Source organism: Oryctolagus cuniculus, chromosome 16 (assembly GCF_051225735.1).
Source record: "Oryctolagus cuniculus isolate XC-2025 breed Fujian yellow rabbit chromosome 16, ASM5122573v1, whole genome shotgun sequence".
In the NCBI taxonomy this organism is placed as follows: domain Eukaryota; kingdom Metazoa; phylum Chordata; class Mammalia; order Lagomorpha; family Leporidae; genus Oryctolagus; species Oryctolagus cuniculus.
Genome location: NC_142882.1, coordinates 13,282,950 through 13,355,038, shown reverse-complemented (window position 1 = coordinate 13,355,038; position 72,089 = coordinate 13,282,950). Strand labels below are relative to the sequence as shown.

The window sequence follows — 72,089 nt, the reverse complement described above, 5'->3', positions numbered from 1 at the left end:
CAGAGATGGTAGATGATTTATTTAGGTTATGCTCTGAAAACAAATGAAATTCAAAGTATTAAGAGATCAACACATGAAACAGTTGCTTGTCCCTGAGGTAACATCTAATACCCGTTGCAGTGGGAGCTGTTCTCCACATGTGATATGGGGTGAGAGGTGGGAAGACCAATGCCCTGGTGATGCTGCATCCAAAATCCATGCCGCCTTCTCCCCACAACTGGAAATGAAGATACTTGGATATCTTACAACTTTCATTCTATGAATAAAGATTTACATTTCTCCTCCTAAAGCAATAGGCACTGAAGCCTGGTCTTCTCTGAACCTAGATGATAGAACATGGTCATGTCCACTCTGGAAATCACTTTTTATTCTCACTTGCCAAAACAGAAAACTCATATCCCACAAAAGTCAGATCATGGTGGTTTTCTTTCCATTCAGATCACATATGGCTCTTTCGATCCCATGCTAAGTGATAGAAAAAAGTTACCATCACTCTGTCAGAGGGCCACCAGTGACAGCTCTCTGGCCTGTGGAATGCTCTCCTTGCTGCTCCATTTTGGCTGGATTTGGGTGGCGATCTTTGTATCTAATGATATGAAAGGAGAGAAGTTCCTTGAGGATATTGAAACCGAGATGATAAACAAAGGTGACTGAATGGCCAATATAATAAAGCTCCCAGACACTAAGTCAAAGTATGAAGAAATGGAAATATCCTCCCCAGCAGGGCTTTGAATTTCATCAGCAAATGTGCATATTCTATATGGTGATGTATGGAGCCTCCATATCATGGAATTTCTAAGTGAGTTCTATTTAACCCTGGGGAAGGTGTGGATCATGGCTGCAAGGTGGGATATTGTGAAGGAGACACACAACATGCTGCACTCTTTTCATGGAGGCTTCTCATTTTCACACCACAAGGGGGAAATCCCTGGCCTCAACCACTTTGTCAAGACAGTGGACCCTTCCCACTACCCAGAAAATTTCTTCCTCAGTCAACTATGGCTTCATGCTTTTCACTGCTTACCACATGGGTCACTTTGTGAAACAATTGGAGTCTGCCCACCAAATGCTTCCTCTGAGTTTTTCCCAGGACACATTGACATGCTGACCATATCTGACTCCAGCTATTTCATCTACAATGCTGTGTATGCAGTGGCCCATGCCCTCCATAAGATGCTTTCAGAGCAAATAGAAAAAGGATCTACAGGAGTTGCAGCTCAACCTAGGATTCTTCCATGGCAGGTAACATCTCCCAGAAGAGGACATGCGTTGAACATCTGTTTGCATCCTCAGTTATTTTTATTGCAGTACCAAATGACCATGTTTTCATGTTGAAATTAGCATGATCAGGTACAATGGAAAGTGGATTCTTTCACAACACACTGGACATAGATATATCTGTAATTGTTATCTGTGTGAGGAGGATTTGATATGGAACATTTTAAAATACACTTCTTGCTATGTGACATGATAAAAGCATTTTAAAATGCTATATATGCTAAGAATTGCACATAAATCTACAGATAAATGAGTTTTGTTCATTTGAACACACTCATAACCAACACCCAAATTAAGAACATAGCATTATGAAAAAATATTTCTTGGAGGTGCTCAAAGATGGTGGAAGAGGTAGGGAGCGCACTGATAGTCCGGGAAAAGATAGTTTAATAAAAGTGGAGATACTGTAGTTTCAGGAAAGAGTTAGGGGAAAAAACTGCAAAGGAAACATGTCTGGAACCAGTGGGACACGGTGGACCTATGTGGAGGGCATAGGCGCCCATGGCTCAGGTACCCAGCTGCCTAGTCTATGCACCATCACTGGAAAGGAAGGTAAGGCAAAATCTCAGTAGCCTGGGACACTGGTGGGAAAGCAGCAGGAAGAGCCTAGAGGGTACGAGGCTTGAAGCCCCTTGGGAGAAAGTTCACCAGGCTAACTAGAGAGGGAAAAAAGGGGGAGACCGGTATGGACACGATTCTCTCTCTCCAATAACTTTACAAAGGTGAGCAAAACAAACAGCAGGTGCCATTTTGGACATATGTAACAGCTGCCCAACTTCAGGGCTGCAACCACCCTCAGCCAAACAAAAAACCTGACTCTGGTGGGGAGAAATAACAGGAGGGTACAATCTAGTGAATGTGTGGAGCTTATGAACTGAGGGTGTGTGAAGGAACTCATGGAGTGCCTGAGATGTGAGTACTCAGTGGGAGATGCACAAACTCGGTAACCTTGGCAAACCAGTGGGAGATTGCAGGGGAATCTGAGCTTACACTGAGGACTGCACAGATCCTTTGTGTGGTTCTTGGGACAAAGCAGATGATTATTATACCAGCTGGGGCCAGTGCTCAGACACTGACTGCCTTCAAGGAGAATAGTTCAGCTGTGTGGAATTACTTCACTTCTGAATAAAAAGTGAGAGAGAGAGAGAGAGAGAGAGAGAAAGAAAGATTTACCACACCAAAAATGTGTGTGTCACCTTTGATACACCCTTAACCCTGAAGAATTGAACAGAGCTCTTTGGCCACACCCATCACAGGCCTCCAAAGATCCACCAAAAGCAGACAGTCTGCTTAATCTAGAGTCAAAGTATAACGAGAAAAGCCACCACAGCAAGGAAAAAAAATGAAGAAACCAAATAATATCTCCACAATGCCAAGCAACAAACACAGAAACTGAGGAAACAAGAACAATGAAGACATTATGATGCCCCCAAATGAACATGACACTCCAATTCAAGATTATGAAGATGATGAGAGAGAAGGGATGCAAGATATGGGTTTCAAAAAATTTATCATAAAAACATTTAGAAATTCTCAAAAACAAATGCTTGAGCTACATAAATCCTTACTGGACAGGATAGAAAATCTCTCTCAAGTGGGTGGGAGGGAAGTTATGGGGGGGGGAAGCTATTGTAATCCTTAAGCTGTGCTTTGGAAATTTGTGTTCATTAAATAAAATATAAATACAAAATTTTTTTTAAAAAAACACAGTAAAAAAATGAAACCTTAAGGAGAAATCAAAATGAAAGGAGAAGAATCTAGTAGAACAAGAAATGGTGATATTGAAGAGAAAGCAAAATGAAATGAGGAATACAATAGATCAAATGACAAACGCATTTGAGAGCCTTAAAAACAGAGTCAGTGAAGCAGAAAAAGAATATCAGACTTCGAAGACAGAGCACAGGAAAGTGTACAGTCAAACCAAAGAAAAGGAGAGGAAATTATAAATCTAAAAAATATTCTTGGGAATCTACAGATTAGAACTTAAAAACCCAACATTCGGGTTCTAGGAGTTCATGAAGGCATAGAGAGAGAGAAAGGATTAGAAGGCCTTTTTAGTGAGATACTAACAGAAAACATCTGTGGTATGAAGAGGGACAGAGATATCCAAGTACAGGAAGCTCATAGAATCCCCAATAAACTCACCAAAAGAGATCCTCACCATGACACATTGGCATCAAACTCACCACAATGAAACATAAAGAAAAAATTCTAAAATGTGCAAGAGAGAAATGTCAGATTACTCTCAGAGGATCTCCAATCAGACTCACAGCAGAAACCCTACAGGATAGAAGGGAATGGCCAGATACAGCCAACGTATTAAGAGAAAAAAAAAAAACTGCCAGCCCAGAATATTATATCCTGCTAAGCTCTCATTTGTGAATGAAGGTGAAATCAAGACCTTTCATAGCAAACAAATTGAAAGAATATGTCACCACTCATCCAGCCCTGCAAAAGATGCTTAAAGATGTATTACACACAGAAACACAGCCATCAGTATGAAAGAAGGTCAAGGAAGAACACATCCCAGGAAAAGATCACAGGAAGTTTAAAGCATATATTAGAAATATCTTTGGGAAAATGGAAGGGCAAACTTGCTATTTTTTTAAAACTTTTATTTAGTAAATATAAATTTCCAATATACAGTTTATGGATTACAATGGCTCCCCCCCATACCTTTGCTCCCACTTGCACCCCTCCCATCTCCCGCTCCCTATCCATTCCATTCAAATCAAGATTCATTTTCAATTATCTTTATATACAGATTGATTTAGTATATATTAAGTAAAGATTTTATCAGTTTGCACCCACACAGAATATAAAGTGAAAATACTCTTTCAGTACAGTTATAGCATTAATTCACAGTGGAAAACACATTAAGGATGGAGATCCCACATGAGGAGGAATTACACAGTGACTCCGGTTGTTGACTTAACAATTTGACACTCTTGTTTATGGCGTCAGTAATCTCCCTAGGATCTAGTCAAGAGTTGCCAAGGCTATGGAAGCCTTTTGAGTTCGCCAACTTCGATCTTATTTAGACAAGGTCATAGTCAAAGTGGAAGTTTTCTCCTCCCTTCAGAGAAAGGTGCCTCCTTCTTTGATGGCCCTGTTTTTTCCAATGGGATCCCACTTGCAGAGATCTTTCATTTAGGTGTTTTTTTTTTTTTCCAGAGTGTCTTGCTTTTCCATGCCTGTAATACTCTCATGGGATCTTCAGCCAGATCTGAATGCCTTAAGGGTTGATTCTGAGGCTAGAGCGCTGTTTAGGACATCTGCCATTCTATGAGTCTGCTGTGTAACCCACTTCTCATGTTGGATCATTCTCTTCCTTTTTTATTCTATCAGTTATTATTCGCAGACACTAGTCTCGTTTGTGTGATCCCTTTGACTCTTAGACCTATCAGTGTGATCAATTGTGAACTGAAATTGATCACTTGGACTAGTGAGATGGACTCAGTACATGCAATCTTGATGGGATTATAATGGAATCCCCTGGTAAGTTTCTAACTCTACCATTTGGGGCAAGTCCGATTGAGCATATCCCAGATTGTACATCTCCTCCCTCTCTTATTCCTACTCTTATATTTAACAGGGATCACTTTTCAGTTAAATTTCAATATCTAAGACTAAATGTGTGTTAATTATAGAGTTCAACCACTAGTATTAACTAGAACAAAAAAATACTAAAATGGATAAAGTATTACATTGTACATCAACAGTCAGGACAAGGGCTGATCAAGTCACTGTTTCTCATAGTGCCCCTTTCACTTCAACAGGTTTCCTTTTTGGTGTTCAGTCAGTTGTCACCAATCAGGGAGAACATATGGTATTTGTCCCTCTGGGATGGCGTATTTCACTCAGCATGATGTTTTCCAGATTCCTACATTTTGTTGCAAATGACTGGGTTTCATTGTATAGTATTCTGTAGAGTATTCTGTAGGGTACATATCCCATAATTTCTTTATCCAGTCTACTGTTGATGGGCATTTGGGTTGGTTCCACATCTATTGTGAAGTGAGCTGCAATAAATATTAATGTGCAGACAGCTTTATGGTTGGCCAATTTTATTTCCTTTGGGTAAATTCCAAGGAGTGTGATGGCTGGGTTGAATGGTAGGGTTATCTTCAGCTTTCTGAGGAATCTCCAGACTGACTTCCATAGTGGCTTAACCAGTTTGCATTCCCACCAACAGCAGGTTAGTGTCCCTTTTTCTCCACATCCTCAGTAGCATCTGTTCTTGGTAGATTTCTGTATGTGAGCCATTCTAACTGGAGTGAGGTGAAATCTCATTGTGGTTTTGATTTGCATTTCCCCCATTGCTAGTGATCTTGGACATTTTTTCATGTGCCTGTTAGCCATTTAAATTTCCTCTTTTGAAAAATGTCTACTGAAGTCCTTGAACCATCTCTCAAGTGGGTTGTTTGTTTTGTTTTTGTGGAGTTTCTTGATTTCTTTGTAGATTCTTTTTATTAATCCGTTATCTATAGCATAGTTTGCAAATATTTTTTCCCATTCTGTCGTTTGCCTCTTCACTTCCCTGTTTCTTTTGAAGTACAGGAACTTCTCAATTTGATGCAATCCCAATAGTTAATATTGGCTTTCATTGCCTGGGCCTCCTGGGTCTTTTCTAAGAAGTATTTCCCTGTGCCTATATCTTGCAGAGTTTCTCCAATGCTCTCTAATAATTTGATGGTGTCGGGTCATAGATTTAGGTCTTTAATCCATGTTGAGTGGAATTTTCTGTAAGGTGAAAGGTAGGGGTCTTGCTTCATGCTTCTGCATGTGGAAATCCAGTTTTCCCAGAACCATTTATTGAATAGACTGTGTTTGCTCCAGGAATTGGTTTTAGATCCTTGATCAAATATAAGTTGGCTGTAGATGTTTGGATTGATTTCTGGTGTTTCTATTCTGTTCCACTGGTCTATCCATCTGTTTCTGTACCAGTACCATGCTGTTTTGATCACAACTGCCCTGTAGTATGTCCTGAAATCTGGTATTGTGATGCCTCCGGCTTTGTTTTTGTTGTACAAGATTGCTTTAGCTATTGAAGGTCTCTTGTGGCTACATATTAATTTCAGCATCATTTTTTCTAGATCTGTGAAGAATGTCTTTGGTATCTTGATTGGTATCGCATTGAATCTGTAAATTGCTTTTGGGAGAATGGACATTTTGATAATATTGATTCTTCCAATCCAGGAGCATGGAAGATTTTTCCATTTTTTGGAATCTTCTTCTATTTCTTTCTTTAAGATTCCGTAATTCTCATCATAGAGATCTTTAACGTCCTTGGTTATGTTTATTCCAAGGTATTTGATTTTTTTTTTAGCTATTGTGAATGGGATTGATCTTAGCAGTTCTTTCTCAGCTGTGGCATTGCCTGTGTATACAAAGGCTGTTGATTTTTGCACATTGCTTTTATATCCTGCTACTTTGCCCAACTCTTCTATGAGTGCCAATATTCTCTTAATAGAGTTCTTTGGGTCCCCTAATAATGAATCATATCATCTGCAAAGAGGAATAGTTTGAGTTCTTCCTTCCCAATTTTTATCCCTTTCATTTCTTTTTCTTGCCTGATGGCTCTGGCTAAAATTTCCATAACTATATTGAATAGCAGTGGTGAGAGTGGGCATCTCTCTCTGGTACCAAATCTCAGCTTCCAACTTTACCCCATTCAATAGGATGCTGGCCATGGGTTTTTATAAATTGCTTTGATTGCATTGAGGAATGTTCCTTCCATATCCAGTTTGCTTAGAGTTTTCATCATGAAAGGGTGTTGTATTTTTTTCGAATGCTTTCTCTGCACCTATTGAGATATTCACATGTTTTTTTCTTCTGCAGTCTGTTAATGTGGTGTATCACATTGATTGATTTGCAAACATTGAACCATCCCTGCATACCAGGGATAAATACCACCTGGTCTGGGTGGATGATCTTTCTGATGTGTTGTTGCATTCTATTGGCAAGAATTTTATTGAGGATTTTTGCATCTAGGTTCATCAGGGATATTGGTCTGTAATTCTCCTTCAATGCTGCATCATTTTCTGGCTTAGGAATTAAGGTGATGCTGGCTTCATAGAAAGAATTTGGGAGGATTCCCTCTTTTTTGATTGTTCTGTAGTTTGAAGAGAATTGGAGTTAGTTCTTCTTTAAATGTCTGGTAGAATTCAGCAGTGAATCCCTCTGGTCCTGGGCTTTTATTTGTAGGGAGGGCCTTTATTACTGTTTCAATTTCTGTCTCAGTTATGGGTCTATTTACATTTTCTAAGTCTTCCTGGTTCAATTAAGGTAGGTGCATGTGTCCAGGAATCTATCCATTTCTAATAGATTTCCCTGTTTGCTGGCATACAAGTCCTTGTAGTAATTTCTGATGATTCTTTTTATTTCTGTGGTGTCTGTTGTTACATTTCCTTTTTCATCTCTGATTTTTATTGATTTGTGTCCTTTATTTTTTTAGTTAGTTGGGCCAACGGGATGTCAATTTTGTTTATTTTTTTAAAAAATTACCTCCTCATTTGTCTGATCTTTTTTAATTTTTTTTATTCAATCCTATTGATTTCTTCTCTGATTTTAATTATTTCTCTTCTCCTACTAGATTTGGGTCTGGTTTGCTGCAGTTTTTCTAGATCCTTGAGATGCAGTGAAAGCTCATCTATTTGGTGCCTTTCCAATTTCTTGATGTAGGCAGCTATTGCTATAAACTTAGCTCTCAACACTGATTTCTGATTTCTCTTTTGATTTCTTCTATGACCCATTGTTCATTCAGGAGCATGTTGTTCAGCCTCTGTGTGTTTGCATATGCTCTAGGGATTCCTAAGTTTCTAATTTCCAACTTCATTCCCCTATGGTCTGAGAATCTGCATCGTATGATTCTAATTCTTTTGAATTTGCTGAGACTTTCTTTATGGTCTAGTATGTGGTCAGTCCTAGAGTAGGTTCCATGTACTACTGAGAAGAATGTAAATTCTTCAAGAGTAGGATGAAAAGTTCTGTATTTCTGTTAGATCCATTTGGGCTATAGTGTCATTTAAATCTTCTGTGTACTTGTTGATCTTCTGTCTGGTTGATCTGTCTATTTCTGAGAGTGGTGTATTGAAGTCCCCCAGTACTATTGTATTGGAGTCTAAATCTCCCTTTAAGTCCCTTAACAAATCTTTTAAATAAAATGGTGCCATGTAATTAGGTGCATATACATTGATAATCATTATACTTTCCTGTTGAATTAATCCCTTAATCATCATATAGTGCCCCTCTTTGTCTCTCTTAATAGTTTTTGTGTTAAAGTTTATTTTGTCTGATATTAAGATGGCTATGACCGCTCTTTTTTCATTTCTGTTGGCATGCTGTATCTTTTTCCAGCCTTTCATTTCCAATCTATATACATCTTTATTGGAAAGATGTGTTTCTTGTAAGTAACAAATTCATGGGTTTTGTTCCTTAACCCAGTCAGTCAATCTGTGTCTTTTAAATGGACAGTTAAAGCTGTTAACATCCAATGTGACTATTGATAAGTAGTAACTTTGCCCTGCCATTTGCCGAAGATATTTTCTAATATATGCTTTGAACTTCCTGTGATCTTTTTCTGTGAGGTTTCATATTGATGATCGTGTTTCTGTGTTTCTGTGTGTAACACATCTTTAAGCATCTTTTGCAGGGCTGGATGAGTAGCAATAAATGCTTTCAATTTTTGTTTGCTATGAAAGGTCTTGATTTCACCTTCATTCACAAATGAGAGCTTTGCAGGTTATAATATTCTGGGCTGGCAGTTTTTTTTTCTCTTAATACATTGGCTGTATCTGGCCATTTCCTTTTATCCTGTAGGGTTTCTGATGAGAAGTCAGCTGTGAGTCTAATTGGAGATCCTCTGAGAGTAATCTGACATTTCTCTCTTGCACATTTTAGGATCTTTTCTTTTTGTTTCACTGTGGTGAGTTTGATTACAATGTGTCGTGGTGAGGATCTCTTTTGGTCATGTTTATTTGGGCTTTTATGAGCTTCCTGTACTTGGATGTCTCTGTCATTCACCAAACCCTGGGAGTTCTCTGCTAGTATCTCACTAAAAAGGCCTTCTAATCATTTCTCTCTCTCCATGCCTTCACGAACTCCTTGAACACAAATGTTGTGTTTTTTAATTCTAATCTGTAGATTCCCAATAATAGTTTTTATATTTCTAATTTCCTCATCTTTTCTTTGGTTTGACTGTATACTTTCCTGTGCTCTGCCTTCTATGTGCAATATTCTCTTCTGCTTCACCCATTCTGTTTTTAAGGCTCTCTAATGTGTTTGTCATTTGATCTATTGAATTTTTCATTTCATTTTGATTTCTCCTCACTATCACACTTTCCTGTTCTACTAGATTCTTCCTTTCATTTTGACTCCTCCTTGAGATTTCATTTTCACAAGAGAGATTTTCTATCCTGTACAGTAAGGATTTATATAGCTCAAGCATTTGTTTTTGGAAACTTCTAAATGTTCTTATTAATTTTTTGAAATCTGTATCTTGCATTTTTTCCATCTCATCATCTTCATAATCTTGGCTTGAGGTGTCTTGTTCATTCGGGGGCGTCATAATGTCTTCCTTGTTCTGGTTTCCTCAGTTTCTGTGTTTGTTGCTTGACATTGTGGAGTTATTCTTTGGATTCTTTTTCCCTCGCTGTGGTTTTTTTTTTTTTTTCTTGTTATACTATGCCTGTATTAAGTGGACTGTCTGTTTTGATGCAGCCTTAGAGGCTTGAGATGGGTGTGGCCAGAGAGCTCTGTTTGGTTCCTCAGGATTAAGGGTGTGCCAAAGGTGACACTCCCAGGTTAGGCGTGGTAAATCTTTTTTTTTTTTTTTTTATTCAGAAGGGAAGTAATTCCACACAGCTGAGCGGAATTAAAGGTACTCAGCTTCTGATCTCTGGCTCCTATGGGTATAACATTTGCCTGCTCTTTTCCAAGGACCACAGAGGGAATCTGTGCTGCTCTCAGTGTGAGCTCAAATTCTCCTGCAGTCTCTCACTGGGTTGCCAAGGTTACCGACTTGTAGCATCCCTGGAGAGTACTCACGTGAACTCCATGAGTTCTCTCACCCACAGTCTCTTTTTTCACAGTCTCAGTTCATTAGCTCCACACATCACACATTGATTATGTCCTAATCTCCTATTATTTCACACACACACACCCAGAGTCAGCTTGGCTGTGGGCGGGCACAGCCGTAAGGTCATGCAGCTTTTACGAATGACCAAAATGGCACCTGCTCTTTGTTTTGCTCACCTTTGAGAGGTAAGCGGAGAGAGAGAAACTCATCTTCGTACTGGTCCCTTTGGAAGAGGAGCAACTGGGACAGAATCCAGTACCCCGACCAAGACTAGAACCCAGTGTGCCGGCGCTGCAGGCAGAGGATTAGCCTATTGAGCCATGGCGCCAGCCACTAACACATATTTTTTTTTTATCTTTTATTTAATGAATATAAATTTCCAAAGTACGACTCATGGGTTACAATGGCTTCCCCCCCATACCGTCCCTCCCACACACAACCCTCCCCTTTCCCACTCCCTCTCCCCTTCCATTCACATCAAGATTCATTTTCGATTATCTTAATATACAGAAGATCAGCTTAGTATACCTTAAGTAAGGATTTCAACAGTTTGCTCCCACACAGAAACATAAAGTGAAAAATAATAGATGATTTTTTTAAATGATGATGAAATCAGATCAGACCTATTGTCATGTTTAATCCCAGTGAGAGTCAAGTTGGGAATTGATAATTTGTTTTTTGTTTTTTTTTTTTACAGAAGATCAGTTTAGTGTACATTAAGTAAAGAATTCAATCGTTTGCACCCCCATAGAAACACAAAGTGAAATATACTGTTTGAGTACTTGTTATAGCATTAAGCCTCAGTGTACAACACATTAAGGACAGAGATCCTACATGACGAATAAGTGCACAGTGACTCCTGTTGTTGACTTTACAAATTGACACTCCTGTTTATGGCATCAGTAGTCTCCCTATGCACCAGTCATGAGTTTCCAAGGCTATGGAAGCCCCTTGAGTTCTCCGACTCTTATCTTGTTTAGACACGGTCATAGTCAAAGAGGAGGTTCTCTCCTCCCTTCAGAGAAAGGCACCTCCCTCTTTGAAGACCTGTTCTTTCCACTGGGATCTCACTCACAGAGATCTTTTTGCCAGAGTGTCTTGGCTTTCCATGCCTGAAATACTCTCATGGGCTTTTCAGCCAGATCCGAATGCCTTTAGGGCTGATTCTGAGGCCAGAGTGCTATTTAGGACATCCGCTATTCTATGAGTCTGCTGAGTATCTCACTTCCCATGTTGGATCACTCTCCCCTTTATTTATTCTATCGGTTAGTGTTAGCAGGTACTAGACTTGTTTATGTGCTCCCTTTGACTCTTAGTCCTTTCATTATGATCGATTGTGAACTGAAATTGATCACTTGGACTAGTGAGATGGCATTGGTACATGCCACCTTGATGGGATTGAATTGGAATCCCCTGGTATGTTTTTAACTCTACCAATTGGGGCAAGTCAGCCCGAGCATGCCCCAAATTACACATCTCTTCCCTCTCTTATTCCCACTCTTATGTTTAACAGGGATCACATTTCAGTTAATTTTCAACACTTAAGAATAACTGTGTGATAATTACAGAATTAAACCAGTCATATTAAGTAGAACAGACAAAAAAAAATACTATGAGGGATAATGTATTAAGTTGTCCATTAGCAGTCAGGGCTATGCTGATCAAGTCACCATTTCTCATAGTGTCCATTTCACTTCAGGAGGTTTCCTTTTTGGTGTTCAGTCAGTTGTCACCAATCAGGGAGAACATATGGTATTTTTCCATTTGGGACTGGCTTACTTCACTCAGCATGATGTGTTCCAGATTCCTCCATTTTGTTGCAAATGATTGGATTTCGTTGTTTCTTACTGCGGTATAGTATTCTAAAGAATACATATCCCATAATTTCTTCATCCAGTCTACCATTGATGGGCATTTAGGTTGGTTCCAGGTCTTGGCTATTGTGAATTGTGCTGCAATAAACATTAGGGTGCAGACCGCTTTCTTCTTTATCAATTTAAACTCCTTTGGGTAAATTCCAAGGAGTGGGATGGCTGGGTCGAACGGTAGGGTTATATTCAGGTGTCTGATGAATCTCCAGACTGATTTCCATAGTGGCTTGACCAGTTTGCATTCCCACCAACAGTGGGTTAGTGTCCCTTTTTCCCCACATCCTCGCCAGCATCTGTTGTTGGTAGATTTCTGTATGTGAGCCATTCTAACCGGGGTGAGGTGAAACCTCATTGTGTTTTTGATTTGCATTTCCCTGATTGCTAGTGACCTTGAACATTTTTTCATGTGCCTATTGGCCATTTGGATTTCCTCTTTTGAAAAATGTCTATTGAAGTCCTTGGCCCATCTCTTAAGTGGGTTGTTGGTTTTGTTTTTGTGGAGTTTCTTGATCTCTTTGTAGATTCTGGTTATTAACCCTTTATCTGTTGCATAGTTTGCAAATATTTTTTCCCATTCTGTCGGTTGTCTCTTCACTCTCCTGACTGTTTCTTTTGCAGTACAGAAACTTCTCAATTTGATGCAATCCCAATAGTTGATTTTGGATTTGGCTGTCTGTGCCTTCCGGGTCTTTTCCAGAAATTCTTTGCCTGTGCCAATATCTTGAAGGGTTTCTCCAATGTTCTCTAATAACTTAATGGTGTCAGGACGTAGATTTAGGTCTTTAATCCACGTTGAATGGATTTTTGTGTAAGGTGTAAGGTAGGGGTCTCGCTTCATGCTTCTGCACGTGGAAATCCAGTTTTCCCAGCACCATTTATTGAATAGACTGTCCTTGCTCCAGGAATTGGTTTTAGATCCTTGATCAAATATAAGTTGGCTGTAGATGTTTGGATTGATTTCTGGTGTTTCAATTCTGTTCCATTGGTCTATCCATCTGTTTCTGTACCAGTACCATGCTGTTTGGATTACAACTGCCCTGTAGTATGTCCTGAAATCTGGTATTGTGATGCCTCCGGCTTTGTTTTTGTTGTACAAGATTGCTTTAGCTATTCGAGGTCTCTTGTGCCTCCATATGAATTTCAGCATCATTTTTTCTAGATCTGCGAAGAACGTCTTTGGTATCTTGATTGGGATTGCATTGAATCTATAAATTGCTTTTGGGAGAATGGACATTTTGATGATGTTGATTCTTCCAATCCATGAGCATGGAAGATTTTTCCATTTTTTGGTATCCTCTTCTATTTCTTTCTTTAAGGTTTTGTAATTTTCATCGTAGAGATCTTTAACCTCTTTGGTTAAGTTTATTCCAAGGTATTTGATTGTTTTTGTAGCTATTGTGAATGGGATTGATCTTAGCAGTTCTTTCTCAGTCATGGCATTGCTTGTGTATACAAAGGCTGTTGATTTTTGTGCATTGATTTTATATCCTGCCACTTTGCCAAACTCCTCTATGAGTTCCAATAGTCTCTTAGTAGAGTTCTTTGGATCCTCTAAGTACAGAATCATATCGTCTGCAAAGAGGGATAGTTTGACTTCTTCCTTTTCAAATTGTATTCCTTTGATTTCTTTTTCTTGTCTGATGGCTCTGGTTAAATCTTCCAGAACTATGTTAAATAGCAGTGGTGAGAGTGGGCATCCCTGCCTGGTGCCAGATTTCAGTGGAAATGCTTCCAACTTTTCCCCATTCAATCGGATGCTGGCCGTGGGTTTTTTATAAATTGCTTTGATTATATTGAGGAATGTTCCTTCTATACCCAATTTGCTTAGAGTTTTCATCATGAAAGGGTGTTGAATTTTATCAAATGCTTTCTCTGCATCAATTGAGATAACCATATGGTTTTTCTTCTGCAGTCTGTTCATGTGGTGAATCACATTGATTTGCGAATGTTGAACCATCCCTGCATACCAGGGATGAATCCCACTTGGTCTGGGTGGATGATTTTCCTGATGTGTTGTTGTATTCTATTGGCCAGAATTTTATTGAGGATTTTTGCATCTATGTTCATCAGGGATATTGGTCTGTAATTTTCTTTCAGTGCTGCATCTTTCTCTGGCTTAGGGATTAAGGTGATGCTGGCTTCATAGAAAGAATTTGGGAGGATGCCATCTTCTTCGATTGTTCTGAATAGTTTGAGAAGAAATGGGATTAGTTTTCTTTAAATGTCTGGTAGAATTCAGCAGTGAATCCATCTGGTCCTGGGCTTTTCTTTGTTGGGAGGGTCTTTATTACTGTTTCAATTTCTGTTTCAGTTATGGGTCTATTTAGGTTTTCGATGTTTTCCTGGTTCAATTTTGGTAGATTGCATGTGTTCAGGAATCTATCCATTTCTGATAGGTTTTCCTGTTTGCTGGCATACAGGTCCTTGTAGTAATTTCTGATGATTCTTTTCATTTCTGTGGTGTCTGTTGTTACGTTTCCTTTTTCATCTCTGATTTTATTGATTTGGGTCTTTTCTCTTCTTTTTTTAGTTAGTTGGGCCAATGGGGTGTCAATTTTGTTTATTTTTTCAAAAAACCAACTTCTCGCTTGGCTGATTTTTTGTAATGTTTTTTTGGATTCAATCCTGTTAATTTCTTCTCTGGTTTTAATTATTTCTCTTCTCCTACTAGTTTTGGGTTTGGTTTGCTGCAGTTTTTCTAGGTCCTTGAGGTGCGCTGAAAGCTCATTTATTTGGTACCTTTCCAATTTCTTGATATAGGCACCTATTGCTATAAATTTGCCTCTCAATACTGCTTTTGCTGTATCCCATAAGTTTTGATATGTTGTGTTGTTGTCTTCATTTACTTCCAGAAAGTTTTTGATTTCTCTTTTGATTTCTTGAATGACCCAGTGTTCATTCAGGAGCATGTTGTTCAGTCTCCATGTGTTTGCATACTTTCTGGGGTTTCCTGAGTTGCTAATTTCCAGCTTCATTCCACTGTGGTCTGAGAAGCTGCATGGTATGATTCTAATTCTTTTAACTTTGCTGAGACTTGCTTTATGGCCTAGTATGTGGTCAATCCTAGAGAAGGTTCCATGCGCTGCTGAGAAGAATGTGAAGTCTGTAGATATAGGGTTGAATGTTCTGTAGATATCTGTTAGATCCATTTGGGCAATAGTGTCAATTAAATCTGCTGTTTCCTTGTTGATCTTCTGTCCGGATGATCTGTCTATTTCTGAGAGTGGAGTATTGAAGTCCCCCAGTACTATTGTATTGGAATCTAAATCTCCCTTTAAGTCCCTTAACATATCTTTTAAATAGACCGGTGCCCTGTAATTAGGTGCATATACATTTATAATAGTTACATCTTCCTGTTGAATTGAACCCTTAATCATTATATAGTGTCCCTCTTTGTCTCTCTTAACAGTTTTTGTATTAAAGTTTATTTTGTCTGATATTAATATGGCTACACCTGCTTTTTTTTGGTTTCTGTTGGCATGGAATATCTTTTTCCAACCTTTCACTTTCAGTCTGCATGCCTCTTTGTTAGAGAGATGTGTTTCTTGTAGGCAACAAATAGTTGGGTTGTGTTCTGTGAGCCAGTCAGCCAAACGGTGTCTTTTAACTGAAGAATTCAGACCATTAATGTTCAATGTGACAATTGATACGTAGTGACTTTGCCCTGCCATTTTCCCAGAAATATTTTCTAGTATATGCTTTGAGCTTCCCATGCTCTTTTACTGGTAGGTGTTCTTCCTTTCCCTTCTTTCATATTGATGGCCATGTTTCTGTGTTTCTGAGTGTAGCACATCTTTAAGTATCTTTTGCAGGGCTGGACGAGTGGCCACAAAGTCTTTCAATTTCTGTTTGCTATGAAAGGTGTTTATTTCACCTTCATTCACAAATGAGAGCTTGGCAGGATATAATATTCTGGGCTGGCAATTTTTCTCTCTTAGCACCTGTGCTATGTCTCGCCATTCCCTCCTAGCTTGTAGGGTTTCTGATGAGAAGTCAGCTGTGAGTCTGATTGGAGATCCTCTGAGAGTAATCTGGCGTTTCTCTCTTGCACATTTTAGGATCTTTTCTTTATGTTTCACTGTGGTAAGTTTAATTACCACGTGTCGTGGTGAGGATCTCTTTTGGTCACGTTTATTGGGGGTTCTATGAGCTTCCTGTACTAGGATATCTCTGTCCTTCTCCAAACCTGGAAAGTTCTCTGCTAGTATCTCACTAAAAAGGCCTTCCAATCCTTTCTCTCTCTCCATGCCTTCAGGAACTCCTAGAACTCGAATGTTGGTTTTTTTAATAGTATCCTGTAGATTCCCAACAATATTTTTTAGATTTCTAATTTCCTCTTCTTTTCTTTGGTTTGACTGTATGTTTTCCTGTGCTCTATCTTCTAAGTCCGATATTTTCTCTTCTGCTTCACCCATTCTGTTTTTAAGGCTTTCTAATGTGTTTGTCATTTGATCTATTGAGCTCTTCATTTCATTTTGATTTCTCTTCACTATAACACTTTCCTGTTCTACTAGTTTCTGAGTTTCATTTTGACTCTTCCTTAAAATTTCATTTTCACGAGAGAGATTTTCAATCTTGTCCATTAAGGATTTCTGTAGTTCAAGGATTTGCTTTTGAAAACTTCTAAATGTTCTTATCATAAATTTTTTGAAATCCGTATCTTGCATTTCTTCTATCTCATCATCTTCATACTCTTGGCTTGGGGTGTTTTGCTTATTTGGAGGCATCATAGTGTCATTGTTGATCTTGCTCCCTCTATTTCTGTGTTTGTTACTCGGCATAGTTAATTCTTCTTGCGTCACTGTGCGTTTTTTTTTTTTTCTGTGTCCGTGTTAAGTGGACTGCCTGCTGTTGGAGGAGCCTTGGAGGCTTGAGATGGGTGCGGCCTGAGAGCTCTGCCTGGTTCTTCCTGGTTAAGGGTGTGCAAAGGTGACACCCTCAGGTTATGTGTGGTAAATCTCTCTCTTTTTATTTCTTTCTTTATTTTATTTATTCAGGGGGTAAGTAACACCGCAGGGCAGGGCTGTGCAGAATTGATGGTATTTAGCTTCCAGTCTTTGGCTCCTCTGGACTCCCACTGGGTTGCCTAGGCTACTGAATTGTAGTGACTCAGTTCCTTAACTCTCCCCCATTGATATGTAAATCCAGAGAGGAGGCCTGCTCTTTGTCTCTTGGGAATTCTTCAAGCCTTGCAGCCTTGTAACCTTTGCAAGGTTAGGGGGAAGAGAAACCCCGAAGCTTTTTTTTTTCCTTCTTTCCGGTAGTGAGTTTGCTGCACTTTCCGGCCCCCCTCTAGATTCTGACCCCCGTTTCCCCACCAATGTCTCGGGTTATTGAGCTCACCTCCCCTTCCAGCGCCGATGTGTGGACTCGGAGCCCTGAGCGTCCCAAGTCTCCCCGCTGTTGTCTGTGTGGCATACACTCCCCTTGGAGCACTGGCGCGCAGACCCTGGGGCTTCTGTGGCTCGGTCCCGCGACTTGGCTTCCGCGCGGTGGGCGACCTTGTTCTCCCAGTAGGTCCTCCGATTCACGGCTGCTCCATCCAGAAGGGTTTCCCCTGCAATTTTTTTTTGGTTCTATTTTCTGCAGCTACCGTAACTCCCCTTTTATTAAACTAAATTTTCCCGGACTATCGGTGCGCGCCCTCACTATTCCGCCATCTTGGCTCCGCCCTCCAACACATATTTTTAAAAGGTTACCAAAGAAAGAAAATTTTCGAGGACCAGGAAGCATTCTAGAATGAAGATGGTTCAGAATGCCTGGACCAAAACATGTATTTATAGCCCTGGCCTATATTCTTGCAGAACTATGGTCTTCTTTCTTATTTGTTGAACATTTTGTTTGTTGGAGCATTAAGTCTTTGAATATAATGCAAACTAAAACTATGTTATCACAAAAATAACAAAACAAATATTAGGTTCAGCAAAAGAAAAAAAGAAAAGAAAACTGCAAAGCAGAATGATGAAAATCAGGGTGGCACCATGGCTCACTTGGATAATCCTCTGCCAGCAGCACTGGCATTCCATATGGGCGCCATGTTCTAGTCTCGGTTGCTCCTCTTCCAGTCCAGCTCTCTGCTGTGGCCCAGCAAGGCAGTGGAGGATGGCCCAAGTTCTTGGGCCCTGTACCCACATGGGAGACCAGGAGGAAGCACCTGGTTCCTGGCTTCAGATCAGCATGGCACGCCAGCTGTAAGAGCCATTTGGGAAGTGAAACAATGGAAGGAAGACCTTTCTCTCTCTCTCTCTCTCTCTCTCTCTCTCTCTCTCTCTAACTCTGCCTGTCTAAAAAAAGAATGATGAAAATCAGTAAAATGGAAAACTACACTTTAAAAAAAGGAATGAAAGACGCATGCTGCAATGTGGATGGGTTTGGAATCTGGATCCAATTGAATGAAGCCACACTCCTATGCCACATACTGACTAGAAAGCTTTTTATTTAATAAATATAAATTTCCAAAGTACAACTTTTGGATTATAGCGGTTCTTCCACCCATACCCGACCTCCCATCCCCAAACCATCCCTGCTCCTATTCCCTTTACCACCCCATTCTTCATCAAGATTCATTTTCAATTATCTTTATATACAGAAGGTCAACTCTATACTAAGTAAAGAGTTCAACAGTTTGCACACACACATGCACACACACAAAGTATAAAGTACTCTTTAAAGACTAATTTTACTGTTAATTCTCATAGTACAATACATTAAGGATGGAGGTCCTACATGGAGAGCAAGTGCACAGTGACTCCTATTGTTGATTTAACAATTGATACTCTTATTTATGACATTGGTGATCACCCAAAGCATTTGCCATGAGCTGCCAAGGCTATGGAAGCCTCTAGAGTTCACAAACTCTGACCTTATTTAAACAAGGCCATAATCAAAATGGAAGTGCACTACTCCCTTGAGAGAAGGGAAGGAAGGAAGGAAGGAAGGAAGGAAGGAAGGAAGGAAGGAAGGAAGGAAGGGAGGGAGAAAGGAAGGGAGGAAGGAAGGAAGGAAGGAAGGAAGGAAGGAAGGAAGGAAGGGAGGAACTGAAGGAGATGATTGGTTGCATGATATGAGGTCATGGGAGTTAGAAAATGACTACTAATGCAGAAATTTTTATAGAGTGATGAAGATGCATTCAATCCACAGAGAAGACTATTGCACAAATGTGAACACAGTGTGCACAATCTGAATGTATAAATCCAACTGATTTGAACAATTTAAAAATGTTTCAATTTGGCTGTAAGAATTTCACATCAATCACACAGCATTCTGCCCCCATATGCTATTGGAAAAAGAAAAATTAAAACAAGGGAATAACATAACCAGTATTTTGACTGAAGAACATAGTTACTGAGTCATTCACATGTGCAAATCAATATCCCATGTATGTGTGATAAAGATACCATTTCAAAATAGCTCAACAATGAGTATTTATTAAGATTTTTTTGGAAAACAGGGTATACCCACAGTGGAATACTGCATGACCTACCACCTCCTGTATCTAGGAAAGAAATCTCACTTAAATCACAATGCCAACAAATAAATGACAAACATTCAATAGCCAGGGCAAACAGAATGTGAAGCATGTTAATTAGATGTCTTAGCAAATAAGAACACTTACATTGTCTGCACATTGATAAATAAATAGAAAATAATTCAGTCTCCACCATTTCAGGGATACCTATTAAATATAAAATAACATTGCTGGGGACAGGCGCAGTGGCTTACTTGGTTAATCCTCCACCTGCGGCACCAGAATCCCATATGGGCACTGCGTTCTAATCCCAGTTGCTCCTCTTCCAGTCCAGTTCTCTGCTGTGGCCCAGGAGGGCAGTGGAGGATGGCCCAAGTGCTTCAGCCCTGCACCCACATGGGAGACAAGGAAGAAGCACCTGGCTCCTGGCTTTGGATCAGGCTAGCTGCGCCAGTAGCGGCCATTTGGGGGGTGAACCAATGGAAGGATGAACTTTCTCTCGGTCTCTCCCTCTCACTGTCTGTAATTCTACATGTCAAATTAATAAATAAATAATCTTTTTAAAAATTAACCTTGTTGTTGTAGCCTTGATGGCCATCAGAGGTTTCATTTAAAGCATGATTCATTTTTTACTCAATTTAAAAATTTCCCTAAACTCCATTACTAACTCTGAGATGTAGAGAAACAGAAGGTTAGTGATAGAAACCAAGAGACCTCCTATTCGATGCTTCACACATCTATACCCCCAATGCTTGTACCTGGGCTGAGGTTACAACCAACAACAGGGATTCAGACCCTGGATTTTCACATAGGTGCCAGGACCAAGTTACATGAAGATTCACCACTTCCTTCCGAGGGCCCCCAGGACTCAAAAGTCCAGGTCAGGGGCCAAAACCAGAGCCAGAAATAGATGCCATGAGCTCAGATTGCTAGGCTAAACATCCAACTAACAAGTCATTTATAAAGGAAAAATCCATTTTAGCTCCTTCATATATCTGGATTGCTACTCAGCCTGCATTCTTGGTCCTAAACCCTGAAAATGTGACAGGAAAACAAGTGGAAATTTTTAGGATCCCTTAGAACTTACTCTTTTCTGTAAGCCTTTCAAAGAATTCCTTTCTGGTCTTAAGAGAATAATGTAGCACTTGGGGAAGAAGATGCAGCCCAGGAGCCCTGCACTGGAGGCCAAGATGGAGAAGACCTCCACGGCCACCATGACCTTCCCCTTGGTGCTGTGGTAGACAGGCAGGAAGGTCACCCAGACACTGCAGAACACCAGCATGCTGAATGTCAGGAACTTGGCTTCATTGAATGTGTCAGGCAGGTTCCTGGCTAGGAAAGCCACAGTGAAGCTTGCCAGGGCCAAGGAGCCCAGGTATCCCAGGACACAGTAGAAGGCAGTGGCTGAACCCTTGTTGCACACCAGGATGATGTGGCCATGCTCAGAGTGTGCATCTGTGTCAATAAAGGGAGGAGAAGTCCGAAGCCAGATACCACAAAGAACCAGTTGGATCAGGAAACAGATAGGAATGACAGAGTTAGAAGCTCCTGATACCAGCAATCGCCTGATAGTTCTTCCAGGTTTTGTAACCTTGAAGGCAAGAATCACAGTGATGGTCTTGGCCAGCACAGTGGAAACAGCCACTGTGAACACAAGGCCAAATGCTATTTGCTGGAGGAGGCAGGTGGCTGTGTTGGGACGGCCAAGGAAGAGTAAGGAGCAGAGGAAGCACAGGAGGAGGGCAATGAGTAGGATGTAGCTGAGGGTCCTGTTATTGGCCTTGACGATGGGAGTGTCTCGGTGCTTCACAAAGACCCAGAGGACTGCAGCTGTGAGTACAGAGAAACACAGAGCCATGCAGGTCAGAGCCATCCCCAGAAATTCCTCAAAGCCTAAGAAGGTCACCAGTTTCGGGAGGCAGTGGTTTCTCTCCAAGTTTGGGTACTCGTGATCTGCACATGGGATGCATTGTTCTGCATCTGTGGGGAAAAGCAAGATTCACGTTTCCATTTCACAATTTGCTCCTTTTTCCCTGTTCAGGAAAAGGGTCATAGTGAGTCCATCCTGCTCTGATGCATACCAAGAAACACTAAAGGATATTTCTACATTCCTGACCCAGGGAGAATGCTTATCTCCTGTGGAAGAAACTGTTTCAAGGAAGCTCCTTTGCACATGGGGCTCTGTGGTCTCATTCTGTCACTCTGAGTTTTTTTTTTAGTGTTTGAATTTCTATAGAATGATGAATTTCCTGTATTTCATATGGGCATGAGATTCTTCCAAGCCCTCTTCTCTACAGTCCCCAGTGTCTTTCTCAGGAAAAGCCTTAGATTCACATGGGTTAGAATATTTTTCTGGGGTCATCATTGTTAAGGTTTTTCTTACTTTTCCTCAGATGTTGACGACGTATATAAATGATATCTGATTCCTGGGACCTCTATAAATTTTTTCAGTACTCTAATTTCCTGCATGGACTCTCCTTTTCATTCTTTCCATATAAATATTGTGATACTGTGATTGAATGTAAGAGAATTGTAGCTGGTTGTCTTTCTGAGGTAATATAGCCATAAGTGGTATTTTCATGATGTCACTGAAACACACTCTTGTTAACCTGAAAGCATGGCTTTTTCACCTTTTTAGCTCATGTGAACACCACATTGGGCACCACATTGTCTCACTTGAAGTAATGCACTTCTGCTGCTACAGCATGAGAGAAGTCATTAAATACAGGCCAGTTGGTGAATATGTTTCTTTTAATCAAATGTCCATTAAACAAACAAAAATAGGGTCAGTGTTGTGGCATGATAGGTAAAGCCACGACCTGCAATGCCAGCACCCCATATGACATTGTTTTGTGTTCCAGTTGATCAATTTCCAATCCAGCTCCCTGCAAATAACCTAGAAAAAGCAGCAGAAGGTGGTCCAAGTAATTGGGACACCCACAGCCATCTGGACAACCCAAATGAAGCTCCTGGATCCTGGCTTCTGCCTGGCCCAGCCTGGGCCATTCTTTTCCTCTGGGGCATGAGCAATTACATTGAGGCTCTCTCTCTTTCTCTCCTGTTCTCTGAATCTTTGATTTTCAAATAAAATAAATCTTTTTTAAAAAGCAAAAAAAAAATGGTATTAGTAGAACTACACTTGCAGTAAGAGTCCTACTCAGTTTTTATCCTTGGTGTTCATGCAAGAATACAAGCTTCAGGGAATGAAGTTGTGATGTAGGAGGAAAAGCCACAGCCTGGGATGATGGCATCCCATACAGGCACCAGTTCATGTCCTGGCTGCTCCTCTTTTAAACCAACTCCGTGCAAATGTGCCTGGAAAACCATCATAGGAAGGCCAAATACTTGTGCCTCTGCAAAACCTGGAAGAAGCTCTTGGTTTCCAGCTTTGGCCAGGCCCAGTTCAGACCATACAGCTATCTGGGGAGTGAATCTACCTGATGGAAGATCTTCTCTGTCACTTTTCTCCCTCTCTGTTATGCTCTCCCTCTCTCTGTAACTGACATTGAAATGAAGAAATAAACATATTTGTGAAAAAAAAGAAAGAGAATATAAGCATCTATAAAAATTTGAGGAATTCTCTCTTAAAATTCTTTTCAAGGTGTACCCTTTACTTTTTATAGAATATGTAGGTGCTTCTGGCATCTGGCTCAGAGATGCACTAGACACACATATGCAAATGTACATTGTACAATGGGTCAGTGTATGACACATTAATTTTCTTTTTTCACTAACTTACTGCATGTTGATTATTTTCACAAAACTTAAAGTATTTTTTTGTTATCATCTTTTTACTGGAAAATATATAATTTGTTTGAAGTAACTGAAATGAAAACAATTCTAGAGCTAAGATTATGTGAACTGAAATATCCTTTCAGAAGAATTCAAATTATTATAAATATATTTATTATACATTGAATAGTGAAACTATTTACCAATGAGACTTAGTACATTTTCACATTTCTCAAAACAATTGGCTTTGATATTTAACATTGCTTAAATGTTGGCCTTTTGCAAAGGTTTTTTTGTGTTACTAAGTTGGATCATTTTTAGGATGCTGTATCTCTATATTCACCTTGTTTGTTCTCTTACTAAATTATAAACATTCAAAGGACAAAGTGGTGGCATTCGTTATGTGTACTGCACACCATGCACAATGTCAAAGATGTAGCACAGAAATTAATACAGTATTCCCATCACAATTCATGTGAAGTAGAACCCTGCTCATCAGTTGTGTATGGAAAAGTTTTGATTTCAAGCCCTTTAGAAATCCAAAGGGAGCCTTAACAAACACAAATATTATATTTCTTGTGTAGACATTAGGTCTCAGATTGAGACAGTCTCCTCCAGCACCAGGTGGGAAAGAAGGATGCCAGATAGAATCAGTGTCAGAGTAGAACTAGAGAGGATGAGCATCACCAGACAACAGCTTACACATAATGAGATGGTGATAGTGAGCATACAACAACGGTATGGAAAGAGTGAGTGAAGGTGTGCATGGAGAACAATAGGGCACTCTGATCCCAATGCAAATATTCTTGGTTTCCTTTTTATCAAGAGATAGTTCAGAGACTGGAGTCCTCATAGGTCAGTTCTAGGGTTTTTACCTGTATGATTGGAAATGTCTCTCTCTGGACAAACAACACAAGTATAGCAGCAAACAGGTCTTCCTTCCTGTGGTATTTTCCTGAATCCTGGACCACACCTCTGGCTACACAAAGACTGAGGAGTCTGAGGGGGGAAGAGAAGTGATGGTCATTGTTTTATATGTCATTAGGCACTGTGATAGGATGACTCTATTTGCCTCATCACCCCCAAGGTCATCACTATGCCCTCCCTGATCTGTATCTCCTTGATTTTACCTAGACATCCAATTTGGAGTTTCTATGATTCTCATCCCTGGTTTATCAGCTGTCTAGCAAATATTATGAGGTACCTGATCACTTTAATTTCATTCATAACCACATCTATGCTAAGCATTTCTTTCTTTCTTGAATTGCTTCCTGTGAAATCTTTTCCATTCAGCTTTTAATGTGGTAATTATTTTGAGAATGTGTATGTCTGAGACTATTTTACATGCTTCTTTCCTTGATTGAGTAGATTTTACATGCCAGAAAAAATATCAAAAAATCAAAATGACTAGGTACAGTTCTGAATAACTACCTAGGAAAAGACAAGCCCACACAGAAATGGTGAGGAATGTTATAAACCATGGATTGTGCATTGATCTACTTCTGGACTTCTAGACCCAGGGAGAGCAGCAATTCTAGATTACCAAAGATTTGTAATATAATGTACAACAGCTGTATAAAACAATAACAAAATTGTCTGGAGTATTTAAACAGCACAATAATGATAAAATTTTTTATCACAGCTAAGAGGTGCTATTCAGAAGAAAAACCGAACTGATTGGCAAACACAATGAAAATATAGAAAATGGGAATAGTTTCTACAAATACATGATGGATAAGTCCACTCATAATTTATTTGTATTCATACTGCATCAAAACATAATATTGACTCTCACCATATGATTAAAATATCACTATGCTTATAAATATATATCTAATACATGAAGTTTTTTCACGTTATATAAATAAAAAAGTTGAAATAAAATTTTGGAATTTGTGTAGACATGCATTTAGTAATTTTATGTCTACATATTGATCTCTATCTCTATTCCTTAACATTGCTCTTTCTAGTCACTCAACTTTTGGATGCATAAATATGCCCAGAATAAAAACAACAGTATCTAATACAAATGTGCACTTCTAATACACACTGGCTCATATATGTGTAAGCAATACCATATCTTTTGGAGCCAAGATGTGAAATGGGAACTGAATGCTTATTTAAAGTCTCACACATAATATCCTCTCAGACTCTCCTCAGACCCTCTGTAGGTATCCAATATTCCCATGAATTCACACCTCCATGAATGCAACAGGCCATTCTATCATTTCTTCATTGAGGACCAAGCTTTGATCATGTTTACTCTCAGAGGAAAACTCCCCGATTTTAATCAGCAACCGAAATCCAGCAGGAAAGTTCACAATGTTGTGGATATCGTAGTGTGCCATATGGAATCTCGTTTCATGGAAGGAAACATCCTCCCCAGCACTGTTGGTAAATTGGATTTCCCTCAGAAGTGGATGAAGCTGGAGGGGAGGCACAATTGAAAAGGGAGAGAACATTCAGATTAGAGGTGGGAGGTGCACATGTACTGAGAAATCCTTGTCTCCCCTCCTCTCTATTTTCAGAGAGTCTATTTGGTGGAGGCTGACTTTGTCTGAATGGTTCCCACATTGTGGGTTCAAGTAATGAGAATTCTGCCTCTTCCCTATTAGAATGATGGGGAGTATCTGAATCCAAACAGAGAAATCACAGGATGTGTCCCACAGGGTGGCTGACCAAGAACGATTGGTTAGAGGTTTAGGAAAGCTCATCTTAGTTCTTCCACATGAGAACAACATGGCTTTATATGTGAAATACCTTGATTGTTGTGATGGTTCTACAGGATAGTACACTTCTAAAAGTTTAACCCATTCCCCCAAAAAGAATGATATCTGTTCTTTGGCAAAATAATGGATGCAACTGGATACCATTATTCATTGTGAAATGTACTAATTCCATAAAGAAAATAGCATATAGTTTTTTTGGTAATAGGTACTACATAATATAGAATGGAAAAAAATCCACAATGTATAAAAATGAAACTGACATCTCTGGGTTTGATTTGATTTGTTTATGACCCATGTGTAAATTCCTGTGTAGCTGTGGTATTTCTACTTTTCACTTCTGGAACATTATGATTTGTGTGGTATTAAACCCTACTTTTCACTTCTGGAACATTATGATTTGTGTGGTATTAAACCTGTGATTAAAAGTTAATTGAAATTAAAAGGAAATTAGTAAAGGAATTAGAGGGGATTAAGATATGAAAGGAAAAAACAATGGTTATCTTCTTAGAATTGTATCAATGAGCCAGCACTGAGGCTCAATAGGCTAATCCTCTGCCTGTGGTGCCGGCACACCGGGTTCTAGTCCCGGTTTGGGTGCCAGATTCTGTCCTGGTTGCCCCTCTTCCAGTCTAGCTCTCTGATGTGGCCCGGGAGTGCAGTGGAGGATGGCTTAAGTCCTTAGGCCCTGCATCCCCATGGGAGACCAAGAGAAGCACCTGGCTCCTGGCTTTGGATCAGCACAGCGCGCTGGCTGCAGCAGCCATTGGAGGGTGAACCAATGGCAAAAGGAAGACCTTTCTCTCTGACTCTCACTGTCCACTCTGCCTGTCAAAAAAAAAAAAAACAGAATTGTATCAATGAAATACATGAAATCTGTTCTTTTATATCAGTAAATTTCTCTTTAATTTAACAAAATTTAAGCTGACCTTGTGGTGCAGCAGGTGAAGCCACTGTGCACAGTGCCCAGCAACCCTTTGAGTGCTGGTTCAAATTCCAGCTGTTCTACCGCTGATTCAGCTTTCTGCTAATGTTCCTGGGAAAGCAGCAGATTAGGGTTCAAGAGCTTGGGCCCCAGCGCTCACATGGGAGACATGGTTGAAGCTTCTACATCCTGGCTTGGCTTGGCCTAGTCCTGGTCCTTGCAACCAGTGGGGAGTGAATCAACAGATGCAAAATCTGCCTTCTCTTTCTTTCTCTGTCTCCCTCTCGCACAGTAACTTGGTTAAACGAATTAGAAATCCAAGCATAATTTTTCTTAATAAACATTTTGCAAAGTCTGCTTGTACATCCCTGGGTGAACCTGATTGTTCTAAAATTTAAAAATGTGTATGTTTTGTATGTGCAGGTCCATTTGTATAGCAATTTCACCTCAGTGGATTTTAACAGTAATATGCATGATTTTTATTTGACTCTCTGCACTTTGACTCTTTTTTGTTGAGAATACAGGTACCTTTTGAGATGATAGGGGAAATATTTTATAACCAAAAAGATAATTAAGAATACCCTGATGGTAGTTATGATCTGAACAGTGTGTACTAGCCCTTACTTTCTGAGTCTCCTGATGCCTTTGTGGGATGACCAATTCTTTAAACAACCATCATCATGTCTTCACTAACGTGAACCAAGAACTTCATAAATAACAATAATCTTATCTTTGTAAACATTCTTGGCCAATATACTTACTTTTCTAATTATGAGGCTACCAAATCACAGCTGATATGTCAATTACTATTGTACATGAACACAGAAGTTACATAGACAAGTAAACATGCTGATGTCCATTTACATATATATATATATATAGATTATATGTATTTCTTCTGTGAGACATTAAATTTATTTGATTTACTAAATAATTTGATCAGTATATTTTCCTGTACATGCATGGAGATGTTCCTAATTGTGTTCTACAATGGGTATTAGATTTATGTGAGCCAGAGTTAAAATCCAGACAAATCCATGTATATCCCAGTGGGTGTACCCTGTGCTTATGTGCATGCTTAGTGATCTTGTATATAATAATAGGTTCACAGCCCCTCCTGACTGCTTGTGTCATGTTTTCTGTATGACATCACTTCCTGGGTTAGAGTCATTTTATGATATAACGTTGACCCCACTTCTTCTATTTTTTTTTGTTTGTTTACAGGCTAAGTGGACAGTGAGATAGAGAGAGAGACAGAGAGAGAGAGAAAAGTCTTCCTTTTGCCATTCGTTCACCCTCCAATGGCTGCTGCGGCCAGGGCACTGTGGCCAGTGCACCGCGCCTATCCGAAGGCAGGAGCCAGGAGCCAGGTGCTTCTCCTGGTCTCCCATGGGGTGCAGGGCCCAAGCACTTGGGCCATCCTCCACTGCACTCCCGGGCCACAGCAGAGAGCTGGCCTGGAAGAGGGGCAACCGGGACAGAATCCAGCGCCCCGACCGGGACTAGAACCCCGTGTGCCAGCGCCGCTAGGCGTAGGATCAGCCTATTGAGCTGCGGCACCGACGCCATTGACCCCACTTCTATTTTCCCCAACAGCATCTCAGAGAGGGCATGGGCTACAGTGTACAGCATTATAGAGGAGATATCTGCTGTGGGAAACACCATAGTCCATATTTCCTGGCTTTGCAATCATTCCAAAAGAAAATATAGTTTTGATCATTACCTTCTTCCTAGTCCTTGTAATGAGCTGTATTAAGATATTTTGCAGCATTTCATTGTACGGTGAGAAACATTATTCTTCTATGATCTGTCATTATAGAGTCTGAATTGAAAATGTTACGTGGAGCTAAATTCACTCCTTAGAGAAAGGACAGTCTCTTCAACAAATGCAGACATTTGGATTTCCACATGAGGAGATTTGAAATCTGATTGCTACCTTACACCCTATACAAATATTAATTCATCATTTTTCAAGGATCTAAGCCTAAAACCAAAAACCATCAAACTACAAAGGCAAGCACTGGGGAATCACTGCAGGACATGTGCATAATTACTTGGATAAGACCCCAAAAATACAGGCAATAAAGGTGACAATAGACACATGGGATTACAAAAGACACATTCATCAAAGTGAAGATACAACTTACAGAATGGGAGAAAATATTTGTAAAATATTCATCTGATAAAGTACTAATCTCCAGATTGTAGAGGGAGTTCAAGAAACTTAACAACCACATTAACAACATTCCTAGTAAGGAATGAACTTGGGCCGGTGCAGTGGTCCAGCAGGTTAATACCCAGGCCTGAAGTGCCAGCATCACAAATGGCATTGATTGGAGACCTGGCTGCTCCACTTCCAATCCAGCTCTTGTTATGGCCCGGGAAAGCAGTAGAAGATGGCCCAAGTCCCTGGGCCCCTGCACCGCATGGAAAACTCAGAAGAAGCTCCTGGCTCCTGGCTTTGGATTGGTACAGCTCCGGCCATTGCAGCCAACCAGAGAGTTAACCATAGGATTGAAGATGTCTCTCTCTCTCTCTCTCTCTCTCTGCCTCTCCTCTCTCTGTGTAATTCTGACTTTAAAATAAATAAATGAATCTTTAAAAAAAAGAAATGAACCAAAGACATGAATGGGCATTTTTCAAAGGATGAAATACAAATGGCTAAGAGAAACATGAAAAGATGCTCAGGCCACTAACCATTAGGAAAGTGCCAATAAAAACTACAGTGAGATTTCCATGAATATTATCCAAAATGTGAAAAATAACAAAGCCTGGAGAGGATCTGGAAAATAAGTACCTCAATAAATTGTGATGGAAAAGATTGTAAGCTGGTACAACCATAATGGAAGATAGTAGAGTGATTATCAGAAAACCAATACTAGTTGTACCATATGGTCCAGCTGTCCACACCTGGGAATGTATTCAAAGGAAATGAAATCAGCACATGAAGTAATCACCTATACTCCCATGTTTATAGCAGCTTAATGCACATTAGCTAAGATGTGCAATCATCTAGATGTGCATCAACTGATGACTGGATGAGGAAATGTGACATATACACATACATATATACATACATGTACATATATATAATACATGCACATATAAATATATATATATATACATGTATAGTGGAATATTATTCAACCATAAGAAAGAATACTTGAGATTTAAAATCGGAGATCATTACAGTAAATTATATAAGCCAGACCTAAAAAATATCAGTTTTTGTCTTATTTGTGCTAGTTAATATATAGAGTATAAAAATGTGTGGATGTCATATCATTGGCTATATAATATTAATATTGCTTCACTGTATCATATCATGTTAATGACAATATTCTCCTCTTTCACATGTTAAAAAAATTGAGTTCACATGTTAAAAAAATTGAGTTGGGGATACTGAGCTCCTTTGGGATGCTAGTAATGCTATGCACTGAATTTGGGTGTTGATTATGAGTGTGATACAACAACAAAAACTCATTTATCTGTAGATTATGTGCATTTCTTAGTATATATACTGTCTTTAAATATTTTCAACATGTTCCATAGCAGAAAATGTTTTTTAAAATGTTCAAGAAGAGATAACAAATCCTCCACACACAGATAACTATTACAGATGTATCTATGCCCAGTCTGTTGTGAAAGAACCCACTCTCCATTATACCTGATCATGGCAATCTCAACATGAAAACATGTACATGTGGACTTGCAATAAAAATACCTGAGGATGCCAGCAGGTGTTCAATGCATGTCCTGTTCTGGGAGATGTTTACCTGCCATGGAAGAATCCTAGGTTGAGCTGCATCTGCTGGAGATCCCTTTTCTATTTGCTCTGAAAGCATCTTATGGAGGGCATGGGCCACTGCATACACAGCATTGTAGATGAAATAGCTGGAGTCAGATATGGTCAGCATGTCAATGTGTCCCGGGAAAAACTCAAAAGAAGCATTTGGTGGGCAGACTCCAATTATTCCACAAAGTGACCCAGGAGGTATGCAGTGAAAAGCATGAAGCCATAGTTGACTGAGGAAGAAATCTTCTGGGTAGTGGGAAGGGTCAACTGTCCTGACAAAATGTTTGAGGCCAGGGATTTCTTCTTTGTAATGTGAAAATGAGAAGCCTCCATGGAAAGAGTGCAGCATCTGTTGTGTCTCGAGCAGAACAATCTCCCACTTTGCAGCCATGATCCACACCTTCCCCAGGGTTAAATAGTATTTGCTTAGAATTTCCATGGTGTAGAGACTCCTCACATCACCATATAGAATATGCACATTTGCTGATGAAATTCGGATCTCCGCTAGGAAAGATATTTCAGTTTTTTTATACCTTTTCTTAGTGTCAGGGAGCTTTATTGCATAGGCCAAGCAGACATCTTTCTTTACCATCTCAGCTAAAATATCTTGAAGGAACTGCTCTCCTTTCAGATCATTAGATACAAAGATCGCCACCCAAATCCAGCCAAAATGGAGCAGCAATGAGAGCATTCCACAGATCAGAGAGTTGTCACTAGTGGCCATCTGATAGAGCGATGGAAACTTGTCTCTCTCACTTAGCATGGGATCATAGGGGCCATAAGTGATCTGAATAGAAAGAAAACCATTATGATCTAACTTTTGCAGGTAAAGAAGGCCAATTTCTACCATCTGGGCTTAGAGAAATCCATGCTTCAATGCCTATTGCTTTCAGGAGGAGAAATGCATATCCTCATTTATAGCATGAAAGAATATGTATAAGATACCTATGTATCTTCCTATTCATCCAAAGGAAGAAGAGAGCAAGGATTTTGGACAAGGACATTGGACTTTCTCACTTCTCACCACATGCCACATGTGGGGAGCAGCCCACACTGCAACTGGTGTTAAATGTTACCTCTGAGACAAACAACCCCTTACTCTGTTAATCACTTCATAGTTTGAATTTCATTTGTTTTCACAGCATAACCTAAATTGCCTTGAATAATTCATTCACCTACCATCTCTGAGTTTTGGTAAAGTTGCTTTTCACACCAGAATCTTCCTAAGCTATTCCAGTCTAGCTTGAAGTTATTTTGCACAGATTGCTACCTGTTTGAAGTGGTGTCCTTTAAGAATGCTGGAAATGCAGACCCTTGGAGGCAGCTGATCAAATTATGTACTTGGTTCCTGAAACCATTTTTGAGATTTTAATTTAGTGCTGGTCCCTCATTCTCAACACAGACAGCACCAGCACCATAATGGGTATTTGGTGACTAAACTAGTGAATGTGTGTACACTGTCTGCCTCTCTTTGTTTCTCAGTCTATCAAACACACTTTAAGATTAAATCACTGTGTTGACATGGAAAGTGACCTGGGAGCCCTGTGAAAGAATCTGCTGAATGTGATGAAGTCAGGATTGGGATGAAGTCAGGATTGGGATAGGGAGAGGGTGAATCTCACCTAAATGCAACTCAGCACCAAACACTCTTTGATGAACTTTGGGACTGTCATGGTCCTCTGTGTGCTCCAAATGAAAGCACAGGCTAGTGATTTATATACACATGTCTAACATGGAGTCATCCTAGGACATGTCTGTGCTGTGGGTATTTCCTGTGAATAGTCAACAATCAACATTCCCAGCAGGTGGGGATGGATACATTGGCCCAAGCCGGATCTGGGGGGAGGTTCTCAGCTTCCACTGCTCCTTCCCTTTCTCACAGACAAAAGAGATCTCCAGAATCTCTTTCAACTAACAGTGTATATGTCATGTGGCTTCCAATGACCCTTGCTTCAGGTATGGCAGATCTGGTGGCAGATGGAAATATTTCTCACCAGTATTCACAAACCATTTACCTGTGGGGTTTTGTACAGCTCCAACATCGTTCCAATTTCAGCCAAAAATGCTGATGTGGTTCCAGCAATGATGGCAACAGTCTTGCCTTGTGTCTGGCAGGTGTAGTTAGGGATGAGATAATGCTTTCCAGTCAGCCAGTGCAGAGTGCTCCTCAGGGTGAACTGGCCACTGGTAACAGAATTGTAGAGCTGGAAACCCAGGGTCAGATTGGGGAGGAGCTGGGGGTCCTTATTGATCTCCTGGATGGCAAAGCGGAAGGCCAGCACGTATTGGTAGTTCTTCCACAGCCACCTAAAGAGTGGAGCAGGGTCAGAGAGAAGGGAGAGACCATAGAATTCAGATCAACAACACAGCCATGCCCTGAAGCAGCAATGGCCAGACTCAGGCTGCCACTCTGGGGTGCCTCAGCTCTGGCACGTGGAAGAGGTCTGAGTGAAGTCTCAAGGGTTCTAGAAGATCATGGAATGGCCATTGGACTCCTCTGAAGCAAACTTTGTCCATGATCACATTCACCTTCCCGAACCCTTCAGGAAAGCCTTGATGTGTCCCAACATGGGATTATACTTCTACTTAGGGATGGAAAGCAAGAGACAAGCATCTCTCTTTTCAGTAACTTCTAAAATAGTTGAACACCATCTGGCTTGTCAGTTACCCAAGTGTTTTTCAACATCTCTAATCTATTCACCAAAGCCATTTTTGTGAACCCTTTCTGTAATTTTCCACTGACTATACCAACACTCACAGAAGCCTTTTCATTCAAATATATGTTCCTTGAAAATGAGCATTTTATTAAGAAGGTCAAATTGGTAGAATATTTACAAGGTTCACTTTATTTTTATTCACTGTTTTCCTCATTCACTGAAATCTCTTTTAACATTTCACATTTTATTCTTTAACATTCTCTGCATGTTTCTATAAAGCTTAAGCAAAATTATGAGTTCTTGGGATTTAGTAATGGCTCTCAAATATTAGCTGTCCTAGAGTGTTATGAATGTTTTCTTTTCACACAATGGATACCTTTGCTCCTCTTCTTGGAAATTTTTTTCCTTATTTTTACAATTCATCCATAATTTGAATGTCAAGAAATACATACTTGTCAATAGTTTATGTGGAATTTCATAAATTTATGCAATTGTCTGTTGTTTAGGTGCATTGATTCATGTGTTTGAATGTTGAGCTTTATAGATTGTCATTTCAGTATGTTAAATTCATGAAATATGTTTATGCAATTTATAAAATGCAATGTTTGATTTAAGGTTAATACATTTATTAACAAGATTCATACAATTTTGTATCATTATTACATACAGAATTTGAAACTTTTTTTTTTACCTAAAATAGTCAAATTTTGTTCTATTCAATGAATGGTTGATTCAAAAAGTTTTTTTTATTTCATAAACAGGGCTTACTTGTTATACACTAAGTAAACACATCAAAAAATATGACACTGAAGACTGTTCCATACTTACTTTTACTTATTTGAATGGAAGTTAGGAGCATTAAATTGAAATGTTTCTTGCTGATATCAATAGAGTGAATACAAAATGTCCATTTCTCACTCTGCAGTAGTGGAGAGCAAGCAGAAAATGGAAAGGGAAGGTTGTGAAAAGCAAAAGAACAGAAGGAACTCCAGCCCTCTCTTATCTGCATTCCTGCAACTTCTATATATTTATTCTTTAGAATTCTCAAGCACAATTAAACATTCACAGATACAAGCACAAGTACAATCTGACAGTCCGAAGCACAGTTGACACATAACTCAATGTTGGACTTACCAATTAACTGCCATCTTATCCACTGGCCTGGATAAAAAAGATAACTGGATCATGTCTGATTCTGGTTCCAGGAAGTAAAGGGGGAAAAACCCACCCAGTACCAGGTCTCCATCTCTGTAGACACTTGGTCTCATGGAATTATCACAGTTCCCGGGAGGTATGTCCTGTGAACTGTATAAAGGATTCAGGAGTAGGTTGACAAAAATCACTGAAAAGAGCATGTCAAGTGAACCCACCGTAAAGTTAAAGGCCCAAATCTCTGTTGATATTAGGAGAAAATGGTCTGGATTATGTCTTCTATCTCAGTTCTCTGAGGAACTGCAGGGAGAATAGAGCTCTGTGTAGGGCAAAGCTGATCCCAGTATAGCTATATGCACTAAACCTGTAGACAGTGTGTGCTAGTCTATTGAGTCACACAGGGACACAGCCAAAATCACAAGGAAGACATTTCAAAGGGAGTCACAGGGCTGAGGCCTTGCCTTAATGTCCCTGTGATCAGATCAGCTCTGGTTTCTATATATTTACTTTGTTTCATTTCTGTCCCAATCAGGAACTCATAGCATCACCCCACCCTGAGGCTATGCACCTGCTACTCTCCATTAAGGAGAAAAACTGCTTTGGAAAAACATGCTTTGGACTCTCATTCCTCCCTAGGGCATTGCTGGGACAGAGCTGTGTAAACTTTCATGCACACGGGCCAAGAGTTGTTAGGTCAGTCTAGTATTTTCATGGTTTTGGCAATTGTAGAAATAATTAGTGTTGGAATAAAAAAATACTCAGTTTCATCATGTCAAATAATTCTTTATGAAGAAGGTGAAGGGTCACATTCACCACTTATGACCCTATATGTACCTCAGGAATGCTCTTCATGGCTGTGCCTAATATCTCTCCCAGGCCTGTAGTGCTTTAATGGAGAACAGTCTTCATGAATTGCAAATAAGTATATGGAGACAAGGGCAGTAGTTCATTCCTGCATTTACACTTATATATAATCTTATGTAATCTAATTGTGTTCAATATGCTTCAAAATACAGTAAAGTTTTGCACCATATAATTAAGCCCTTCAGAATGTATATAGGAATATATACAGCACCTGTGTTTTGCGTGTGTGTGTGTGTGTGTGTGTGTCTGCGTGCTTCTTTTATCTTAAATTGCTTCTAACCCATGTGTTAGCTTTGTTCCTAATTTTCTCTCAGCTGCTGATAGAAAGTTGTGCATTTGCTGATGACATGTGTGAGGAACATTGTATTGTATGCATACATGTGAAATGAGAATTGAATGCATATTTAAAATTTCATACTTCATCTCCTCTCACCTCACCCTCTTTCTAATTCTTCTCTTGGAACGACACCTCCTTGAATGCAGGAGGCCATTCTATCATCTCTGCATTTTGATGACCAAGCCTTGGTCATGTACACTCTTGCAGGAAAACTCTCCAATTTTAGCCAACAACCCAAGACCCAGAGGAAAATACACACACTCTGGATATCATGAGATGCCATACAGTGCTGTGATCATAGGAGGATTCTTCATCCCCAGTAATGTTTGCAAATGGGCTTTTCCTTGGAAGTTGTTGAAGCTGAAGGACAGGCATAATTGGAAAGAGAGAGAGCCATCAGATGAGAAGTGGGAGGTGGATGTGTACTCAGCAGTCCTCATTTTTCCTCAATCTCCCTATCCTCAATGTTTCTTTTTGGTTGAAATTAGTTTTTTGTTGTTTGATTTTTGTGGCCACCATGTCATAGGTTCAAATGATGAGAAGTGTCTTTCCATGAACCCTCCTAATGAAATGGGAATTTTCTTAACACAATCAAGAGAGGTGTATGATGTATTTCATGGGTGGCTAGGGTATGGGCTCTTTGCAACTCATCCCAAAGATTTGGTTCTATCTTTATGAAAACTATATCTAGTTCTTCAATAACATATGCAAACATGGGTTTACAGGTCCCTATGATTTTTGTGTAGGTCACACATATAGTGGTAGGTTTATTTTAAAATTCTATGTAAGTACAGTAAATGAAATTCTAGCTCAACTTTGGTTCAACAAATACAAATCTATCCATAGACTTTTCAGAAGTAAAAAAAATAAATTAGATGGTGTAATAAGCTCTGAGTTTTTTACATATGGATGTTTGCCTTTTTCCTAGACTTTAATCTCTTCAACTAATTTAATCTGTATGTCCCATGAGTTACTAAATCTATTCTACATATAAGTGATGGATTCAGATAATGTAGAATAAAATCCAGACAAATCCATGTTGCTGTGGATTCATTCTGAGAGGAGTGCGGTGGGGGCAAGAGGCGCAGAGTCACCACACAGACACCAGGTGTTGGGTGAAAACAGGCCAGAGGTGAGCAGCCTGCAGACTCATTTATTTCAGTTGTTACAGCAGCTTATATAGCCAAGGCAGCCAATCTGGTCAAGGGGTGGTTTATGCCCTAACCAATCTCAGCCTGTTGCCAGACATGCTCCATTGCCAGGTGGGTTCTGAAGCCATTCCTGAGTAACTGACACTCACTTGCCAGTGGCCATCTTGACATGGCCTTCTTATTCCACCACATTTCCCCCTTTTTGTTTATTTTTGAGCAATGGGAGACATGATCCTTGAAACTACCATTGTTGACCCTTTCCATGTGGTCTCCCTAGGTGGCTGTGCCTCTCTTAGGTTGTCCCCAGGGGATCTTACCCATCATTGACTAACCAGCCCTCAAAATGGGAGACCACAGGAGTGCTTGCTCAGATGGGGGTAGGAATGAGGAACAATGGTAATCAGGAATGGCATGACCACACACAGGCTGTGGGCCATTTGAGTGTCTGACCTGAGCTAAGTGGGGTATAAAGCAGCAGCAGATGTGGCTGTGGGCAGGGTAGGATGATAGGGCATCAGCTTTACAATCAGTGCCAGGTGCATCTGCTAACAAGGCAGATTCTCAATTGCTCAGCTGGTTCTGGTTGACTATCAGTTGCAGCCTTGATGTTTCTGCTGGTACCCAAAAAGGCTGTCTCTCATTCTCTGGAAAGACACAAGCATATCCTCAGCCCTTTGTTAGCAGAGGGTGTTGTCCCTTCCATTCTCCAGTCAGTGAGTCTTTCCACCTAACCACAGGGGCTGGGGGCTGGGATGGAGAGAATCCCCAGTGTTTATAAGCTGGGATGACCCTTTGGGAATCAAAGTAATCAAAAGTAAGAAAATTGGGCATGTTATGAGGGCTAGTGGAGGGCTCTATGTGTCCCTTTTCCAATTGTTCCTGTACCAATTCTCTAAGGATGCCAAATTTGGATTGTGATATTGGCTACTGCTCTACCTAGATGTTTCCTGTTTTTTCTCATTCAATGGGGATTGGGCCTGGCTTTTGTATGAGGTGAGAAGTGTGTTCTATGGGGGTGAATCTTACTTGTAGGCTCTTCATCAAAGCTGTTGACTCATGGAGATTTGTGATCCACAGTAAGAACCACTTGCATTTGTGAGAGAACATCTCTCCCCCATAAGGTCATGGAAACCTCAGCAATTAGTGGAAAGATGGTTCCTGTATCTCCACAGTCATCTCACCAAGTTACAGGCGTGATGACCTGATCAGCCAATTTTAATCCTCCAATGCCTTGGAGGTTGGGCCAAGGGAATTTTCTTCCAATGGTGCATTTTCCTTGCATTCCTAGCTTTTAAGACAGTGGAATCCACCCCTATATCAATTAAACCCAAAAAGGCAATATCATCAAAGTATAGGGTCAATTTTTGCCTCAGATTGAAGATGGGCATCGACCAGTTAATGGTGGTGGAACTCCCATTTACTTGCTGGGCCGAAGGTTGCCCCACTGGGAGTTTAAAGGCTTGGTCTTGCAATATCTTTCCCAGTGAAAGCCTTTTTAAAATCTGGAACACAGTGTTTTGGGCTTGCCCTGTCAGTAGTTGGGCAGTTTTGCTGTAGGTGTCCTGTTTCCTGACATCCCCAACAAATTGGAGGATAATTAGACTTCCTTGTGTTTAGTATGTTAATGGATGCAGTTAGGGATTATACGGTGTATCAACAGGGTTTACCTCCTTTTTAGCTACTATCCAATGAAGAAAGGCTTTCATTACAGACAGGGGCAATTGCAACATTTGCCTCTTTGGTAGCACCTCCCCAAGCTAATTGTTTGACCAAGTTGTCTTGATCAGGACCAAGTGGCAATCTTTTCTGTACTGTCTCCAAGACTCTGGTGAGGAAATCAGGGAACAATTTGCCTGGGCCTTGAACTAGGTTTCTAAAGAGCTGACTATAATTAGGAAGATTTATAGTTTATGGCTCTAAGTGCCAAATCTCTAACCTGATCAAAATAGGCACCTACTCCAATGCGGGCCTGTTCACGAGGATATATGTAGGTGCCATGTCCTGTCAGCATATCAGAGGTTACTGCAATTCCATAGGCAGCATTATTCCTTGCCACAGTTACAGCCTCTTCCTTTCCACTGTAAGGACTATGGTCTTGACAAACATGCTTTGAGCAGTGTAACCCAGTCAAAATGAGTTTGAATGTTCATTGCCCATTGTGTGAGCATCTGTTCAAAAGAGGGAGAGTTGGGACCTGACTCTTGAGAAGGCTTCTTTAGCATAGTAAGGTCATTTACTGGCATTCGAATCCAGGCCCTGAATTCTGTGTCTGTTCCTAAATTAACAGCAAACATGCAGGTGGGATGGATTCTAGCAGCTGCCCTGAGAGCCTGGGGTGCCTGGGGACTGCCACAAATCTGGGGATACTCACTGGGTACAGATGGGATGACTTCACATGGGTTATTGCTTTGAGGTCATCTAAGTTCATCCCATGGGTATTTGGGGAGTGGCTGACTAGGCATTGCTGTGTTGTCTGCTGTCATGTCATTTTCACTGTCAGAGTTCTCTCCCCAAGTCATCAATTGTTGCCTGTGAGGCAGAGGCCTGGAGTGACAGGCTCTTATAATTCACAGATTCATTATGTTTGGTAATCTGTGTGGATTTCTGACAGGGGGTACCATTCCCATGTTTGAGCACTTAAGAGTGGCATGCCATGCCAACTCTAGACAAAGGAAAGAAACCCACAGCACTGCTGCCAAAACAAAACAATTCCTAGCACCTCAGTGGCTGATGGCATTATGCAGGGGGTTCCCTACATTAGACAAACAGACAGTGATGTATCAGATCATATGTATGTCCTGTGCTTAGTGGGGGACTTCTTTGACTCATTAGGTCAAGACCATCTGCTCAAATGGTGTCTCCAAAGTGTCACCTCTCTTGAGTGAGGGAAGAAGACTTGGTTCCGAATTCGGGGATGAGCAATCCCTTATATGAATTTGCTAGATGGATTCACTGCTGAATTGTACCAGATATTTAAAGAGGAAATAATTCCATTTTTTCCCAAACTTCAAAACAATTGAAAGAGAGGGAATCCTCCCAAATTCTTTATATGAAGCCAAAATCACCTTAATCCCTAAGGCGGAAAAAGATGCAGCATTGAAAGAATATTACAGACCAATATCCCTGATGAACATAGACACAAAAATCCTCAATAAAATTCTGGCCAATAGAATGCAACAACACATCAGAAAGATCATCCACGCAGACCAAGTGGGATTTATCCCTGGTATGCAGGGATGGTTCAACATTCGCAAATCAACCAATGTGATTCACCACATTAACAACCTGCAGAAGAAAAACCATATGATTATCTCAATAGATGCAGAGAAAGCATTTAATAAAATACAACACCCTTTCATGATGAAAACTCTAAGAAAACTGGGTATAGAACATTCCTCAATATAATCAAAGCAATTTATGAAAAACCCATGGCCGGCATCCTATTGAATGGGAAAAAGTTGGAAGCATTTCCAGTGAGATCTGGTACCAGACAGGGATGCCCACTCTCACCACTGCTATTCAATATACTTCTGGAAGTTTTAGCCAGAGCCATTAGGCAAGAAAAAGAAATTAAAGGGATATAAATTAGGAGGGAAGAAGTCAAACTATCCCTCTTTGCAGATGATATGATTCTTTACTTAGGGGATCCAAAGAACTCTACTAAGAGACTATTGGAACTCATAGAAGAGTTTGGCAAATTAGCAGGATATAAATCAATGCACAAAAATCAACAGTCTTTGTATACACAGGAATTGCCACAACTGGGAAAGAACTTCTAAGATCAACCCAGTTCACAATAGCCACAAAAACAATCAAATACCTTGGAATAAACTTAACCAAGGATGTCAAAGATCTCTATGATGAGAATTGCAAAACCTTAAGAAAGAAATACAAGAAGATACCAACAAATGGAAAAATCTCCCATGCTCATGGATTGGAAGAATCAATATCATCAAAATGTCCATTCTCCCAAAAGCAATTTATAGATGCAATGCAATACCAATCAAAATACCAAATACATTCTTCTCAGATCTGGAAAAACTGGTGCTGAAATTCATATGGAGACACAGGAGACCTAGAATACCTAAAGCAATCTTGTACAACAAAAACAAATCCAGAGGCATCACAATACCAGATTTCAGGACATACTACAGGGCATTCGTAATCAAAACAGCATGGTACTGGTATAGCAACAGATGGATAGACCAATGGAACAGAATAGAAACACCAGAAATCAATCCAAGCATCTATAGTCAACTTATATTTGATCAAGGAGCTAAACCAATTCCTGGAGCAAGGACAGTCTATTCAATAAATGGTGCTGGGAAAACTGGATTTCCATGTGCAGAACCATGAAGCAAGACCCCTATCTTACACCTTACACAAAAATCTAATCAACATGGATTAAAGATATAAATCAACAACCCGACATCTTCAAATTATTACAGAACATTGGAGAAAACCTCCAAGATATGGGCACAGTCAAAGATTTCTTAGAATAGACCCCAGAAGCACAGCTAGTCAAAGCCAGAATTGACAATTGGGATAACATCAAATTGAGAGTTTCTGTACTGCAAAAGAAACAGTCAGGAAAGTGAAGAGGCAAATGACAGAATGGAAAAAATATTTGCGAATTATGCAACCGACAAAGTATTAATAACCAGAATCTTCAAAGAGATCAAAAAATCCACAACAAAACAAACAACCCACTTACGGGATGGGCCAAGGACCTCAATAGACATTTTTCAAAAGAGGAAATCCAAACGGCCAACAGACACATGAAAATATGTTCAGGATCACTAGCAATCAGGGAAATGCAAATCAAAACCACAATGAGGTTTCACCTCACCCTGGTTAGAATGGCTCACATACAGAAATCAACTAACAACAGATGCTGGCAAGGATGTGGGGAAAAAGGCACATTAACCCACTGCTGATGTGAATGCAAACTGGTAAACCCACTATAGAAGTCAGTTTGGAGATTCCTCAGAAACCTGAATATAGCTCTACCACATGACCCATCCATCCCACTCCTTGGAATTTACCCAAAGGAAATAAAACTGGCAAATAAAAGGGGTGTCTGAACCTCAGTGTTTATTGCAGCACAATTCCCAATAACTAAGACATGGAATCAACCTAAATGCTCATCAACAGAAGACTGGATAAAGAAATTATGGAATTTGTACTCTATAGAATACTATACAGCATTGAAAAAAATGAAATCCGGTTATTTGCAACAAAATGGAGGAATCTGAAAAACATCATGCTGAATGAAATAATCCAGTCCCAAAGGGATAAATACTATATATTCTCTCTGATCTGTGACAACTAATTGAGCACCTAAAAGGAAAAATGTAGAAGTGAAACAGACACTATGAGAAACAATTACTTGATCAGCCCTTGTCCTGACTGTCAAGGAACAACTTACTATTCTACTCCTTTTAGTATTTTTTATTCTACTTAATACCATTGATTGAACTCTTTAATTAACACACAATTATTCTTAGGTATTTAAATTTAACTGAAAATTGATCCATGTTAAATATAAGACTGGGAATAAGAGAGGGAGTAGATGTATATTTCGCACATGCTCACTTGGACTTACCCCTAATGGTGGAGCTAGAAATGTACTAGGGAATTCCAATTCAATCCCATCAAGGTGGCATGTACCAATGTCATCTTAATATTCAAAGTGATCAGTTCATAATTGATCACCTTGATAGGGTTAAGTGTCAAAGGGATCACATAAACAAGTCCAGTGTCTGCTAATAACTGATAGATTAAAAGGGAGAGAGTGATCCAACATGGGAAGTGGGATACACAGCAGACTCATAAAATGGCAGAGTCCTAAATAATACTCTGGCCTCAGACTCAGCCTTTATGGCATTCAGATCAGGCTAAAAAGCCCATGAGAGTTTCTCAGGCATAGAAAGTCAAGACACTGTGGCAAAAAATGACCTAAATAAAAGATCTGTATGAGTGAGATCTCAGCAAAAAGAATGGACCATCAAAGAAGGAGGTACCTTTCTCTGGTGAGAGGAGAGAACTTCCACTTTGACTATGAAGTGGGTCTACTTTAAGAACCCTGGAAATGCGAATACAGACCCTGGTAGGTAGCTTGATTTGATTATGTAATTGGTTCCTGGCACATTCTTGGGAGATTTGAATTGAGTGCTAGACTCCTATGCTTCACCACATCCAATCAGGTGCAGCAGTATGGTGGGTATTTTGTGACTATACCAGTGAAGGGGTTTGAATTCTCTGCCCCTCTTGTTACATATTCTGTCAAATGCACACTAAGATTTAAATCTCTTAGTTTCACAGGGAAAGTGAACAGGAAGCCCACAGCCTACAGAATGCATGTCACAGTCTGGTGATCCAGACAAGGACACAGCTCGAAGCCAAAGGGAGAGATTTCTAAGTCAGTCACAGTGCTGAGACCTCGCCTATGTGTCTCTGTGGTCAGAGCAGGTCAGAACTCTGTGTCCTTTTATTGCTATATCCCTCTCCATCCCAGGAAGTCAGGGAAACCCCCAGCCCTGATGCTCTGCCCTGATGCTCTGCACTGTGACTGGGAAATAAATTGTAAAGGATGTGTGGAGGTTAACATCTGTGCATTGTCTCTCCTGATGCCAGGATTTGAATTGTCCTTGCATATGGTTCTGACTTTTCTTCACTAGGATGTGTGAAGGGCTGACTGTACCCGAGGTCCAAGGGTTCTATTCCTCTCCTATTGAGCTTACCTGAGTATTGGAGCCTCCTGCCTGCCAATATCCTAAGTTATGATTGTCAACGGGCTTTCTCTGGGTCAACAGTTTCTGAGCACAGGACCTTTTATTGGAAAAGGGCTTGAACTGAGAGATTTGGAGAGGATTTGCTTTTTAAAGACCTGGATATATGACAAGACGGCCTTTGGGGGACCACATGACAGGATAAGTGGGTGAAGTGGGAGGCAACTCTGGAAGACAGCACGGCATTATGAGCATGGTGTGGTCAGAACAAGACTTGCCCTGACCATCTCATGGTGTGCAGGAAGGATATCTACTCTCATCCCTGTCCTTGAGAAAAGGTAAACACTGATTTAGATGTTATCGAGAGCATACTCATGCCTGGGCACAAGTGGTAGCCAGTCTCAACAGAGGTGAGCCTTCCCACAGTGAGCTGGGGACACACAGGATACAGGCAGTCAAGTAGGCTGTAAGTCCTGGCCATGGCCATCCATATCCCTGAGCCGCATCTCTATTTAAAATATATGTTCGTTTTACTTTAGACGTTATGTAGAGAATTCTAAAAGTATGCTTCCCTCTGTTTCTATAAATTGACATCTAAAAATGATTTAGATAAGCAGGTTATCTTAATAGATTTTAATCAATTAAGAACAATGGAAGTTTTATTCAATTGTTTTAGTATTTGTGTAACTGTAAAAGATTCTGGGATGAGTGTACTCATTAGCAAAGCAATTAAACCACTAGAGAATATTATCATTGTTCAATATTATTAATGACTAATTTTAGAAAATATTTTTAAAAAGCAATATAAAATGGTTTATGAAATAGACACTTAAGATAACAGTCATTAAAAAGCAATCCATTAAGTAATGTCATGTAAAATTCATATCACATAAAATACTACTATACTGGTTAAATATTATAACTTATATTTGACTAGAAATTTAACACATTTTGCATATTTGGATAGCAGAGAGTTTTGTTTATTCAGTATCCTCATTATTTCCATCATATCCACATGGGTCTTCGCAGATCAGAAGTCCCCACCCTGAGGGGAACAGAGGGATTCGGGCAGCCCCAGTGTTGGGCGTTGAATGTGGGGGACTGGGATGTGCTCAGGGCTGCAGGGCTGCAATGAGTTAGGGGCTTTGTGTAACAGGTCTCTCCGGTCCCAGCTGACTGAGTCCCATTCTCCTGCAGGCCACACGGGACACAAGGCAACCTCCCCAAACGGCAGAGACTGCAGCAAGGTCCCAGGCCAGGTAAGGCATTTTCTATGCTCTCACCTGACTGCCCCCACTAGGAAAGGCTCCCCCTTCCAAGGCTGACTGGAACAGGGGAGGGACTTTCTCTAGGATGCCCAGGCCTGCAGCCACCTCCGCGCTGGGAGCAACTATGCCCCTCCACTGGGACTCCTGTGGGACAGCTGCCTCCCCTCAACACACTCCGTGTTCCCCTAGATGCAGAGGCTGCCCAGGAATGGCAGCCGTGTCCATGCCATGCTGTAGCGGTGCCCCGTGGAAGCTCGAGGGTAAGTTTTGGGGTCCACGTGACTTGTTGGGATCCAAGGTGTAGGGAAAGTCCATTGGTTGAGCTTGCTGAGGGTGTCAGGACGGTGAGGTTTCTGGGTGGCCATGCAGGGATGGATTGCACACCCATAACCCAGAAGAAGCAAGCAGAGCTCTCAGGCCACACCCATCTCAAGCCTCCAAGGCTCCTCCAACAGCAGGCAGTCCACTTAACACAGACATAGTATATAAAAAAAATACCTCACAGTGAGGGAAAAAGAATTATCCATGCCAAGCAATAAACACAGAAATCGAGGGAACAAGATCAACAATGACACTATGACGCCTCCAAATAAACAAAACACCCCAAGCCAAGATTATGAAGATGATGAGATAGAAGATATGCAAGAAGCAGATCTCAAAAAATTTATGATAAGAACATTTAGAAGTTTTCAAAAACAAATCCTTGAACTAAGAAATCCTTATTGGACAGGATTGAAAATCTCTCTCATGAAAATGAAATATTAAGGAGGAATCAAAATGAAACGAAACAACTAGTACAACAGGAAACTGTGATAGTGATGAGAAATCAAAATGAAATGAAGAGCTCAATAGATCAAATGACAAACACAATAGAGAGCCTTAAAAACCGAATGGGTGAAGCAGAAGAGAGAATATCGGACTTAGAAGACAGAGAACAGGAAAGGATACAGTCAACCCAAAGAAAAGAAGAGGAAATTAGAAATCTAAAAAATATTGTCAGGAATCTACAGGATACTATTAAAAAAGCCAACATTCGGGTTCTAGGAGTTCCTGAAGGCATGGAGAGAGAGAAAGGATTAGAAGGCCTTTTTAGTGAGATACTAGCAGAAAATTTCCCAGGTTTGGAGAAGGACAGAGACTTCCTAATACAGGAAGCTCATAGAACCCCTAGTAAACATGACCAAAAGAGATCCTCACCACGACACGTTGTAATTAAACTCTCCACAGTGAAACATAAAGAAAAGATCCTAAATTGTGCAAGAGAGAAACGTCAGATTACTCTCAGAGGATCTCCAATTAGACTCACAGCAGACTTCTCATCAGAAACACTACAGGCTAGGAGGGAATGGTGAGACAGAGCCCAGGTGCTAAGAGAGAAAAACTGCCAGCCCAGAATATTATATCCTGCTAAGCTCTCATTTGTGAATGAAGGTGAAATAAAGACCTTTCATAGCAAGCAGAAATTGAAAGATGTTGTGGCCACTCGTCCGGCCCTGCAAAAGATACTTAAAGATATGCTACACTCAGAAACACAGAAACACGGCCATCAATATGAAAGAAGGGAAAGGAAGAACACCTACCAGTAAAAGAGCATGGGAAGCTCAAAGCATATATTAGAACTTATCTTTGCGAAATGGCAGGGCAAAGTCACTATGTATCAATAGTCACATTAAACGTGAATGGACGTAACTCTTCAGTTAAAAGACACCGATTGGCTGACTGGCTTAAGGAACAATACCCAACTATTTGTTGCCTACAAGAAACACATCTCTCTAACAAAGATACATGCAGACTGAAAGTGAAAGGTTGGAAAAAGATATTCCATGCCAACAAAAACCAGAAAAAAGCAGGTGTAGCCATATTAATATCAGACAAAATAAACTTTAATACAAAAACTGTTAAGAGAAACAAAGAGGGGCACTATATAATGATGAAGGGTTCAATTCAACAGGAAGATATAACGATTATCAATGTATATGCACCTAATTACAGGGCACCGGTTTATTTAAAATATATGTTAAGGGACTTAAAAGGAAACTTAGATTCCAATACAATAGTACTAGGGGACTTCAATACTCCACTCTCAGAAATAGACAAATCATCCGGACAGAAGATCAACAAGGAAACAGAGATTTAATCGACACTATTGCCCAAATGGATCTAACAGATATCTACAGAACTTTCAATCCTACATCTACAGACTTCACATTCTTCTCAGCAGTACATGGAACCTTCTCTAGGATTGGACACATACTAGGCCATAAAGCAATTCTCAGAAAATTTAAAAGAATTAGAATCATACCATGCAGCTTCTCAGACTACAGCAGAATGAAGCTGGAAATTAGCAACTCAGGAAACCCTAGAAAGTATGCAAACACATGGAGACTGAACAACATGCACCTGAATGAACACTGGGTCATTCAAGAAATCAAAAGAGAAATCAAAAACTTTCTGGAAGTAAATGAGAATAACAACACAACATATCACAACTTATGGGATAGAGCAAAAGCAGTATTGAAAGGCAAATTTATAGCAATAGGTGCCTATATCAAGAAATTGGAAAGGTACCAAATAAATGAGCTTTCAGCGCATCTCAAGGAGCTAGAAAAAAGCAGCAAACCAAACCCAAATCTAGTAGGAGAAGGGAAATAATTAAAACAAGTGAAGAAATTAACAGGATTGAATCCAAAAAAAAAAAAAAACTAGAAAAAATCAGCCAAGCGAGAAGCTGGTTTTTTGAAAAAATAAACAAAATTGACACCCCATTGGCCCAACTAACAAAAAAAAAGAAGAGAAAAGACCCAAATCAATAAAATCATTGATGAAATGAAACGTAACAACAGACACCACAGAAATAAAAAGAATCATCAGATATTACTACAAGGACCTGTATGCCAGCAAACAGGAAAACCTATCAGAAATGGATAGATTCCAGGACACATGCAACCTACCTAAATAGAACCAGGAAAACATCGAAAACCTAAACAGACCCATAACTGAGACAGAAATTGAAACAGTAATAAAGGCCCTCCCAACAAAGAAAAGCCCAGGACCAGATGGATTCACTGCTGAATTCTACCAGCCATTTAAAGAAGAACTGATACCATTTCTTCTGAAACTATTCAGAACAATAAAAAGATGGCATCCTCCCAAATTCTTTCTATGAAGCCAGCATCACCTTAATCCCTAAGCCAGGGAAAGATGAAGCACTGAAAGAAAATTATAGATCAATATCCCTGATGAACATAGACGCAAAAATCCTCAATAAAATTCTGGCCAATAGAATGCAACAACACATCAGAAAGATCATCCACGCAGACCAAGTGGGATTTATCCCTGGTATGCAGGGATGGTTCAACATTCGCAAATCAATCAATATGATTCACCACATTAACAGACTGCAGAAGAAAAACCATATGATTATCTCAATAAATGCAGAGAAAGCATTCGATAATATTCAACACCCTTTCATGATCAAAACTCTAAGCAAATTGGGTATAGAAGGAACATTCCTCAATATAATCAAAGCAATTTATGAAAACCCACAGCCAACATCCTATTGAATGGGGAAAAGTTGGAAGCATTTCCACTGAGATCTGGCACCAGACAGGGATGCCCACTCTCACCACTGCTATTCAATATATTTCTGGAGGTTCTAGCCAGAGCTATTAGGCAAGAAAAAGAAATCAAAGGGATACAAATTGGGAAGGAAGAACTCAAACTATCCCTCTTTGCAGATGATATGATTCTTTACTTAGGGGACCCAAAGAACTTTACTAAGAGACTATTGGAACTCATAGAAGATTTTGGCAAAGTAGCAGGGTATAAAATCAATGCACAAAAATCAACAGCCTTTGTATACACAGACAATGCCATGGCTGAGGAAGAACTTCTAAGATCAATCCCATTCACAATAGCTACAAAAACAATCAAGTACCTTGGAATAAACTTAACCAAATACGTTAAAGACATCTACGATGAAAATTACAAAAATTACAAAACCTTAAAGAAAGAAATAGAAGAGGATACCAAGAAATGGAAAAATCTTCCATGCTCATGGATTGGAAGAATCAATATCATCAAAATGTCCATTCTCCCAAAAGCAATTTATAGATTCAATGCAATACCAATCAAGATACCAAAGACCTTCTTCTCAGATCTGGAAAAAATGATGCTGAAATTTATATGGAGGTACAGGAGACCTCGAATAGCTAAAGTAATCTTGTACAACAAAAACAAAGCCGGAGGCATCACAATACCAGATTTCAGGACATATTACAGGGCAGTTGTACTCAAAACAGCATGGTACTGGTACAGAAACAGATGGATAGACCAATGGAACAGAATTGAAACACCAGAAATCAACCCAAACATCTACAGCCAACTCATATTTGATCAAGGGTCCAAAACCAATCCCTGGAGTAAGGACAGTCTATACAATAAATGGTGCTGGGAAAATTGGATTTCCATGTGCAGAATCATGAAGCAAGACCCCTACCTTACACCTTACACAAAAATCCACTCAACATGGATTAAAGACTTAAATCTATGACCTGACACCTTCAAATTATTAGAGAGCATTGGAAAAACCCTGCAAGATATAGGTACCAGCAATGACTTCTTAGAAAACACCCCAGAAACACAGGCAGTCAAAGCCAATATTAACATTTGGGATTGCATCAAATTGAGAAGTTTCTGTACTTCAAAAGAAACAGTCAGGAAGGTGAGAGACAACCGCCAGAATGGGAAAATATATTTGCAAACTATGCAACTGATAAAGGGTTGATATCCAGAATCTACAAAGTAATCAAAAAACTCCACAAGATCAAAACAAACAACCCACTTAAGAGATGGGCCAAGGACCTCAATAGACATTTTTCAAAAGAGGAAATCCAAATGGCCAACAGGCACATGAAAAAATGTTCAAGATCACTAGCAATCAGGGAAATGCAAATCAAAACCACAATGAGGTTCCACCTCACCCCAGTTAGAATGGCTCACATTCAGAAATCTACCAACAATAGAGGCTGGAGAGGATGTGGGGGAAAAGGGCCACTAACCCACTGTTGGTGGGAATGCAAACTGGTCAAGCCACTATGGAAGTCAGTCTGGAGATTCCTCAGAAACCTGAATATAACCCTACCATTCAACCCAGCCATCCCACTCCTCCTTGGAATTTACCCAAAGGAAATTAAATTGGCAAACAAAAAAGCTGTCTGCACATTAATGTTTATTGCAGCTCAATTTACAATAGCTAAGACCTGGAACCAACCCAAATGCCCATCAACAGTAGACTGGATAAAGAAATTATGGGACATGTACTCTATAGAATACTATACAGCAGTCAAAAACAACTAAACCCAGTCATTTGCAACAAGATGGAGGAATCTGGAACACATCATGCTGAGTGAATTAAGCCAGTCCCAAAGGGACAAATATCATATGTTCTCCCTGATTGGCAACAACTAACTGAGCACCAAAGGGGAAACTTGTTGAAGTGAAATGGACACTATGAGAAACAGTGACTTGATTAGCTCTTGTCCTGATGGTTGATGTACAATGTAATACTTTATCCATTTTAGTATTTTGTTTTTCTTCTAGTACCATTGGTCGAACTCTGTAATTAACACACAATTATTCTTAGGTGTTTAAATTTTAACTGAAAAGTGATCCCTGTTAAGAATTTGGAAAACATTATGTTGAGTGAAATAAGCCAATCCCAAAGGGACAAATACCACTTGTTCTCCTTGATAGGTGACAACTAACTGAGCACCAAAAAGGAAACCTGTTAAAGTGAAATGAACACTATGAGAAACGGTGACTTGATCAGCCCTCACCCTGACTGTGGATGAGCAGCTTAATATTTTATCCCTCCTAGTATTTTTTTTGTTTGTTCTACTTAATACTTTTGGTTGAATACTGTAATCAATACACAATTCTTCTTAAGTGCTGAAACTTAACTGAAAAGTGATCGCTGTTAAATATAAGAGTGGGAATAAGAGAGGGAAGAGATGTGCAATTCGGGACATGATCAAGCTGACTTACCTCAAACAGTAGAGTTAGAAACATACCAGGGGATTCGAATTCAATCCCATTGAGGTGGCATGTACCAATGCCATCTCACTAGTCCCAGTGATCAATTTCTGTTCACAATTAAACGTTATGATAGGAGTAAGAACCAAAGGGATCACATAAACAAGAATAGTGTCTGCAAATACTAGCTGATAGAATCAAAAAGGGAGAGAATGATCCAACATGGGAAGAGAGATACACAGCAGACCCATAGAATGGCAAATATCCTAACAGCACTCTGGCCTCATAATCAGCCCTTAAGGCATGCTGATCTGGCTGAAATGCCCATGAGAGTATTTCAGGTATGTAAAGCCAAGACACTCTGGGGAAAAAAAAAAAAAAAACCTAAAGGAAAGATCTCTACAAGTGAGATCGCAGTGGAAAGAATGGGTCATCAAAGGTGGTACCTTTCTCTGGAGGGAGGAGAAAACTTCCACTGTTTGTCTAAAAATGATCAGAGTCAGTGAACTCAGGGGGCTTCCATAGCCTTGGCAGCTCATGACAAGAGGCTAGGGTGATTACTGAGGCCATAAACAAGAGTTTAATTTGTTAAGTCAACAACAGGAGTCACTGTGCACTTATTCCTCATGTAGGATCTCTGTCCTTAGTGTGCTGTACATTGAGATTTAATGCTATAACTAGTACTCAAACAGTATGTTACACTTTATGTTTCTGTGTGGGAGCAAACTGTTGAAATCTTTACTTAATGTATGCTAAACTGATCTTCTGTACATAAAGAGAATCGAAAATATATCTTGATTTGAATGGAAGGGGAGAGGCAGTGTATAAGGGGAGGGTTGCGGGTTGGAGGGACGTTATGGGGGGGAAAACATTGTAATCCATATTCTGTACTTTGGAAATTTATATTCATTAAATAAAAATTAAAAAAATAAAATATCTCATACATTTGTGGGTTAAAATGACCAAAAATATACCTATTGTTTTTAAGGATTTATTTTATTTATTTAAAAGAATTACAGAGAGAGGGAGACACAGACACAAAAGGGTCTACCATCTGCTGGTTCATTCCCCAAATGGCCACCTTGGCCAGAGTTGAGCTAATCCAAAGCCAGGAGCCAGGAGCTGCCTCCAGGTCACTCAATGGGTGCAACGGCAAAAGGAGTTGGGCCATTCTCCACTGCTTTCTTAGGCCATAGCAGAGAGCTGGAGTGAAGTGGAGCAGCTGGGACTTAAACCAGCGCCCAATGGGGTGCGGTGCTGCAGGCCAGGGATTTAACGCACTGCACCACAGTGCCAGCCCCATAATGGATAAATATTTTTGGTGATGTATATACTGGTTAGCAGGTTTGGGTCATTGTGCACCACTCACATGTATGAAAATACTACACATTTGTAGCCAGCATCATGTCACAGCTTGTTAAACAGCCCTTGTGCAATGCCAGCATCACACATTGGAGCAGGGGTTTGGATTCTGAACGCTCCATTTCCCATCCAGCTTCCTGCTAATGCACCTGGGAAAGCAAGAAAAGATGGCCCCAGTGCTTGGACCCTTGCATCCAGGTTGAGGCCCTCTAAGTCCTTTCAATGTAGAGATGGCATCCTGCAGACTTGCTCATTGGCACTGCTAAAATATGCCTTGAAAATTGTGTGTGACAGTGAACACAAGAACCAAAATCCATGAGGGCCAGTGTGGTGGCCCAGCGTACATTGCCACCCACATGGCTGCAGCATTCCAGCTGAGTGTCCTCAGAGCACAGGTTGCTGCACTTCTGATCTAGCTTCCTGCAAACACTCCTGGGAAGGCAGTGGAAGATCGCCCAGGTGCTTGTGTCCCCACCACCTCTGTGGGAGATCCAAATGAAACTCCAGGTTCCTGGCTTCAGTCTGGTCCAGCCTCTAAATTTTGCAGCCATTTAGGAAGTGATTCATGTATGAGAACTCTCCTATTTCTTTGTCTCTCCTTCTCTCTCTGTGATCTGCATTTCTAAGAAAGAAAAAATAAATACAAAACACATGGAAATGATTATTTGCAGTTTTATTCAGTCCAAGAAATCCAAGGATTGAGCCCCATAATCCAGATCAAACATAATCCAGATCAAAGTCCTTCCTTTTGAATTCTAAATCCAGGGTGTGTTTCACACATGCAGAAGGACTCCACAAGAAACTTCAGTTCATATAACACACCAGGTATGAACACAGGTTTCACAAGAGATACAGGCCCCAGATTAACCTGACAATCCCAAACTGTCCAAATTCACCCTCAATAAATGCAAGATGTGTAAGAACTCATAGTGCTGCTATATTGATTGTCATCACAGTGACCTGGTATTTACAATTGGAATTGGGTATTACAATGGTGTCACCAAAACTCTCATCCCATTGACAGCAGCGGCGGCCATTGGAGGGTGAACCAACGGCAAAGGAAGACCTTTCTCTCTGTCTCTCTCTCTCACTGTCCACTCTGCCTGTCAAAAATAAAAAAAAAAAAAGGAAATCATTGACACCGAAAATTCATCACTGCCTCTATTTCTCCAGTGCCTGAGGCAGATGTGAGAGCACACGGCATTTCTCCACAGCCCACCAAACCCAGAAGGTCCCCCTCATCAACAGGGGGTGAGATCAGGAAGGGGGCAATCCTGGAAGGGGCAGATATCCATGGTCTTGCTGTCAGCTTGTCTGCAGTATGTGTGGGGCCTGAGGGCTCCTGGGGGTGGGGGGCATCAGTGTTGGAAGACATGTCTGTGTGCCTAGCAGCCTGGCCTGTGGCAGGCCTTGATGGGAGGGGCTCTGGGCCCTAGGCTGGGAGAGGGAGAGGGAGGCAGAGGTCTGAGGGCAGAGCAGGCCAGGGGTTCCAGGCCATGGAGCCCCAACTGGAACTCAGCTGGCAGAAGATGCCTCTTCGGGTGAGGCCTGGGCATGTGGGAGGAGCCCCGAGGGGCGGCGGCTGTGTAGCAAGGGGTGAGGAAGAGGGTGTTTGGGTGGCCAGAGGAGCGGGCTCCTGGCGCTGCATTGGCTGGGCATTTCAAAGATGGCTGTGGGCTGTGGGGAGCACCAGCCACCCTGTCTGCCTGAGGGACACACACAGCGGCTACTTCCTGGGGAACTGCAGACCCGTATTCCATGCTGATCTCCCAGGTGGGGTCAGCACCTGTGAGCAGGAGCCAGCGGGCCTGGGCAGGGAACCAGAGTCCCTCTGCTGCTGTCAGGACATGCTCAGGGACCACCACGACCACCACATGGCCCAGCGTGAGCTGCAGGGCTGTCTGTGGGGCCAGCACCAGGCCCTCAGCTCCCAGGCGAAGCTGCAGCTCTGTTCCCGCTTCCAAGACCACCACGATCATCTGGGCGCTGGCACTCTGTGGGTCCTGGGGAGGAAAAGCCAGCAGTTAGGGCTTGTCGAGGAGAGGCTGTCAGGGCACAGGGCAGGGGACAGCCCAAATTGCAATCCTAGTCCCCAAACCAAATCTGCATGGCCGCACACAAACCTCACCATCTTGAAACCCTCAGCAAGCTCAACCTATGGACATTCCCTGGGTGCTTGAGCCCAAGCAGCTGGGTTGGACCCCAGGACTTTTATTGAGTGTTACTTGAGGCAACACTTCACTGTGGACTGAACATGGCCACACCTGTGTAGGTTCAACACCTCTGGGTACACAGAGTATGTTGAGGAGAGGCAGCTGTCCTGGATGAAACCCAGTGGAGGGGCTGATTTGGGGACTCCGAAGCCCAGGACAGCATAGCTGCTCCCAGAGCTGAGGTGGCTGCAGGCCTGGGCATCCTAGAGAAAGTCCCTCCCCCGTTCCAGTCAGCCTTGGAAGGGGGAGCCTTTCCTAGCGGAGGGAGGCAGGAGAGGGCATAGAAAATGCCTTACCTGGCCTGGGACCCTGCTGCAGTCTCTGCCGTTTGGGGAGGTTGCCTTGTGTCCCTTGTGGCCTGCAGGAGAATGGGACTCAGTCAGCTGGGACCGGCGAGACCTGTTACACAAAGCCCCTAACTCATTGCAGCCCTGCAGCCCTGAGCCCATCCCAGTCCCCCAGATTAAACCCCCAACACTGGGGCTGCCGGAATCCCTCTTCTCCCCTGAGGGTGGAGACTTCTGACCTGCCAAGGCCCATGTGGATATTACAACATCAATTATGGCTATACCATCCACTCAGCTTAAAAAGGAGTCTGCTCTGCTGTTCTGCAATCTGGGTCCTACCTGCAGATCCTTTAGCACAGCCTGAACAAGAGCATCACTGGACCCATGGGAGTGATGTTCCCATCCCTGGAACTGTGCTCACCTCAGCACATGCAGACATGGGACAGAAACCTTCCAGACATCTCTCTCTCTCTCTCTCTCTCTCTACTTCTCCACCCCCCCACACACTCAATCTGTCACCTAGACACTCTCCTCCAACATACCTGCTGTCTCCAACTCGGCTGCTGGTCCCTTCTGGACAGGAGTAAGGGGCTCCTTGGGCACCAGCAGCCACTCATGGTACAGATTCTCTGGTCTGTCTGTGCCAACCCCAGGTGATGTCTGCTTCCTGCAGATGTCCCATTGGATCCTGCTCCTTCTCTTCACCTGAGTCAGAGGGTTCCCTCCATAGCTGGTACCCCAGACAACTTGAGTGCTGGGGAGGTGATCCTGTGGCCTTTCACTGGCAGAGTGAGCTCAGACAGTGGGAGCTCCTGGGAACGCCTCCAGGTGTGGTAGGCAGAGGTAGAGCCAGCTGATTTGCCAGGGAGGAATGGTAGCCTTGGCTTCCTTCGGGTATTTAAAGCCTGATGGGCTGATGAGAGGTGGAGTTTGCTGTGCAGCACTCAGTCAATCGGGATAATGATAGGCTGTCAGTCTGTCTCTCCATGACAGTCAATCAAATATAGCCAGCCCTAGCCCCGTGAGAAAATTTCTACATGGAAAGCTAAGACACTTTGTAAAACACACACACACACACACACAAAACAAACACCTAAATGAAAGATCTCTGTGAGTGAGATCCCTGTGGAAAGAATAGGCCATTAATGAAGGAGATACCTTTCTTTGAAGGGAGGGGAGAACTTCTACTTTGACTATGACCTTGTCTAAATAAGATTGGAGTTGGTGAAATCAAAAAGCTTCCATATTGTTGGCAGCTCATGACAAGAGCCTAGGGTGATTACTGATGCCATAAACGGGAGTGTCAATTGTTAAGTCAACAACAGGAGTCACTGTGCACTTACTCTCCATGTAGTATATCTGTCCTTAATGTGCTGTACATTGTGATTTAATGCTAAAACTAGTACTCATACAGTACTTTACACTTTATGTTTCTGTGTGGGTGCAAACTGTTGAAATCTTTACTTCAGATTTTCTAAATTGATCTTCTGCAGATAAAGATAATTGAAAATGAATCTTGGTGAATGGAATGGGAGAGAAGTTATGGGGAGGCAAAAGCCACTGTAATCCAAAAGCTATACTTTGGAAAAGTATCTTTATTCAATAAACGTAAAAGAAAAATCCAATCCAGTAAGAACTCCCTATGGTATGCAATTCTGTTAAACAAGTGTCCTTACTCCTTGATATGAATCTATTTTCCATAGCCTTGTCCAATTTTAGAGGAATTGACTTTTTTAAAGAGTTATTTATTTATTTGAAAGTCAGGGCTACACAGAGGGAACTGGAGAGGAATAGATAAATAAAGTTCTTCCATCCATTGGTTCACTCTCATTTGATTGCAAAGGCTGGAGCTGATCTGATCTGAATCCAGGAGCCAGAAGCTTATTCCAGATCTCCCACATGGGTACAGGGGCCCAAGGACTTGGGCAATACTCCATTGCCTTCCCAGGCAATAGCAGAAGTTTGAATCTGAAATGGAGCAACCGAGATTCAAACTGGCACACATATGTGATGCCAACACTGCAGGCGGTAGCTTTACCATGCCATAGTGCTGGCTCCATGATTTGATTTTTGAATTCAATCTTTTAACATATTTACTGGTTTACTTACCTATTTATTTATTTAGAAAGGCAGAGTAGCAGTGAGAAAGGGAGACCCAAAGAGACATCTTGCATTAGCTTGTTCTTTCCACTGCTTTTACAGACTCTTCAGGGAGCAGGATTGTAAGTGTGGCAGCAAGAAATTCAACATGTGCCTCTAAGGTTTGTGGACATTTCTGGAGGTGGCTTATTCCCCTTGGGCTGCTACACCAACACAGTTTCTTCTCTAACCTATTAAAACCAATGTCATACGCAAATTTATGTGCATGGAAACTTTCCATGTTTTACATATGGATAATGTGGTTCCCACATATATTTTCCCTTGGCCCATGGCTTATCCATTGATAGGACTGTCTACTGGGGGAAGTCATTGTATTTTCCAGGGATCCATGGATTTCCTGATGATTTGGTTATCTACTGTCTTCCTCTATAAAGGAAGAGGTTACAGGACAAAGTTCCAGGATTTTCCAAGGATCTGTGGGACTGTGTATCCCACACTGAGGGCGGGCAGGCAAATTCTGACCATGGGAGACCCATGTCCTTCTCATCTGCAAGACAGCCCTCCCTGGTGCATAGAGTATTATTGTGACCACACAGCATCCACTAGTGTACTTTTTCCTTCACTTAAATTTCCTTCAGTAACTGACAGGATTATTTTTCTTAAGATTTAGTTATTTATTTGGAAGTCCAGGTCACAGACAGAGGAGAGACACAGAAAGAGAGAAGCCCTCCATCTTCTGGTTCACTACAAAAATGGCCACAACTGAAAACAGTGTTACTTCATGGAGCTTTACTCCCTGATTTTTGAGTGACAGTCAATGTCATCTACTCTTTGTCATAGGAATCTTTCTTGGGATCATAATTCAGATTGTTCTGAAACATTTCTTAATTTATTTCAAAGGAAGAGTTACTGAGAACAATAGTAAGAGTGAGCAAGACATGATCTTCCATCATCCCCTTCTCTCTACTTCTCTCTCTGAGACTCTGCTATCAAATAAAAACAAACCCTAAGACACAGATCTTTTCCTTCTCATATCCACAAACTACCCATGGTCCCCATTCACTTAGCCCAAACCTTCTGGATGACAGTGGTGCAGGTGTGAAGCGGCTTTGCCCATAAGAAGGGGTGGTTGAGGCAGCTGGGTCCCCATCCATGGCTGGAGGTCTGCATCTTCCACTCTGCTCAAAGGGTTTTGTTTTCCAAGGGGAGGCTGAGAAGAATGATGATTCCCAAGACCTTGCAAAGGAAGCAAGAAGTGCTTGTGACCAGCTATGTCTTCCAGAGCCTTGTCACTTGAGTCAACACCCACTCAGGCAATGCAGTCCAGTGCCAGCCTGTGGAGGGGAACCTGGAGAAACCCCAGCAGGTCTGTGTGCTCAGACTACTGCAGGGGTTCTGTGCCAACAGCAGCGAGGGAGAGCCTTTACCCACTTTGGATTTTGCATATGTCTGGAAGATGACAGCACCAGCAATCCCAAACAGATCCCCAGGTCTGGCTGGTGCTGGGGGTCTGCAGCCCAGGTCCAAGCCCACCCTTGAGCCAGCCTCAGAGATGGCAGTGATGCTTCCACCAGCAGATCTGGTTGTCTCCTGTCCTGTCTACAGCCAACAGGTAACTCCTGAGGACATCGAAAGGCAGACGAGGAAAGTGAAGAAGCTGAGGAGGACACTGGCTGAGGCCCTGCAGGCAGACAAGATCATCAGAGTGGGAGAAAAGGTGGGGAGGGGAGACTGACCATAGAGACGCTGGAGAGAAGGAGCAGCCACTTGGTGCGGGCTCTGTAGGGGTGGGAAACCCTCCAAGAAAGAGCTTTCCATGTTTGTCTTTGTGTGTAATGCCAGTTCTGCCCTCTTTATGGATCCAGCAATCCTCAACTTTTTTTTTATTAAACTCTTTGATAGACAGAAATTGTAGAGTGCCCCTCTTTTTGTGCATGACTGCATAAGTTTTCCATGAGAAAGGAACTCTTTCAGTGGTTCAGTTTCTCTTTACAGTGTGTTTTTTTTTTAAGATTTATTTTATTTATTTAAATGTAGAGTGACAAAGAGAGAGGGGTACTTACAGAGAGAGTGAGCTCTTCTATCCTCTAGTTCACTCCCCAAATGTCCCCATGACATTTGAATTTGACCCCTTAAAATATATCATAATGTTGCCCCTTAATATTCCCCAGAAGTCCCATCTGGGGTGCCACATATATGATCGGAATTTGGACCTCTATGTCTGTCTACTTCATCCAGACAACTAAGGCTGATCCCAGCCACAACCAGAAGCCAGGAATTCTACTTTTGTCTCCTACATGAATAGCAGAAAATCAAGTACTTGTAACATCACCCTATGCTTCCCCTGGCACATTAGCAGGGAGCTGGATTGGAAGATGAGCAGCTGAGATGGAATTGGCTCTCCAGTATTGGATGCTGGTGGCTCAAGCAGTGGCTTAACCTGTCGTGCTGCAGCAGTGGCCCCTATGTGGCTATTTTATTTTATTTTTTTAAACTTTTATTTTATAAATTTCAAAAGTACAACTTTTGGATTATAGTGGTTTTCCCCCCATAACCACCTTCCCACCTGCAAACCATCCCATCTCTACTCCCTTTCCCATCCCATTCTTCACTAAGATTCATTTTAATTATCTTTATATACAGAAGTTCAATTTAGTGCCTACTGAGTAAAGATTTCAACAGATTGCACCCACACAGACACACAACTATAAAATACTGTTTGAAGACTAGTTTTACCATTAATTCGCATAGTACAACACATTAACGTGAGAGATCCTACATGGGGAGTAAGTGCACAGTGACTCCTGTTGTTGATTTAACAACTTACACTCTTATTTATGACATCAGTAATCACCTGAGGCTCTTGTCATGAGCTGCCAAGGCTATGGAAGCATCTTGAGTTCACAAACTCTGACCTTATTTAGACAAGGCTGTAATCAAAGTGGAAGTTCTCTCCTTCCTTCAGAGAAAGGTTTCATTTTTACATCAATATCTCCATGGGTAACCCATTGAGGGGTTATTGTCATACTTATTTTTCTTCTTCTACTACTTAACATTGAAGGAAAAGATGGCCCCTGCTCCAAAGACTCTCTTTCTTTTATGTCCATTTGAATCATTTTCTTTTTAAAAAAAATAGTTTACGTATTTATTTAATTTTGACATAGAGTTACAGACAGTAAGAGGGAGAGACAGAGAGAAAGGTCTTCCATTGCTGGTTCATTCCCCAAATGGCTGCAGTGGCTGAAGCTGTGCTGATCAGAAGTCAGCAGCCAAGAGCTTTTTCTGGGTCTCCCACTGTGGTGTAGGGGCCCAAGCACTTGATCTATATTGTACTACTTTCCCTGGCCTTTTCAGAGAGCTGGAATGGAAGAGGAGCAGCTGGGACACCAACCAGCACCCATATTGGATGCTGGCACCACAGGTGGAGAATTAACCTACCATGCCACAGGGTCAGCCTCTGAAGTATTTTCAAGTGGCAATTCGTACATTTGAAAGCTCAGTCAAGCTTCACCTCTGTCATTTTGATTGATGCCATTGTTTACAATTCTTCTAGCTCAAGCAGCTGAAGAATAAAATCTTTTTAAGGAATATGTGTTGTGGGGCAGCTAAGGGGAAGTATTCTCTCCTGTCTGATGGGTTCAGAGGTAGGCTGTCCATTGAGGCCCAAGACCAGTTTTTGGGTCTCCTGCCAGGTGCAATCTCTCTCCTGTGAGGTGAAAAGTGTCATGAAGAAGCTGCTGGCAGTTATCCCAAGTAAGTTTGTGGGTGAAGAAAGTAGACGCAAGAGGAGAGATTAGAACCTGTGGTTTTTCTGAGAAAGAAGGGTTTTGCTGTTGCCAATTATAGAGATCACTAGTGAAAAAGGGAATATAGATCATGCAGGGGGTCCTGCCCTCCCCAAATGGGGAGGTAACTTGACATAAAGGGAAGACTGGAACCTCTGGCAGCTCTGGGTAAAGATAATACCTCATCCCACTCTGTGTGTGCAGAGGACTAATGAGGCCAGTCTTCTCCAGACCCTGTCAACAGAGGACACACTGAGGTCCTCAGAGTTACTGGTGTTGACAGGCCCTCAGGGGACATTGGAGTGGAAGAGTCAGGGGCACTTATGGTAATAGGCACAATCCCAAACTGGGGAGTGTCTAGGACATCTGAATCCTCTGGCAGACTTGGAATGACTGAAGGGGGTGAATTATCCTTCCCTTGGGTCACCAAAACACTCTTTCCTTTTGATGACCTTATCTGTTTCTTTAGGCTGGTTTTTAGCCATGTTGGGGGGGGGGTCTATGTGAAAATCCATCCAGACCCCAATATACGGGGCCTGGGCAGGATGATCTGGCTTCCCAAAAATCACCCTTTGAAACTATAAAACTATAAAGATATAAGTGGTTCTTTCCAGTGGCCACCCAACATTAAAGATTGGCCACTCCTGCTCACAATAAAGGTGGACATTAAGAGCATTTATTTCATATCCAAAAGATACAATTGCATGTTTTTGACTTCCTCAAAGTCTTTCAGGAAGAAACCCAATGTGGGGTCAGCTGGAAGAGAAGACCCCTGTCCCATCTCCTAAATGAGTAAAACACTGAGCACACAAGGCACAACAGTGAATGAACAGATAAAGATGACTCCTATACAAATTAGGCTGAACCAAAACCAGAAAACCAAAACCAGAGGTCTGAGATGACGTCTAAAACTCAGACCTGGTTCTGGAAGTAGTGCTGTGTCCAGCCTTCCAACAATCCCTGACAGGTCAACTCACAGACCAGAAACCAGAAGAAATCAATAATGATTTCTACTCACCGGGGAGATGCCAGAAAACTCCTTTGATTTAAATTTAGCGAAGACTCTGAGAAACTGTGCTGAAGTGTCAGAAGTCAGCCCAGAGCTGAGGAACATCTCCCAGAGGCCGCCCCCTGAACCTCCTCATTGGGCTATGGGAGTACAGGGGAGAAATGTATGTTATGGATTTTTCAAGTTTTACTTAGGTATAATATACAAATTTAGCACATTTCATGCATATATTTTGATGACTTTGGACATCGAACACATCATAATATCAGTACCAAAATCAAAGAAGTAGGCATTCATAGGAACCAAAAATCCCCTTAGGCTGGGTGGTAAAAATACCACGTTAAGTGTGAAAATGATCATTTGGATAGAATTAAGTGTTAAAGTGATCATATAAATAGGATCAAGTGTCTGGTAATAATAATATTTTTTTAACTTTTATTTAATGAATATAAATTTCCAAAGTACAGCTTATGGATTACAATGGCTTCCCCCCATAACATCCCTCCCACCCGCAACCCTCTCCTTTCCCACTCCCTCTCCCCTTCCATTCACATGAGGATTCATTTTCGATTCTCTTTATATACAGAAGATCAGTTTAGCATACATTAAGTAAAGGTTTCAACAGTTTGCTCCCACACAGAAACATAAAGAGAAAAATAATAGATGATTTTTTAAATGATGATGAAATCAGATCAGACCTATTGTCATGTTTAATCCCAGTGAGAGTCAAGTTGGGAATTGATAATTTCTTCTTCTTCTTCTTTTTTTTTTTACAGAAGATCAGTTTAGTATACATTAAGTAAAGATTTCAACAGTTTGCACCCCCATAGAAACACAAAGTGAAATATACTGTTTGAGTACTCATTATAGCATTAAGCCTCAATGTACAGCACATTAAGGACAGAGATCCTACATGAGGAGTAAGTGCACAGTGACTCCTGTTGTTGACTTTACCAATTGACACTCCTGTCTATGGCATCAGTAATCTCCCTATGCACCAGTCATGAGTTTCCAAGGCTATGGAGCCCCTTGAGTTCTGCAACTCTTATCTTGTTTAGACACGGTCATAGTCAAAGTGGAGGTTCTCTCCTCCCTTCAGAGAAAGGTACCTCCTTCTTTGAAGACCTGTTCTTTCCACTGGGATCTCACTCACAGAGATCTTTCATTTAGGTTTTTTGTTTTTGTTTTTGTTTTTGTTTTTGTTTTTGTTTTTGCCAGAGTGTCTTGGCTTTCCATGCCTGAAATACTCTCATGGGCTTTTCAGCCAGATCTGAATGCCTTTAGGGCTGATTCTGAGGCCAGAGTGCTGTTTAGGACATCCACCATTCATTAAGTCTGCTGAGTATCTTGCTTCCCATGTTGGATCACTCTCCTCTTTATTCTATCGGTTAGTATTAGCAGGTACTAGACTTGTTTATGTGCTCCCTTTGACTCTTAGTCCTTTCATTATGATGAATTATGAACTGAAATTGATCACTTGGACTAGTGAGATGGCATTGGTACATGCCACCTCGATGGGATTGAATTGGAGTCCCCTGGTATGTTTCTAATTCTACTGTTTGGGACAAGTCAGCCTGAGCATGTCCCAAATTGTACATCTCTTCCCTCTCTTATTCCCACTCTTATGTTTAACAGGGATCACATTTCAGTTAAATTTCAACACTTAAGAATAACTGTGTATTAATTACAGAATTAAACCAGTCATATTAAGTAGAACAGTCAAAAAAACTACTAAGAGGGATAATGTATTACGTTGTTCATTAACAGTCAGAGCTATGCTGATTAAGTCACCGTTTCTCATAGTGTCCATTTCACTTCAACAGGTTTCCTTTTTGGTATTCAGTCAGTTGTCACCGATCAGGGAGAACATATGGTATTTGTCCCTTTCGGACTGGCTTATTTCACTCAGCATGATGTGTTCCAGAATCCTCCATTTTATTGCAAATGACTGGATTTCGTTGTTTCTTACTGCGGTATAGTATTCTAAAGAATACATATCCCATAATTTCTTCATCCAGTCTACCATTGATGGGCATTTAGGTTGGTTCCAGGTCTTGGCTATTGTGAATTGTGCTGCAATAAACATTAGGGTGCAGACCGCTTTCTTCTTTATCAATTTAAACTCCTTTGGGTAAATTCCAAGGAGTGGTATGGCTGGGTTTTATGGTAGGGTTATATTCAGGTTTCTGAGGCATCTCCAGACTGACTTCCATAGTGGCTTGACCAGTTTGCATTCCCACCAACAGTGGGTTAGTATCCCTTTTTCCCCACATCCTCGCCGGCATCTGTTGTTGGTAGATTTCTGTATGTGAGCCATTCTAACCGGGGTGAGGTGGAACCTCATTGTGGTTTTGATTTGCATTTCCCTGATTGCTAGTTACCTTGAACATTTTTTCATGTGCCTGTTGGCCATTTGGATTTCCTCTTTTGAAAAATGTCTATTGAGGTCCTTGGCCCATCTCTTAAGTGGGTTGTTTGTTGTGTTTTTGTGGATTTTTTTGATGTCTCTTTAGATTCTGGTTATTAACCCTTTATCTGTTGCATAGTTTGCAAATATTTTTTCCCATTCTGTCAGTTGTCTCTTCACTCCCCTAACTGTTTCTTTTGCAGTACAGAAACTTCTCAATTTAATGCAATCCCAATAGTTGATTTTGGCTTTGACTGCCTGTGCCTCCCGGGTTATTTCCAGAAATTCTTTGCCTGTTCCAATATCTTGAAGGGTTTCTCCAATGTTCTCTAATAACTTGATGGTGTCAGGTCATAGATTTAGGTCTTTAATCCATGCTGAGTGGATTTTTCTCTAAGGTGTAAGGTAGGGGTCTTGCTTCATGCTTCTGCATGTGGAAATGCAGTTTTCCCAGCACCATTTATTGAATAGACTGTCCTTGCTCCAGGGATTGGTTTTAGATCCTTGATTAAATATAAGTTGGCTGTAGATGTTTGGGTTGATTTCTGGTTTCAATTCTGTTCCATTGGTCTATCCATCTGTTTCTGTACCAGTACCATGCTGTTTTGATTACAACTGCCCTGTAGTATGTCCTGAAATCTGGTATTGTGATGCCTCCAGCTTTGTTTTTGTTGTACAAGATTGCTTTAACTATTCGAGGTCTCTTGTGCCTCCATATAAATTTCAGCACCATTTTTTCCAGATCTGACAAGAAGGTCTTTGGTATCTTGATTGGTATTGCATTGAATCTATAAATTGCTTTTGGGTGAATGGGCATTTTGATGATATTGATTCTTCCAATCCATGAGCATGGAAGATTTTTCCATTTCTTGGTATCCTCTTCTATTTCTTTCTTTAAGGTTTTGTAATTTTCTTCGTAGAGAACTTTAACATCCTTGGTTAACTTTATTCCAAGGTATTTGATTGTTTTTGTAGCTATTGTGAATGGGATTGATCTTAGAAGTTCTTCCTCAGCCATGGCATTCTCTGTGTATACAAAGGCTGTTGATTTTTGTGCATTGATTTTATACTCTGCTACTTTGCCAAACTCCTCTATGAGTTCCAAGAGTCTCCTAGTAGAGTTCTTTGGATCCCCTAAATAAAGAATCTTATCATCTGCAAAGAGGGATAGTTTGAGTTCTTCCTTCCCAATTTGTATCCCTTTAATTTCTTTTTCTTGCCTAATAGCTCTGGCTAGAACCTCCAGAACTATGTTGAATAGCAGTGGTGAGAGTGGGCATCCCTGTCTGGTACCAGATCTCAGTGGAAATGCTTCCAACTTTTCCCCATTCAATAGGATGTTGGCTGTGGGTTTTTCATAGATTGCTTTGATTGTATTGAGGAATGTTCCTTCCAAACCCAGTTTGCTTAGAGTTTTCATCATGAATGGGTGTTGTATTTTATCAAATGCTTTCTCGGCGTCTATTGAGATAATCATATGGTTTTTCTTCTGCAGTCTGTTCATGTGGTGAATCACATTGGTTGATTTGCGAATGTTGAACCATCCCTGTATACCAGGGATAAATCCCACTTGGTCTGCGTGGATGATCTTTCTGATGTGTTGTTGCATTCTATTGGCGAGAATTTCATTGAGGATTTTTGCATCTATGTTCATCATGGATATTGGTCTGTAACTCTCTTTCAATGCTGCATCTTTTTCTGGCTTAGGAATTAAGGTGATGCTGGCTTCATAGAAAGAATTTGGGAGGACTCCCTCTTTTTCAATTGTTCTGAATAGTTTGAGAAGAATTGGAGTCAGTTCTTCTTTAAATGTCTGGTAGAATTCAGCAGTGAATCCATCTGGTCCTGGGCTTTTCTTTGTTGGGAGGGCCTTTATTACTGTTTCAATTTCTGTCTCAGTTATGGGTCTGTTTAGGTTTTCGATGTTTTCCTGGTTCAATTTAGGTAGGTTGCATGTGTCCAGGAATCTATCCATTTCTGATAGGTTTCCCTGTTTGCTGGCATCCTTGTAGTAATATCTGATGATTCTTTTTATTTCTGTGGTGTCTGTTGTTACATTTCCTTTTTCATCTCTGATTTTATTGATTTGGGTCTTTTCTCTTCTTTTTTTAGTTAGTTGGGCCAATGGGGTGTCAATTTTGTTCATTTTTTCAAAAAACCAGCTCCTTCTTTGGCTGATTTTTTGTAATTTTTTTTTTTTGATTCAATCCTGTTGATTTCTTCTCTGATTTTAATTATTTCTCTTCTCCTACTAGATTTGGGTCTGGTTTGCTGTAGGTTTTCTAGATCCTTGAGGTGAATTGAAAGCTCATCTATTTGGTGCCTTTCCAATTTCTTGATGTAGGCACCTATTGATATAAACTTTCCTCTTAACACTGCTTTTGCTGTATCCCAGAAGTTTTGGTATGTTGTGCTGTTATCCTCATTTACTTCCAGAAAATTTTTGATTTCTCTTTTAATTTCTTCTATGACCCATTATTCATTCAGGAGCATGTTGTTCAATCTCCATGTGTTTGCGTATGCTCTAAGGATTCCTGAGTTGCTAATTTCCAACTTCATTCCTTTATGGTCTGAGAAGTTGCATGGTATGATTCTAATTCTTTGAATTTGCTGAGACTTGCTTTATGGCCTAGTATGTGGTCAATCCTAGAGAAGGTTCCATGTACTGCTGAGAAGAATGTAAATGCTTTCTGTGTAGGATGAAAAGTTCTGTAGATATCTGTTAGATCCATTTGGGCTATAGTGTCGTTTAAATCTACTGTCTCCTTGTTGATCTTCTGTCCTTTTGATCTGTCTATTTCTGAGAGTGGAGTATTGAAGTCCCCCAGTACTATTGTATTGGGGTCTAAGTCTCCCTTTAAGTCCCTTAACAAATTTTTTAGATAAACCGGTGCCCTGTAGTTAGGTGCATATACATTGATAATTGTTATATCTTCTCGTTGTATTGATCCCTTATTCATTATATAGTGTCCCTCTTTGTCTCTCTTAACAGTTTTTGTGGTAAAGTTTATGGTGTCTGATATTAAGATGGCTACGCCCGCTCTTTTTTCATTTCTGTTGGCATGGTATATCTTTTTCCAACCTTTCACTTTCAGTCTGCGTGCATATTTGTTGGAAAGATGTGTTTCTTGTAAGCAGCAAATGGATGGGTTTTGTACCTTAACCCATTCAGCCAATCAGTGTCTTTTAACTGGACAGTTCATTAACGTTCAATGTGACTAATGATAAGTGGTAACTTTGCCCTGCCATTTGCCAAAGATAAGTTCTAATATATGCTTTGAATTCCCTGTGATCTTTTGCTGTGAGGTTTCCTTCCTTGGTTTCCTTCCTTTACCTTCTTTCATATTGATGACCGTGTTTCTGTGTTTCTGTGTGTAACACATCTTTAAGCATCTTTTGCAGGGCTGGACGTGTGGTGACAAATTCTTTCAATTTCTGTTTGCTATGAAAGGTCTTTATTTCATCTTCATTCACAAATGAGAGCTTAGCAGGATATAATATTCTGGGCTGGCAGATTTTCTCTCTTAGTACCTGGGCTATATCTCGCCATTCCCTCCTAGCTTGTAGTGTTTCTGATGAGAAGTCAGCTGTGAGTCTGATTGGAGATCCTCTGAGAGTAATCTGACGTTTCTCTCTTGCACAATTTAGGATCTTTTCTTTATGTTTCACTGTGGAGAGTTTAATTACAACGTGTCGTGGTGAGGATCTCTTTTGGTCGTGTTTATTAGGGGTTCTGTGAGCTTCCTGTACTAGGATTTCTCTGTCCTTCTCCAAACCTGGGAAATTTTCTGCTAATATCTCACTAAAAAGGCCTTCTAATCCTTTCTCCCTCTCCATGCCTTCAGGAACTCCTAGAACCCGAATGTTGGCTTTTTTAATAGTATCCTGTATATTCCTGACAATATATTTTAATTTCTAATTTCCCCTTCTTTTCTTTGGGTTGACTGTATCCTTTCCTGTTCTCTGTCTTCTAAGTCCGATATTCTCTCTTCTGCTTCACCCATTCTGTTTGTAAGGCTCTCTATTGTGTTTGTCATTTGATCTATTGAATTCTTCACTTCATTATGATTTCTCGTCACTATCACAGTTTCCTGTTGTACTAGTTGTTTCATTTCATTTTGATTCCTCCTTAATATTTCATTTTCATGAGAGAGATTTTCTATCTTGTCCATTAAGGATTTCTGTAGTTCAAGAATTTGTTTTTGAGAACTTCTTAATGTTCTTATCAATTTTTTGAGATCTGCTTCTTGCATTTCTTCTATCTCATCATCTTCATAATCTTGAATTGGGGTGTTTTTCATTTGTTGGCATCATGGTGACTTCCTTGTTTTTATTACCTCGGTTTTTTTTGTTTGTTATTTGGCATATTGGAGATATTTGGTTTCTTCACTGTGGTGCTTTTTCTTGTTATACTATGACTGTAGATTAAGTGGACTGTCTGTTTTTGATGGAGCCTTAGTTGCTTGAGATGGGTGTGGCCTGAGAGCTCTGTTTGGTGTGCCAAAGGTGACACTCCCAGGTTAGGCGTGGTAGATCTCTCTCTCTCTCTTTCTTTTTTTGATTCAAAAGGGAAGTAATTCTGCACAGCTGAATGAAGTTGGAGGTAGTTAGCAGGCAAATGATATACCCACAGGAGCCAGAGATCGGAAGCTCTTTCCCAGGGACCACACAGGGAATCTGTTCTGCCCTCAGAGTGGGCTCAAATTCTCCTTCAGTCTCCCACTGGGTTGCCAAAGTTATGGAATTGTAGCATCTCTGGAGAGTACTCACGTGAATTCCGTGAGTTCTCTCCCCCACCGTCTCTTTTTTCACAGCCTCAGTTCAGTAGCACCACAAATTTACTAGGTCCTAATATCCTGTTAATTCGCCCCGCCCAGAGTCAGGTTTTTCTGCTAGGCTCAGGGCCAGTGCAGACCTGAGGTCGCTCTGCTTATGACGTCTGTCCAAGATGGCGCCTGCTCTTTGTCTTGCTCGCCCTTGAGAGGTGAGCGGAGAGAGAGAAACCCGTGTCTGTACCAGTCACCTTTTTTTCTCTCCCTCTCTCTCTTCCAGTTAGCCTGGTGAACTTCCCCCCCTGGGGGTCGTTCCCTCTAGTCTCCTCTCTCTGCTTGGCTGCCGGTGTCTCGGGCTATTGAGGTTCAGCTCACCTTGCGTTCCAGCGCTGGTGTTTTGAGTCTGCTGCTGGTGTCCCGAACTGTGGGCTCCCATGCTCTCCACACAGGTCCACTGTGAATCACGCGTTCTGGAAGAGTTCTCCTGCTGTTTCCTCCCCTAGTCTTCCTTGAACCTGCAGTATCTCCACTTTTATTAAACTGTCTCTCCCCAGACTATCAGGGTGCTCCCTTCCTATTCCGCTATCTTGCCTCCTCCTATAACAATGAATAATAAAATTTAAAAGTAGAGACTGTTCCAACATGGGGAGCAGTCCACACAGCAGACTCATAGAATGATAATCACATTAAGTAGCACTCTGACCTCAGAATCAGCCCTCAAGGCATTCTGGTCTGCTAAAAAGTCCACAAGAACATATCTGTCATGGAAAGCCAAGACACTTAGAAAAAAAAATGTCCTACATGAAGCACTTCGGTGGGTGAAACCCCAGGGGAAAGATGGGGTCTTCAAAAAATAAGGTACTTTTCTCTGAAGGGAAGAAAGAAATTTAGCTTATGGTTTTCAAAAGTATTCCATAGGGGCTGGCACTGTGGTATAGTGTGCAAAGCCACCACCTGTTGTCCTGGCATCAATATCGGCACCAATTCAAGTCCTGGCTTCTCCATGTCCTATCCAGCTCTCTGTGCACTGAATTTATATCCTGCTACTTTGCCACACTCTTCTATGAGTTCTAAGAGTCTCTTAATAGAGTTCTTTGGATCCCCTAAATAAAGAATCATATCATCTGCAAAGAGGGATAGTTTGACTTCTTTCTTCCCAAGTTGTATCCCTTTAACTTGTTTTTCTTGCCTAATAGCTCTGGTTAAAACTTCCATTACTATATTGAATAGCAATGGTGAGAGCCGGCATCCCTGTCTGGTACCGATCTCAGTGGAAATGCTTCCAACTTTTCTCCATTCAATATGGTGCTGGCTGGGGGTTTTTCACAAGTTACCCTGATTGTGTTGAGGAATGCTCCTTATATACTCAATTTGCTTCTAAGATCAATCCCATTCACAATAGATACAAAGACAAACCAATACCTTGGTATAAGCTTAACCCAGGATGTCAAAGATCTCTATGATAATTACCTTAAAGAAAGAAATAGAAGAGGATACCAAAAAATGGAAAATCTTCCATGCTCATGGATTAGAAGATTCAGTATCAACAAAATTTCCATTCTCCCAAAAGCAATTTACATATTCAATGCAATACCAATCAAAATACAAAGACATTCTTCTCAGATCTGGAAAAAGTGATGCCAAAATTCATATGGAGGCACCGAAGACCTCGAATAGCTAAAGCAATTTTGTGCAAGAAAAACAAAGTTAGAGGCTTCGCAACACCAGATTTCAGGACATGCTACAGGGCAGTTATAATCAAAACAGCATGGTACTGGTACAGAAACAGAGGGATAGACCAATGGAACAGAATTGAAACATCAGAAATCAATCCAAATGTCTACAGCCACCATATATTTGATCAAGGATCTAAAACCAATTCCTGGAGCAAGGACAGTCTATTCAACCAATGGTGCTGGGAAAACTGCATTTCCATATGCAGAGGCATGAAGCAAGACCCCAACATTACACCTTACACAAAAATCCACTCAACATGGACTAAAGAACTAAATCTATGACATGACACCATCAAATTTTTAGAGAACATCAGAGAAATCCTCCAAGATACAGGCACAGGTAAGATTTCTTGGAAAGGACCCCAGAGACACAGGAAGTCAAAGCCAGAATTAACAATTGGGATTACATCAAATTGAGAAGTGTCTGTACTGCAAAAGAAACAGTCAGGAAAGTGAAGAGGCAACCAACAGAATGGGAAAAATATTTGCAAATTATGCAACTGATAAAGGATTAATAACCAGAATCCACAGAGATCAAGAAACTCCACAACAACAAAACAAACAACCCACTTAAGAGATGGTCCAAGGACCTAAATAGATATTTTTCAAAAGAGGAAATCCAGGTTGGTGCCATGTCTCAATAGGCTAATCCTCCACCTGTGGCACCAGCACCCAGGGTTCTAGTCCCAGTCAGGGCACTAGATTCTGTCCTGGTTGCTCCTCTTACAGTCCAGCTCTCTGTTGTGGCCCGGCAGTTAAGTAGAGTATGGCCCAGCTATTTGGGCCCTGCACCCACATGGAAGACCAAGAGGAAGCACCTGGCTCCTGGCTTCAGGTCAGTGCAGTGCGGTGGCCACAGCACACAGGCCGCAGTGGCCATTGGGGGGTGAACCAACGGAAAAGGAAGACCTTTCTCTCTGTCTCTCTCTCTCACTGTCCACTCTGCCTGTCAAAAAAAAAAGAGGAAATCCAAATGGCCAACAGACACATGAAAAAATGTTCAGGATCACTGGTCATCAGGGAAATGCAAATCAAAACTACAATGAGGTTTTACCTCACCCCTGTTACAATAACTTACATACAGAAATCAACTAACAGCAGATGCTGGCAAGGATGTGGGATAAAGGGGCACTAACTCACTGTTGGTGGGGATACAAACTGGTAAAGCCACTATGGAAGTCAGTCTGGAGATTCTTCAGAAACCTGAATATAGCCCTACCATATGACCCAGCCATCCCACTCCTTGGAATTTACCCAAAGTAAAGTAAATTGGCAAATAAAGTAGCTGTCTGCACCTCAATGTTTATTGCAGCTCAATTCACAATAGCTAAGACATGGAATGAACCTAAA

The 72,089-nt window shown here is 40.9% G+C and overlaps 1 protein-coding gene across 1 annotated transcript; it reads right to left on the bottom strand.

Annotated features, from left to right (window-relative positions):
- Positions 1 to 20,762: 20,762 nt before the first annotated feature.
- LOC149121502 (vomeronasal type-2 receptor 116-like) lies at positions 20,763 to 58,200 on the bottom strand. Its single transcript, XM_089315545.1, has 3 exons — positions 58,105 to 58,200; positions 24,304 to 24,427; positions 20,763 to 21,676 (listed from the first exon to the last, which is right to left on the bottom strand). The coding sequence occupies exons 1-3, from the start codon at positions 58,198 to 58,200 to the stop codon at positions 20,763 to 20,765; spliced, it is 1,134 nt and encodes a 377-aa protein (XP_089171671.1).
- Between the last annotated feature and the right edge of the window lie 13,889 nt (positions 58,201 to 72,089).

Coding starts and splice junctions, on each gene's coding strand:
- LOC149121502 (XM_089315545.1), bottom strand. CDS start 58,200: ATGCAGACCTCCAGCCATGGATGGGGACCCAGCTGCCTCAACCACCCC. Junction 24,428..58,104: donor GCACCACTGTCATCCAGAAG/GTTTGGGCTAAG, acceptor TTCCCCCCTCAG/ACTCCTCAGTCTTTGTGTAG. Junction 21,677..24,303: donor AGACATTTCCAATCATACAG/GTAAAAACCCTA, acceptor TTTTCCCCACAG/ATGCAGAACAATGCATCCCA.